This window comes from Saimiri boliviensis, chromosome 17 (assembly GCF_048565385.1).
Source record: "Saimiri boliviensis isolate mSaiBol1 chromosome 17, mSaiBol1.pri, whole genome shotgun sequence".
Classification (NCBI taxonomy): domain Eukaryota; kingdom Metazoa; phylum Chordata; class Mammalia; order Primates; family Cebidae; genus Saimiri; species Saimiri boliviensis.
In genome coordinates this window covers 42,173,984-42,234,931 of record NC_133465.1, presented here as the reverse complement: position 1 = coordinate 42,234,931, position 60,948 = coordinate 42,173,984, and the positions used below count along the sequence as shown (strand labels likewise).

At 51.6% G+C, this 60,948-nt stretch overlaps 3 protein-coding genes across 8 annotated transcripts; 1 reads left to right on the top strand and 2 right to left on the bottom strand.

Moving 5' to 3' along the window:
* Nucleotides 1-8,860: 8,860 nt before the first annotated feature.
* Nucleotides 8,861-37,110, bottom strand: GNGT2 (G protein subunit gamma transducin 2). The gene is made up of 4 exons (XM_039476707.2): nt 37,062-37,110; nt 15,497-15,721; nt 13,637-13,736; nt 8,861-13,183 (listed from the first exon to the last, which is right to left on the bottom strand). The coding sequence occupies exons 3-4, from the start codon at nt 13,718-13,720 to the stop codon at nt 13,058-13,060; spliced, it is 210 nt and encodes a 69-aa protein (XP_039332641.1). The 5' UTR covers nt 13,721-13,736; nt 15,497-15,721; nt 37,062-37,110; the 3' UTR covers nt 8,861-13,057.
* ABI3 (ABI family member 3) lies at nt 17,094-29,710 on the top strand. 3 transcript variants are annotated; one of them, XM_039476706.2, is made up of 8 exons: nt 17,094-17,515; nt 23,247-23,414; nt 24,785-24,961; nt 26,885-26,970; nt 27,200-27,295; nt 27,516-27,670; nt 28,783-28,917; nt 29,243-29,710. In XM_039476706.2, the coding sequence occupies exons 1-8, from the start codon at nt 17,399-17,401 to the stop codon at nt 29,404-29,406; spliced, it is 1,098 nt and encodes a 365-aa protein (XP_039332640.2). In that variant the 5' UTR covers nt 17,094-17,398; the 3' UTR covers nt 29,407-29,710. The 3 variants fall into 3 exon arrangements, with proteins under 3 accessions (XP_039332640.2, XP_003931292.2, XP_010340170.2); XM_003931243.4 differs by having other exon boundaries at nt 27,513-27,670; XM_010341868.3 differs by lacking the exon at nt 23,247-23,414 and having other exon boundaries at nt 27,513-27,670.
* Nucleotides 29,761-37,245, bottom strand: PHOSPHO1 (phosphoethanolamine/phosphocholine phosphatase 1). 4 transcript variants are annotated; one of them, XM_003931247.4, is made up of 3 exons: nt 37,171-37,245; nt 33,284-33,394; nt 29,761-31,696 (listed from the first exon to the last, which is right to left on the bottom strand). In XM_003931247.4, exons 2-3 carry the CDS (start codon nt 33,326-33,328, stop codon nt 30,938-30,940), a joined length of 804 nt encoding a protein of 267 aa, XP_003931296.2. In that variant the 5' UTR covers nt 33,329-33,394; nt 37,171-37,245; the 3' UTR covers nt 29,761-30,937. The 4 variants fall into 4 exon arrangements, with proteins under 4 accessions (XP_003931296.2, XP_003931295.2, XP_003931294.2 ...); XM_003931246.4 differs by lacking the exon at nt 37,171-37,245 and adding an exon at nt 37,062-37,148 and having other exon boundaries at nt 29,761-31,817; XM_003931245.4 differs by lacking the exon at nt 37,171-37,245 and adding an exon at nt 37,062-37,142.
* Nucleotides 37,246-60,948: the final 23,703 nt, after the last annotated feature.

Genomic DNA, 60,948 nt, shown 5'->3' with positions numbered 1-60,948 from the left:
GCCTGTAATCCCAGCTACTCAGGAGGCTGAGACAGGAGAATTGCCTGAACCCAGGAGGCGGAGGTTGCGGTGAGCTGAGATCGCGCCATTGCACTCCAGCCTGGGTAACAAGAGCGAAACTCCATCTCAAAAAAAAAAAAAAAAAAAAAAAAAAAGAATGTGGAATAGGCTGGGCATGGTGGCTCATGCCTGTATTCCCAGCACTTTAGGAGGCCGAGGCAGGCAGATCATGAGGTCAAGAGATTGAGACCATCCTGGCCAACACGGTGAAACCCCATCTCTACTAAAAAACACAAAAATTAGCTGGATGTGGTGGCACGTGCCTGTAGTCCCAGCTACTTGGGAGGCTGAGGCAGGAGCATTGCTTGAACCTGGGAGGCAGAGTTTGCAGTGGGCTCAGCTCACCACTGCACTCCAGCCTGGCCTCTGGCAACAGAGCAAGACTCTGTCTCAAAAAAAGAAAAGAAAAAGAAGTTTGTCCACCAAGGGGAAGTCAGGATAACAATTCTGTACTTTGGGCCAGTCAAACCACATTTGGAGGATTGAGATCAATTCTAGTTATCACACAGACATTGGTAAATTTAATCTGGTCACTAACTGGCTGGGTAATTTGGGTAAGTGATTTAAGTGTTCTGAGCCTCATATATATAGGATAATAATAGCACCTTTTGCATAGCAGTATTGTGAGAATTAGTAAAATAGAAATGAAAACTCCTTATATCTACATCTGATCCATAATATAATCAAGAATGGTAACTGCTAGAGAAACAACTAGAATAGTGAAGTCTATGGAAGCTCAGATACTTGAGAAACACAAATACTTATACCAGGAGGAAAATGAAACTCAGAGGGCACAAGATAACTTTCTTAATGTGGGAACTAGAAAAGTTCCTCTTCAAAGTTTTCTTTCTTGTTAAAGAACAATAATAATAAATATTAGAAATAATAGTCACAGCCAGGCACAGTGGCTCACGACTACGATCCCAGCACTTTGGGAGGCCAAGGCAGGCGGATCACGAGGTCAGGAGTTTGAGACCAGCCTGGCCAACATGGTAAAACCCCATCTCTACTAAAAATACAAAAATTAGCTAGGCATGGTGGCACATGCCTATAATCCCAGCTACTCCGGAGGCTGAGGCAGGAGAATTGCGTGAACTGGGACCCAAGAGGCGAATGTTGCAGTGAGCCAAGATCATGCCACTGCACTCCAGCCTGGGTGACAGAGCAAGACTCCGTTTCAAAAAAATAAATAGGCTGAGCGTGGTGGCTCATGCCTGTAATCCTAGCACTTTGGGAGGCTGAGGTGGGTAGATCACCTGAGGTCAGGAGTTCAAGATCAGCCTGGCCATCATGGTGAAACCCCATCTTTAAAAAAAAAAAAAAATAATAAATAAATAAATAAATAAATAATAGTCTCTTTTAAATACTTTCTTCAAAGGCTTCTTGCGAGTAGCTCTTTGTTAAACTCTATCCTATGTAGCTGTTAGAGATGCTCACAGGCACGTAGTACATTCTATGTCCTTGCACTTTAACCAAGATATTTGTGCTGGTCATGCTCACAGGCATGTCCCAGCTTACAGCCTATGCCTCTTCCTTATTTGGACTTCCTTTTTGTTCTCCATTGCTTTTACCTGCTTAGAAAAGTTTTAAGTTGTTAGCCAATCAAATTTTACTTTTAGATTGTGAGGTCTGGCTCCAGCCCGTGGAGATCAGACACAGCAGTAAGGATGACCCCAAATGTGTAAGGGATAAATATGTCTGCTTTTCCTTTGTTCGTTGTACTCTTGTGGCAAGATGGCTAACAAGAGCACCCTTTCTGCAGAAAGTAAAGACTGCCTTGCTGAGAGATCCTTTGTCTCAGTGCCGATTTTTCTTTGTGGCACCAAACATCTGTTTCCAACATTAGTTTATTTGCCTATTTTTTCCTAGTCTGGATTACAACAGAGGCAGAGAATGAGAACTCATGGGTGGAAGTTAGGGCGGTAAAGAGGATGAACTTTCTAACAACTTGAGCTGTCCATTGGCAGAAAATCACCCAGGGGGTTCTCCCTGATCCCTGCACAGACCAAATCAATTCACCAAGACCTCAGCATTATATTAAAGAAAGAGTTCAGTTGACATGAGTTCACTTCCCTACCACGTGGGAGATGGAGATATTACTCAAATTGGTCTTCCTGAAGGCTCAGAAGTTGGGGGTAGGGAATGGGCGCTGCTGACTGGTTAGGGATTAAATCATAGGGTGTGGAAATGGTCCTTCTGTGCTGAATCTGCCTCTGGGTGGGGCCGCAGGCTCAGCCGAGTCATGAATCACCGATCTAGATGGGGTCTGTCAGTTGCCAGAATGCATCTCAAAAGACCAAGCCTAGTTTTTACAATAGTGATGTTTTCTATGGGGTCAAATCACAAATCTTGTGACCTCTGGCCACATGACCCCTGAGCAGTAAAGGATTATACAAACTACACCTACATTTTTGGTCCCTGAACAAGGAGGATCTTAGTTTTAGGGAGGAACTATTATCATCCTTGCCAAACCAAATTCCTCCCGAGATCATGCCATTGCACTCCAGCCTGGGTAACAAGAGCGACACTCTGTCTCAAAAACAAAAACAAAAACAAAAACAAAAACAAAACAAAAACAAAAATGTCAGAAGCTGAGTGTGGTGGCTCATGCCTGTAATCCCAGCACTTTGGGAGACTGAAATGGGTGGATCACCTAGGGTCAGGAGTTCGAGACCAGCCTGGCCAACACAGTGAAATTTTTGTAAAAATACAAAATTTAGCCAGGTATGGTGGTGCTACCCTATAGTCCTAGCTCCTGGAGAGGATGAGGTGGGAGGATTGTTTAATCACGACACTACATTCCAGCTTGGGCAACAGAGTGAGACCTTGTCTCAAAAAAAAAAAAAAAAAAAAAAAGGAAAGAAAAGAAAAAAATATCAGAGTGTACTTTCGCATGTGTAAGGGTAAAGACTTTTTTAACATATTTAGTTTCAGGACAGGGTCTTGCTGTGTCACCCAGGTTGGAGTATAGTGGCCAACTGATCACAGCTTACTGCAGCTTCAACCTACGGGGCCCAAGTGATCCTCTTCCTTCAGTCTCCTGAGTCACTGGGACTACAGGAATGCATGACACTAAGCTCAGCTAATCTTTAAATTTTTTGTAAAGATGAGGTCTCACTACCTTGCCCAGGCTGGTCACAAATTCCCAGGCTCAAGTGATCCTCCCACCTAGGCTCCCCTGAAGTGCTGAGATGATCTGTATGAGCCACCACGCCTGGCCAAATGTTATTTTTGTTTAGTTTACTATTTTTTGTTTGTTTTTAAAAGGTTAATCAAGTGAAGTGGTGGGAGTGGAGTATATATTATTTCTTTTTTTTTTTTTTTTTTTTTTGAGACGGAGTTTCACTCTTGTTACCCAGGCTGGAGTGTGCAATGGCGCGATCTCGGCTCACCGCAACCTCCGCCTCCTGGGTTCAGGCAATTCTCCTGCCTCAGCCTCCTGAGTAGCTGGGATTACAGGCACATGCCACCATGCCCAGCTAATTTTTTGTATTTTTAATAGAGACGGGGTTTCACCACGTTGACCAGGATGGTCTCGATCTCTCGACCTCGTGATCCACCCGCCTCGGCCTCCCCAAGTGCTGGGATTACAGGCTTGAGCCACCGCGCCCGGCCATCTGACATTTTCTATGTAGTTTATTTTCTTGAAACTGATCGCAGTCTACTAACTTGATTCTAGAACCCACAGCTGGTAAAACACCTAGGCACTCACTACCATCCCAGCTAGCCTTCTCCTCCTAGCTGCAACTTCTCCGAGACCTCCCCCACATTTCCTTCTCTTTCATGCCCAGTAGCGTAGGCAGAACGTCTCTCTCCTCACAGCAGTCTGAAAGCCTCTTCCAGTGTTTTTATTCTGCTGAAGGGGCCTAGGGGGAAGGCATTTTCTGGAAGGGAGTATCTGTAGTACGTTGTCCCTGGCCAGAGTCAGCAGCAGAGGGCAGAGCACTGGCATCCGGGACTAGCCTGGGCACTTGGGCTGCTTGGTCCCAGGGTTGTCCATTCATCCCCTTTGTTTATTCATTTGAATGTGATGTAATGTGTGTACAGCACTTATCACACTGCCTAGCACCCAGTAAGCCTATACATTATTATTATTATTATTATTATTATTAGAGACGGAGTCTCCCTCTGGCACCAGGCTGGAGTACAGTGGTGTGATATCTTGGCTCACTGCAATCTCCGCCTCCCAGGTTCAAACGATTCTCCCGCCTCGACCTCCCGAGTAGCTGGGCCCACAGGCGTGGACCACAGGCGTGCACCACCACACCTGGCTAATTTTTTGTATTTTAGTAGAGACGGGTTTCACCATGTTGGCCAGGATGGTCTCAATCTCCTGTCCTCGTGATCCGCCTGCCTCAGCCTCCCAAAGTGCTGGGATTACAGGCGTGAGCCACTGTCCCCAGGAGTTTAAGACCAGCCTGGCCAATATGGTGAAACCCCATCACTATTAAAAATACAAAAATCAGCCGGGTGTGGTGGTGCATGCCTGTAATTCCAGCTACTTGGGAGACTGAGGCAGGAGAATCGATTGAACCTGGGAGGCGGAGGTTGCAGTGAGCCAAGATTGTGCCACTGCATTCCAGCCTGGGTGACAGAGTGAGACACTGTCTCAAAAAAAATAAATAAAGCTGGGCGTGGTGGCTCACGCCTGTAATCCCAGCACTTTGGGAGGCTGAGGCAGGTGGATCACCTGAGGTCATGAGTTTGAGACCAGCCTAACCAATACGGAGAAACCCCGTCTCTACTAAATATACAAAATTAGCTGGGCGTGGTGGCGCATGCCTGTAATCCTAGCTACTTGGCAGGCTGAGGCAGGAGAATCGCTTGAACCTGGGAGGCAGAAGTTGCGGTGGCCCGAGGTTGCACCACTGCACTCCAGCCTGGGCAACAAGAAGGAAACTCCGTCTCCAAAAATAAACAAACAAACTAAATAAATAAATAAAATAAAAGACTTTCCCCCTGCCTTCAAGGAACTTGAAATCTTTACCAATAAATCAGACTAAAGTACAGTGTAAAATGAAAAGCAAGGCTCAGGAGTACATGTGGACGAAATGTAACCGAAATCCAACCAGGTAAGGTAAGAAAAGAAATCCAGACAAAAGCTCAGAATAGCATGGGAGTACTACCATTTGTGTAGAAAAGGGAGAACTTACATGTTTTGGCTTGTGCATGCATAAAATATCTCTGCAAGGCTGCGTGAGAAACTGGAAACATTGATTTCTCCAGGAATGAAACCAGGGAGAGAAAAGGAGGTTCACTGTTCACTGTATACCCTTTCCCACCTCTTGAATTTTTGAACCCCCTAATTTTTAATTACCTCTTCATTCAGTCACAAAGTCTCTAGGGGCTCAAGGAGCCAGAGGAAGCTTAAAGTGATATTTAAACCTACTTGCGACTTACTCTCCGGATTAGCTAGATGAAGAAGCCGTAGCAGGCTGGGGGTGTTTCACGTCCTGCATGAACTGGTCAAGGAATAAAAGAAGCTTCATATTGAAGCGTGGAGCCCAGGGCACCAGGGTAGGGGTTGGGGGTGAGTAGGAGGCAGAGCTAAGGCCCCAGAGGTAATAAGGGCCCCTCATATGGAAGGGCCTTGGTGGTCCTGGTGCCCAGGAGTGAAAAAGGGCATTAAGCTAGGGAGCTACAGAAAACCCACTAGCAGCCGAGGGCAGAGTGGGCTGCAGCTGGGCTAGGAAGGCGGGGAGTTCCGCAGGAGGCTGTGGAATCATCAGGGTAAAAGGTGACTGGGCTTTAACTGAGGACCAGGCAGAGGGAGTAAAGCGATAAACAGATGAACATGTGAGAGCTTTAGAAGGTGGCTCCACCAGGAATTAGCTTGGTTAGGAATTAGCGTGATTAGATGGGCTGCGGGGCTGAACAGGGGAGCGGTAAGACGGTGCACGGTTCTTCCTTCTCTCCTCTCCCAGCTTCCCTGGTCCCTGCTTCCTCAGCCCTGATGCCACAGGCGATGAGTCACCCACCTCTCCCATTTCCGTGGTCTGGTAGAGAATAAGAAAATCAGACGGGCCAAGGGGACATTGAGTAAGTACTCTAAAGTCGCCTCCCTGCCCCTCTCCTGCCCCAGCTTCTGACAGAAATGAGGGAGGAGGGAGAGGAGGGCAGGGAGCAAGATCTTTCTGGTGCTTAATTCAAACCCCACCTGCAACTCTGCCCTTGCATGAATGTCCTGCCTCCTCCATCAGACCAGGGCCTCTGTTTCCCCACACAGGACCAGCCGTGGGATGTGCGGAGCCCAGTGTAAAATGAAAATGTGCAGCCTTTGTTCAAAAATTAGTACGAATTTCAAGATGGGACAGTAGAGTGTTAAACCCAGCATGTGCCCTTCTAATCAGGGACCCTGTGTGACAGCAGAGGTCGAATGCCCATAAAGCTAGTTCTGTCCTCCAGGCCTCAAGGTCAAGTAGGGAATTGGGTGGGGCTGGGAGGCAAGAGGCTGTGACTTACTTTTCCGGGGATGCTGAGGTCATGGTGGGGTAATCCCTGTCCCCACCTCACTCCTTGCTGGCTTCATGGGTAAGATCCGGAAGGCCCAAGGGTGGGAGGGGCTGGGCTGCCTGACCCACTAGGAAGGATTTCGAGCTGCCGTCAGCTCCTGGAGCTGAGGCCACATTAGCCAGTCAGCTGTTCCCCCGTCCCCACCTTCTAAGGCTGAGGAATCCCATCCTGGAGTCTTTGGTGCAGTGTGGAAAGAGGGTGATATAGAATTTGAAACTTGAGAATGATTCAGGGCCATGTTACTTGACCAGGAAATCAAGGAGTTCAAGAGTATTCCCTCCCACGTACTCCCTTTTGCTGGCTTGACATCCTTTTACTGCAGTTTCTGCTGGCGGCCTCACTCCTCTGACCCTCTGCGCTTGGTCCTCTTCACACCCGTCTTCCCTCACCCTAGCCTGAGTTCCTGGAGTTCCTCCAAGCTCTATTCTTGGCCCTCCTCTCAATCCACACAGTTCTCTTGGTCAGTCTCGCCCACTTTTATTGTATCTGCTACTACCTCGCAGTGATCCCCCACAGGGGCGCAAAATGGGGAGAAGCCTATGGAGTCACATGGAATCACCTGGTGGGGAGGGCTTTCCAACTGGTGACACCACCGTTCACCCAGTCATCCATGGAAGCAACTGGAAGTCATCCTTGATAATTTCTTCTCCAGCCTTCCAACATTCAATCAATCTCTAGGTCCTGAAAATTCTACTTCACTCCCGCTCCAGTTCATCTCCTCTCCGTTCTCACCCGTCCTCCCCAATTCAGTTCCTAATCATGTCAAGTGGCTGGGTCGTAGTGATTCTCTCCTTTCTCTGGAAACTGACCTGAGAGTGGCCCTGAAAGTCAGCAGAGAAAGGAATTTCTTCCTGTCTGATTCTTGGGAAGCAATTAAGGTTTGAGTCAGATAATCAAGATCTTGGAGCATTGCCGCGCGTGGTGGCTCGCGCCTGTAATCCCAGCACTTTGCAAGGCCGAGGCGGGCGGATCACCTGAGATCAGGAGTTCGAGGCCAGCTTGACCGACATGGTGGAACCCCGTCTCTAAAAAAAAAATTAATTAATTAAAAAGTGTAAAAAAGGCCGGGCGCGGTGGCTCATGCCTGTAATCCCAGCACTTTGGGAGGCTGAGGTGGGTGGATCACAAGGTCAGGAGATCGAGACCATCCTAGTCACGTGGTGAAACCCTGCCTCTACTAAAAATACAAAAAATTAGCTGGGCATGGTGGCGTGTGCCTGTAATCACAGCTACTCAGGAGGCTGAGGCAGGAGAATTGCCTGAACCCAGGAGGCGGAGGCTGCGGTGAGCCGAGATCGCGCCATTGCACTCCAGCCTGGGTAACAAGAGTGAAACTCCGTCTCAAAAAATAAATAAATAAATAAATAAAAAGTGTTTAAAAAACAAAAAAAAAAAAAGAAGGCCGGGCGCGGTGGCTCAAGCCTGTAATCCCAGCACTTTGGGAGGCCGAGGCGGGTGGATCACGAGGTCAAGAGAACGAGACCAGCCTGGTCAACATGGTGAAACCCCGTCTCTACTAAAAATACAAAAAATTAGCTGGGCATGGTGGCGCGTGCCTGTAATCCCAGCTACTCAGGAGGCTGAGGCAGGAGAATTGCCTGAACCCAGGAGGCGGAGGTTGCGGTGAGCCGAGATCGTGCCATTGCACACTCCAGCCTGGGTAACAAGAGTGAAACTCCGTCTCAAAAAAAACAAAAAAACAAAAAAAGATCTTGGAGCATAAGTGAATTGAAGACAAGGAGATCTGGGGAGAGCTTTGTGGCTGGACCTCTTTGGGTGAGCCTGGAAACTGAAAATATATGTCACTAACAGGTTTACCAGAAGGCTCCCTGCAGAAGGGGATCTTCACAAGCCACAGACGGGATGACCAAGGGGCTGTCTAGGGCTCAGGAAACAAAGCAGTCAGAGAAGCAGGAATAGAGGCCCTGCCTGGGTGGAACAGCATGGACTTCTCTTCATCAAGGCCAGGGTAGCTCCACTACCGCCCAGGGAGCTGGCAATGGTGAAACCCTGAGCCCCTCATACAGTACCAGACCTCAGTGCAACCATCCAGTTTTCTGGTGGCAGTAACTGTCCTCACTGGACTAGGTACTTATTCAGGAATTGAGTTTGCATTCCCTGCCAACACCACCATCTATGGACTCATGGTGCCCTAGACCAGGCTAACTCCAACCAAGAAGCTCTTCCCAGCAAAAGAAGTAAGGCATTAAACGTAATGTGGGTCTTGGAACAGAAACATGGCGTTAGTGAAAAAGCAAGGAAAATCCAAATAAAGTCTGGAGTTCAGTTAACGGTGTTATGCCAATGTTAATTTTTTAATTTTAAAAGTAACATGGTTAGGAAGATGTTAACATTAGGGGAAGCTGGGTTAAGGGTTTATGGGAACTCTCTGTACTAACTTTGCAACTCCTCTGTAAATCTAAAATTCTTCAAACTAAAACTACTGAAGAAACAAAACAAACAAACAAACAAAAAAAAACAAGGCTGGGGCTAATGTCAACAGGGTTTGCTGATCTCACCATGTGTCTGTTACCTAGAAGCAAGTGGCTTTACAGAGTGACAGGCTGGTCTAGTAAAGACCCAGGGTGGTGCCAGGTTGGTGGACACCACTTTGCAAAGACTAAGTGTTGTCAAAAAGGTTGCTGGCTGTACTAGGAATGGAACCAGAAGAAATTCACCGTGTTTTCCTTTCGTGGCTAAACAACTCACAGGTCTATAGGCTAGAGGGGGGAAAGGATGGTTCAGATGGCATCAATGACCCGCTCTCAGAATGATCATTCTTGTCCTCCTAATTGATAGTGTGAAGGTCTGGGTATGCAAGAAAGGAATGCTGCCACAGGGCACAATGTCGTAATCCTTTTAGAAGCTGAGATTTCTACCCTGCTGTTTGAGGCTCCCTATGGCATTAGGAGAAGACAGAAAAGGGGGTCAGAGTGTCAGGCTGATGACCAACCTTGAGACTCAGGGAGTCCTGTGATTGTTGCCACACCTCAGGGTGGCCAGGAAAGGTACGAGAGGAACCAGAGAACACTTGGGTCACATTCCCCTGCGGAATAGTGGGCTAAGAAACTGCAACTCTTAGCCAGGCGTGGTGACTCACACCTGTAATCCTAGCACTTTGGGAGGCTGAGGTGGACAGATTACAAGGTCAGGTGTTCGAGACCAGCCTGGCCAACATGGTGAAACCCCATCTCTACTAAAAACACAAAAAAATTAGCCAGGCATGATGGCTCATGCCTGTAATCCCAGCTACTTAGAAGGCTGAGGCAGGAGAATTACTTGAACCCAGGAAGCAGAGGTTGCAGTGAGCTGAGATCGTGCCATTGCACTCCAGCCTGGGCGACAGAGCAGCTCCTCCATCTCAAAGAGAAAGAAAGAAATAAAAGAAACTGCTACTCTAATCAGAGACCCACCAAGGGTACAAGAGCCTCAGGAACAGAGGTTAGAGTCACTGCTCTGGACCCAGAACCCCAACAGTGAAAGTCTGCCTGAAGACAGGAGAACACGGGTCAGGCAGGCGGAAGAAGGAAGCTGTAGCCACATGGCCGACGGCCGCATGACTCATGCTCCCATCTTTTTTCTCCTTTCTCACTGCTGGAGTCCTATGGAATATTTACCTTTCCCCGTTTTTTGAAGAAAGAATTACTGTCTTTCAATATTTTCTCTTTCTCATTTCTCATCTTTTCCTTCTCAGAGTATAGGGAGAGTGGTTGAATTGACACTAGCTTGCAGAATGGTGAGATGGAGTCAGGATGGGACTGGGAATTGGAGAGATCCTGGATTTTGACCACAGAGGCCCTGCGACCTCACCCTCAGCATTTGGGATGTGACCTCCTAGGGAAGGGAGGCTGCAGCTCTAGTATGCAGGATGACTGTATTAGATTAGGCTCGTTTTCAGAGACTTGCTTTCATTTCTACCTAGTAAACCCTACAGGCCAGAAGCTTGGATGCCATCCTTCACAACTCATTCTCCTTCACTCATAACTCAAAGAAATGTCAAGATCTGAGTTCCCAAAGAACTCACCAACTTGCCTACTGGCCCCCCAGACTCATGGCCACTGCCCTAGTTCGGGCCTTCCTCGCTTCACCCCTGATGGAACAATCACCTCCTTAATTGCTTTTCTGCCTTCACTCTCCCCCTGTTCAATATTGTTTTTTGTTTTTTTGAGACAGTCTCACTCTATCGCCAGGCTGGAGTGCAGTGGCGGGATCCCAGCTCACTGCAACTGCCGTTTTCCAGTTTCAAGCAATTCTCCTGCCTCAGCCTACCGAGTAGCTGGGACTACAGGCACGCACCACCACGCCCGGCTAATTTTTTGTACTTTTATTGGAGACAGTGTTTCACCATGTCGGCCAGGATGGACTTGATCTCTTGACTTCGTGATCTGCCCACCCCGGCCTCCTAAAGTGCTAGGATGACAGGTGTGAGCCACCAAGCCCAGCCCCCTGTTCGATATTGTAAAAAGCAAATTTCCAGCCAGGCTTGGTGGCTCACGCGTATAATCCCAGCACTTTGGGAGACCAAGGCAGGAGGATCACTTGAGGCCAGGAGTTCGAGACCAGCCTGTGCAATATAGTGAGACGCTGTCTCTACAAAAAAATGTTAAGGCTGGGCACGATGGCTCATGCCTGTAATCCTAGCACTTCGGGAGGCAGAGGCAGGTGGATCATGAGGTCAGGAGATTGAGACCGTCCTGGCCATGGTGAAACCCCGTCTCTACTAAAATACAAAAAATTAGCCAGGCTTGGTGGTGCACACCTGTAGTCCCAGCTACTCAGGAGTCTGAGGCAGGGGAATCTCTTGAATCTGGGAGACAGAGGTTGCAGTGAGCTGAGATCATGCCACTGCACTCCAGCCTGGAGAAAGAGCAAGACTCAGTCTCAAAAAAATTTTTTTTTCTTAAATGAGCCAACCGTGGTAGTGTACACCTGTAGTTCCAGCTACTCGGGAGGCTGAGGTGGGAGGCTTGCTTTAGCCCAGGAAGCAGAGGCTGCTGTGAGCCACGATCATGTCACTGCACTCCAACCTGGGTGACAGAGCAAGACCCTGTCACCCATCCCCCCAAAAAGAAAATTTCCTTCTAACATTACCAAGTCAATCCTAGCAAATAAGTTTGTTTAGTTCAGCAAGCAAGACCCCTCTGGTCACCTCCAAGCCCTCTCTAGCAGCAGATCCTAAGGATCTAGACCTCTTGACATCCCACTCCAACCTGATTGGCGCCCCCATCCAAACCATGGTCCTTTCTCCTATGTATGCCTCTGTTTATACTGGCTCATCAAGTAGAAGTGCCATCCATCCACCCATTGACAACTTAACCCTTTAGAACTCAGCTCCAGATATCATCTTCTAAAGGCCTTTCCTGTCTTCCTTCCCAGAACTCAACGCACCCCTTCAGCAGGATGAGGTAGCCCTCCTATGGGATTCCATCAGATCCCTCGCAGACCTCCCTGACGCTGCACTGAGTGCCTTGTATCATGAGTGCTGGTTTGTCTGTGGCTCCATCAGACAGTCCTTTCCTTGCTGGCAAGGCCCAGGAATCAGTCTCATCCATCACTGCATCCCCAGGCTTTAGCAGGAGCCAGCTTCCCTTCTGCTAATCAGAATCTGCTTAAATACTGTCCTAGGCTTCCTATTGCCCTTAGGATGAAGAAGAAAGTTCCTAACTGAGCTCACAGAAAGGTCCTTCAAGACTTGACCCCAATCTCTAGCCTCATGCTTTCCAGCCCCCATTCTGCGCCCCTCTGTGGCATTTACATTGACCTTGCTCACTGCCCTGAATGTCTCTCTGCTGTGTGTTCCCACGCCACCCTTGACTCTCCCCATTGTAGCGTTTTATGGACTTAATTGTAAATCTTTTCATGTCTTCTCCACTAAATCCCATGGAGATGGGAGCCACGTTCGTCTTACTCACTCTTCCATCCATAGTGCCCAGCACTAACAGGCTACTCAGCAATATTAAACAAAACATGAAATCATAACTTCATAAACTCTTGTTGTCGCCAGGCCATCTGGGGTGATCTAAATGATTAGGAGCAGGACCACAGGGTAGGACATGAGATGGGGGGACAGGACCCCCCAACACTGGCCCCCAGCCCAAACTACTCTGGCGTGGAAATGCATTTTTCCTAGGGAGAGAGTGGAGGAAAAAGGCGGAGGGGCCCTAAGGAGGTGTAAGTGCTTCCCAAGGACTGCCCTCTGAGGATCGCAGGCTCCGCACACCCCACCACCCATGGGACCAACCGCTCAGCCAGTCACACTGTCCTCAGAGTTCCCAGCAAGGTCAGCAGAGACCCAGCAGGTGGGGGAAATCATGGGAGAAAAGAGTTGAAGGTGGGAGTGGGGAATGATTCACAGTGCATTTGTTCAGGGGTCTTTACTCATTCTGCGATGAAGAGAAGGTGACAGTTCACTGGCTCCCTGGGGGTCTAGGAGACTTGGGCTCGGCTCAACAGGGACAGACACTCAGGGTGGGGCTCCATGCCATCAGCTTATCAGACAGCCGCCTTTCTCCTTGAAGGGATTCTTGTCTTCAGGGATGCCTTTGATAAAAGGGTCGTTTCCTGCTTGGGCCTCCACATACTCCTTGATTTCCTTTCCCGCTTTGGAAACCTGTGAGAACACAGAAAATGCTTACGGTGCTTGTTACTTTCTCTGAATCCATGATTTGGTCAGCTGGGAAAACAGGCTTCCAGGCAGGGTGGAGACAGTGGCCGAACAGGAGAAAGACACAGGGGACAGACAGGTGTTTGGAGTGTGGGTTCCTGGACCTGACTCACAACATTGACCTTGACCTTCGTGGGATGCTTGGCCAGGACCAGCCCAGACAAGGGGCTGGACGTGCTGAGCTCTCCAAGGCCCCGAGGCTCTCTCCTGTGCTCACGGAGGCTGGCACCTTCACGGGATCAACTCCAGCCTTTCTCTGCATCCTCCCCCATCCCAGAGGCAACTCCTGCTGCTTCTGCGGCCCTGGAACAGTCCCACCACCCTTTCTGGTCACTTCCTCCTTCCCAGAACTCATCAGGAACAGGAAGGGAAGAGCAGGGACTGGGCGACGAGGCTCACCGGAATTCTTGTGTTTTTCACTTCCTTCTTCAGCTGCTCGACCTCCATCTTCAACAGGTCCTTCTCGCTGAGATCCTGGGCCATCCTGCCCTAGACAGATCTGATCCCGGAAAGGATTCAGCAGCCAGGATCGTAAATCCCATCAGCTCTTCCAGCTCCCTCCACACCTCGACTTCTAGCCTCTTCCCTGCCATATCCCTCAGTTCAGGCCCCTCATGATTCCACAGATATTCACTCCATCTCTGTACGTCCTGTGTCTTCATGAGTCTGGGCTGAGGAGGGGAGGAAGCTCCCAGTCTGATGGGGGAGGCACAATTTTTGCCTTTGGATTGTTTGTCTATGAAGGAAATTTAAATTGTCTGTCTTCAGAGACCTCTGTCTACAGAGGAAACAGAGGAGGAAGAAAAAGGATGGGGCAGCTTCCTTTCAGTGAGGAAGATCTGGGAAGCAACATTATTGTTTCATATAGTGACTCAGGGAGTTTTTCTTTTTCTCCAGGTCCAGCAGGGGAGAGTATACAATAATGGTCAGGAGAAGGAGGTCTTGGCTGGGCACGATGAGTCACCCCTGTAATCCCAGCACTTTGGGAAGCCAAGGTGGGAGGATCGCTTGAGCCCAGGAGTTCAAGATCTGCCTGGCCAACACGGTGAAACCTCATCTTGACAAAAGATAGAAAAATGAGCTGGGCGTGGTGGTGAGTGCCTGTAATCCCAGCTATTCGGGAGGCTGAGGTACGAGAATCGCTTGAACCCGAAGGTTGCAGTGAGCCGAGCTCATGCCACTGCACTTCAGCCTGGGTGACAGAGCTAGATTCTGTCTCAAAAAGATTAAAAAAAAAAAAAAAATGCCGGTCTCAGTGGCTCACACTTGTAATCTCAGCACTTTGGGAGGCCAAGACAGGTGGATTCTGTCTATAGAGGAAATTTAAATTATCTGTCTTCAGAGACATCCTTAGGTCAGGGGTTCCTGACCAACCTGGCCAACATGGTAAAACCCCGTCTCTGCTAAAAATACAAAAATTAGGCAGGGATGGTGGCTCGTGCCTGTAGTCCCAGTTACTCAGGAGGCTGATGCAGGACAATTGATTGAACCCAGGAGGGGGAGGTTGTAGTGAGCCGAGATTGCGCCACTGCACTCCAGCCTGGGTGACAAGAATGAGACTCATCTCAAAAAAAAAAAAGAGAGAGAGAGAGAGAAGGGTTTCTGGAGCTTGCCAGACTCCAACTCTAATCCCAGCTCTGTGCTTCCCACCTTAATGTGGCTTAGGGAAGTCACTCAACCTCCTTGAGTATTCGTCTTCCCAGCTGCAAAATGGGTATTAAAAAACCTACCTCAGGCCGGGCGCGGTGGCTCAAGCCTGTAATCCCAGCACTTTGGGAGGCCGAGGCGGGTGGCTCACAAGGTCAAGAGATCGAGACCATCTTGGTCAACATGGTGAAACCCCGTCTCTACTAAAAATACAAAAAAAATAGCTGGGCATGGTGGTGCGTGCCTGTAATCCCAGCTACTCAGGAGGCTGAGGCAGGAGAATTGCCTGAACCCAGGAGGCGGAGGTTGCGGTGAGCCGAGATCGCACCATTGCACTCCAGCCTGGGTAACAAGAGCGAAACTCCGTCTCAAAAAAAAAAAAAAAAAAAAAAAAAAAAACCTACCTCATACAATTATTATAGGTCCTAAGAAAATAATGCATATAAAATATTATAATATACTACCTGGCACATAATGAACACTTAATACATTTATTATTGTCACTAATAATGCTATTGTCATTATGATCACTGCAGGGTTATCAGGAAGGCCTGCCTGGTGCCTAACCTCTGAGAGTAGATCCCAGCCCAGTGCAACCTCAGCCCCTCTCACCTGCCACAGAAGAGCACGGTCTCCAAGTTGCTTGTCCTGAACTCAGGTAAGATCGTGTTTGAGCTTCCTAGTTATTCATCAGCTGAAAATCTTCAGATAAAGCAGATGGCCTGGAAACCAAAATCTCTGATGCCTAAGCTGATCATAGGCTCAAAGTTCTAAGCCCATCACCTGGCTGAGCCTTCAAGCCCTCACTGCCGCAGAGCAGAGAGACGGACATTCTCCCTACAAAAACAAATTAGAAAACAGAAAACACCTTCTCACCACCTTGCCCTGCATTAGCCTCACTCTTTTGGTGACCTCACTAGCTTAGCGCCCCCAGCGCTTCTATATCCCCACCTCCCACCCGGCAGCCTCACCCGCCCCTCTTCGCCTGCTTTCTCCTCCCTCCCTCCCCACCTCTGAGCATGCGCTGAGGCTGTCCTTCCTCCTGCGGCAAGTCCTAGACCGGCCCCTAACCTCCCTAACCAAGACGCCCCGTGTGCCCATTGGACCCCCATAGTTTCACCTTACCAGGTTCTCCTGGCTCACTCTTCATCCACTTATTCAATAAAAACGTCCTTGCTCACCATGCTGTGCCACTTAGGACTTGGGGAGTGGCCACCTCTAACGCCTGTGTTCAAGCTTCTTTGCTGCCACGCCTCCCTCTGACCCCTGAGTGTGGGTTCCCCAGCACAGGGCCCACATCCTGGTTTTTTTTCTTGCTCTCCCCGCAGGACCACCCAAGGGCTATGCCATTTAACACTCTGTGCTCCTGTTCTGTGTTTGAGCCTCCTCGTTTTTGACACTGCTCTTTGACACCTGCCCAGTGACAAAGGATCCAATGGAAGAGCAGGATTTAAGGGACCAACATGGTCAGTGGGACGTCCTCTTATTCTCCTGTCTCTAGGATGACAGGCGTGATGGTGGGAGGGGCAGAGAAAAGGGTGGCCATCCTAACTCCCCTGCTCCAGAACCCAGTCCCACTCACAGCTGGGAGCGCTAAGAATTTGACATCAGGACAGGATCGTGGAGGTCATCTGGTCCAAGTGCCCGGTTAATGTATGAACTACAGCCCATACCTCCTAGGCAGGCTCACTGCTCTGTCCACCGCTGCTTCCTAAAACCAACAAGTTGATCTGGAATTTGAACCTGGTGTTCTCAAATCCAAGTCCTTCCTGTTGTCTAATCTGAGTTCCTCAGATTACACTTGGTCAGTTTCATCTTGTTCTGCCTTCATCAGCATAGAGCACGCAGGGCAGCTCTTCATCACACAGACCGTTCGCAGGCTTGCTAACACCCCTCTGGAACCTCTGGCGGTGTCTTCCCGCTGTCCACCCTGACTCCTCTTGCTGCCGCACCGGCCGTTTTCTATTTTTGTTGTGCTGCTGCCCCACAGTCCTCTCCGGTATGACGGGTCTCCATATCCTATCCACCCTCCACTCCCCTGTCCCTTGGTGACTCATCCCTGAGCTTCCCAAGGAAGCCCCCACCCTCTGCCCTTTCCTCCCGCCTTCCATAAGTGGAAAATCCACCTCCACCCCCTGTAGCAGGCCAGCCCCCTTCCTCCCCACTCTCCCACCCCATCCCCCACCGACCAGTTTCCTCTCCAGGACCAGGGAGCAATCACAGCTGCCCCGACCCTGGCTTCCTCTGCTGGGTGGGACTGGGGGCTGGGCCCCCAAATGGGCCCCTGGCTTCCCCCTTCCTCTGGGCAGGGGACAGAGAGGCGCAGGCTCAGGGAGCAGGACTGACTTCCTCTTGTCCCAGAATGAGCATGCTTGCCCTTTGCAAGCAGGTTTGGGTCTCACACAGAGGAAACCAAAAGCAGTAAGAGGGAGGGAAGGCAGCACAACCAATCAAGGGCAGGGTGAGGCTCAAAACGAGCGGGCTCCCTGGGGAGCCCGAGAGAGGTTGAGGGTGATGGCGGAGCTGCAGCAGCTGCAGGAGTTTGAGATCCCCACGGGACGGGAGGCTCTGCGGGGTAACCACAGTGCCCTGCTGCGCGTTGCGGACTACTGCGAGGACAACTATGTGCAGGTAGGCAGAGCGGGCACAGGCCTGACACCCCAGCCCTGGAGAGGGGACCCTGAGTCCAGCCCCAGGTGGGGCCTGGGGAGCCATCCTGATAGGGCTTGTCCTGGGCCTTGGCTGAGATATCTTCCCACTCCAGGCTTCAGCTTCATCCCAGACCGCAATACTTAACCCTGACCCCATACTACCCAAGCCCCCACCGTGCCCCTTCTCGCTCTCAGAGCCTCAGAGATGTCTGGGACAGACAGTGCGATTCCATCCTGTTCTCAGGCTTACCCCAGGTTCATCCTTCTGAGTCCCCCCAGGTTGGTCCAGAGACCCAAAACCCCTGTCCTCACACAGATGCTGGTGATCATTCTATTTCCAGGCCGGCTCTGGGAGAGGCTTCGGAAGAACTTCCCAAACAGCACAGTGAACCTGAGATGGACCAGGGAAAGGCTTTCCCTGAGATTTGGGGAAGAGTGGGAATAAGGCAGAGTAGGCTGCGCTAAAGAGAGGGAGTCTCAGGCAGAGGCAGGGGCATGGCCCGCATGACTGCTGGGAGCAGGCTACCAGCAGAAGATGGGGAGGTGACATTGTAGGACAGTTTGTAAATAGTGTGGTTGTCCCGGGCTGAGAATGTAGATTCCTGGATTCCGGGAGGAAAGGCAAGGCAACTTAGCCATGATGGAAATAACTTCTGTTATTTCATTGATCTGTACAACTACCTTGCGAGACATGTAATTCCTATTTTACAGATGTGGAAACAGTAGCTCAGGGAGGTGAGGTGGCTTGTCCAAGGCCACGTAGCTCCAAACAGCAGAGCCAGGCGTTCCATTGTCTGTTTGTTTTTCGAGATGGAGTTTTGGTCTTGTTGCCCAGGCTGGAGTGCGATGGCGTGACTTCAGCTCATGACAACCTCCGCCTTCCGTGTTCAAGAGATTCTCCTGCCTCAGCCTCCTGAGTAGCTGAGATTACAGACATGCACCACCACGCCCGACTAATTTTGTGTTTTCAGTAGAGACAGGGTTTCGCCATGTTGGTCAGGCTATGGCATGATCATAGCTCACTGGAGCCTCGAACTCCTGGGCTCAAGCAATCTTCCCACTTCAGCCTCCTGAGTAGCTGGGAGAACAGGCACATTGCACCATGCCTGGCTAATTTTTTTTATTTTTTATTTTTTAGAGACAGGGTCTCCATATGTAGCTCAGGCTGGTCTTGAACTCCTGGCCTCAAGTGATCTGCCCACCTTGGCCTCCCAAAGTGCTAAGATTACAGATGTGAGCCACCACATTTGGGCCTCCCTGACTTCTGATGCCAGAGGAAGTCTAATGCCTGACTTCCTCTCCCTCTTTCTGCCTCCCGATTTGCTGTATGACTTTAAGACAGTTTATTTGTACTCTCTGGCCTTGATTTCCTCTGCTCCCTGAATTGCCGCAGGCTAACATTATTACCCCTTGGGCAAAACTTTATTTTTTTTTTTATTTTTCTAATCTGTACTAACCAAACTATGAGAACAGGCACAGGGACCTTCTAGCATAATAAGAATGTTGAAAAAAAAGAAATACACGAGGAACAAGCACTCATGGGAAATGGCAGATTAAAGAGAGTCAGTGATGACAGCAATTAAAACACTCTGGACCCTTCCTTTCGGCCAGACATGTTACCAGTTTGGCCTCCCTTCATCCTCATCTCAAGTCTAGTGAAGCGTGTACCATTCCCACTTCACAAGGAGGAAGCTGAGGTTTGGAAAGGTGAAGTCATTTTCCCAGAGGTCTGCAAGCTAGTGGTTGAGCCCAAATTCAAACCCAGAAATCTGATTCCAAAGCCGATTCCCTATTCCACTAACTGAAAATGCTACTCTGGGTATCATGTCCATCTGTTTGGATGTTGAATGACCACCTGCAGATGAAACAGAACAAGACTTGCAAACCAGCGCATTCTCCTAGCATAGAAAGGCATGTTCCCGCCAGGCTTGGTGGCTCACGCCTGTAATCCCAGCACTTTGGGAGGCCAAGGCGGGTGGATCACTTGAGGCCAGGAGTTCAAGACCAACCTGGACAACATGGTGAAACCCTGTCTCTACTAAAAAAACAAAAACAAACAACCAAAAAAACAACAAGAAAAAATAGCCGGATGTGATAGTGCATGCCTGTAATCCCAGCTATGTGGGAGGCTGAGGCAGGAGAATTGCTTGAACCCAGGAGGCAGAGGTTGCAGTGAGCCAAGATCGCACCACTGCACTCCAGCCTGGGCAACAGAGTGAGACTCTGTCTCAAAAAAAAAAAAAGAAAGAAAGGCATGTTCCCTCATGGACAAGGATCCAAGCAGCCCTTTCCATTCTTCCCATAACTTCTGCACGCCTCAAAGAGCTTCCGCAGGGCTCTTATTTGCACACACAGTGCTGTCTGGGGTCACAAAGACCAAAGTCCCATTTCCAGCTCTGCCACCTACCAACTACAGGAACTGTGGCAAGTTTCTCCTCTGATTCTCATGCCTGCCTTCAGGGGTGGCTCCATGGTCTTAATATAAAAATGTATCAAGGCTGGCCGGGCGCGGTGGCTCAAGCCTGTAATCCCAGCACTTTGGGAGGCCGAGGCGGGTGGATCACGAGGTCGAGAGATCGAGACCATCCTGGTCAACATGGTGAAACCCCGTCTCTACTAAAAATACAAAAACTAGCTGGGTGTGGTGGCGCGTGCCTGTAATCCCAGCTACTTAGGAGGCTGAGGCAGGAGAATTGCCTGAGCCCAGGAGGCGGAGGTTGCGGTGAGCTGAGATCGCGCCATTGCACTCCAGCCTGGGTAACAAGAGCGAAACTCCGTCTCAAAAAAAAAAAAAAAAGAGTATCAAGGCATTTAGCCTAGTGCCCGCCAATTCAGAAGAGCAGGATAAATGGCAGCTCTTACCATGACTATCATCATCATCATTCATTGGAAGGATGGATAATAAGAATCAGTTCTAGGGAGTAAAAGCTGTCCTTGCAAAAATATACAGGGCATCAGAAGCCCTGACCCAGGCTGGGGTCCCTGGACTCCTGCTTCCTTCATGCAGAACACTAACTACTAGAACACACAATCTGTTACCTTTCCTGACCTTTCTGAGGCTCTTTGGGCAAATGCCTAGGAAGTTTCTGAATCTCAGAATTGCTGTTACATAAGGCTTGATTCCCCTACACTCCCCCCACCCCACCTGCAGCCCTTCTTCCCCACACCACTGAGATGTTAGGAAACCCACGGGGAATTAGGGAAGGCAGACCAGGGGTCACCTGCAGAGTTCTCTGCCAGGGTTGACTGAGTTTACAGACAGGGTAATTTGCATGGCAAACAAGCACTCAGCTGCAGAGATGGATCCCAGACCCTTGTCCCTGCAGACCTAACTTTGGGCCAAGAGCAAAGCCAGGGGCCAGTAGGTGTTAGGGCTCCAGGTGCCCCGAGCTGGGCGCAAGCAGACAGTTTTCCTGTTTGGGCCAAGAATTCCACGTCAGTTTGGGGAGGAAACTGTACAGGAGAAGACAGGCAAGCTAAGCAATCTGGGTGGACTAAAGACACAGCAAGACTCCATCCCCCCAGCAAAAAAAAAGAAAGAAAGAAACCTGGGTGGAGATGGAGGAGTAGCCACTGCTCAGTTCTGGGCCTGTTTCTGCATTTAGTAAAGGAAGGTCCTGAAATAAATCAAGACCTGTTACCTTGTCTGGTTTTACTATCCTGGGTTGATTTCTTTGCCTATTCAAAGTTCTTGGTGACATATGCTGAGGAGATGTAAATTTTGTCGCATATGCTGATGAGATGTAAATGAACATGCAAATGAGCATCTCTTTCCCGCTGTTGGAAAAGAAAGACAGGGAAGAGAGCGCTACCGGGCTTCCCAGAAGTTCTGGCTCAGGCTCCATTAGAGGCTCCCAGGTGTCTTAGACCCTGCTTTGCAGGTCTGCTGTCCATTGACAGGCACCGTGGGCTCCAGCAAGGGGACTCCAGTGTGCAGCCTGGCCTGTTGGCCCACTGGCTCTACCCAGTGTCACCCTGGACTTGCCCCCTACCTGCCTTAGAAAGGTACAGGCTAGAGTATGGTGACTCCACAACCCGACCAGAGATGAGGAAGCTGCCTGCGGAACCAAAAGACCAGAGAAGTTTTGCCCCAGCCCCCACAGCCTGATCTGGCACCCCAAAAAAACTTCTTTCCTTCACCCACCGCCTGCTCACCCCTCCTGCACTGACTGGCAGTGTGACCCTGGCCAGCGCCTGGCACCATGCCTAGAACACAGTGGGAATGTGTCCAGAGAATGTTTGGGTTCCCATTCGACCTGCTAATTAACTCACAAGTGCATATTTATGAAGAGTCTTCTGCGTGTTGGGCGCGATTCCATGACAGGATACAGGATGAAACAGACAAGCTCCCTACTCTCACGACACTTCCATTTAAGGGAGGGGGGTAGGTAATGGAAAACTACATGGATGGTGTTTGATAGTTCTAAAAACCATGAAGAACAGAGAACAGGGTAAATATGATGAACAGGCTGGGAAGGGGTGGGCTGAGGGAAATCTTGGTGTGGTGAAGGAAGGTGTCTCTGAGAAGCTGAGGCCTGCTAATAAGAAGATTCTGAAGGCTGAGTGCAGTGGCTCACACCTGTAATCCCAGCACTTTGGGAGGCCGGGGCGGGTGGATCACGAGGTCGGGAGATCGAGACCATCCTGGCTAACATGGTGAAACCCTGTCTCTAATAAAAATACAAAAAATTAGCCGAGTGTGGTGGCATGCACCTGTAGTCACAGCCACTTGGGAGGCTGAGGCAGGAGAACCACTTGAACCTGGGACGTGGAGGTTGCAGTGAGCCAAGATCACGCCAATGCACTCCAGCCTAGGTGACAGAGTGAGACTCCATCTCAAAAAAAAAAAAAAAAAAAAAAAGATTCTGAAAATAAGTACAGCATGTGCAAAGGCCCTGAAGCAGAAAGAGTTCAGCTTGTTCGGGAACAAAACCCAATGGCCAATGTGGCTGGAGGGAAGGGTGTGAGAAGGAAGTGGTAAAGATGGATGAAAAGCGGGAGCCAGACCTGGAGGGGCTGTCGTAGGCCATGTTAGAAGCTTGGATTTTATCCTCAGGGTATTGGAAAGCTACGACAGGGAATGAATGAATACAGTCCCTCTGTACTGGGCCTCAGTTTCCTTATCTGAGTTCCCAAATACCAATCTGCAGACTGGAGCTAAACAGCACAAGAGTCACATGGAAAGCTTCTTTTTTTTTTTTTTTTTTTTTTTTGAGACAGGGTCTCACTCTGTCCCCCAGGCTGGAGTGCAGTGATGTGATTTCAGCTCACTGTAACCTCCGCCTCCCAGGTTCAAGTGATTCTCATGCCTCAGCCTCCCAAGTAGCTGGGATTACAGGCACGCACCACCATGTTTGGTTAATTTTTGTATTTTTAGTAGAGATGACGTTTTGTCATGATAGCCAGGCTGGTCTCAAACTCCTGGCCTAGAGTGATATGCCGGCCTATTTGAGAATGGGTATCTTTCCCTCCCTTTGCATCCATTTCCCAAGGCTGCAGATTCACTTTTTTAAAGTGAATTTAAAGTGATATTGTAGCAAGTCCCTCTTCTTACAATGTCGTTCTGCTGGAAGCTACCTCTGATATCTGAGGGTTGCTGCTGTCTCCCAATCCAGCCCCTACTTTCCCTATATCCTCTCCCATCCCACCCCAGCCAGCCAAGGACCCAGTGGAAGATGCTGGCCCTTAGGCCAGGGCTGTGTGTATTTCAGGCCACAGACAAGCGGAAGGCGCTGGAGGAAACCATGGCCTTCACTACCCAGGCACTGGCCAGCGTGGCCTACCAGGTGGGCAACCTGGCCGGTCACACTCTTCGCATGTTGGACCTGCAGGGGGCTGCCCTGAGACAGGTGGAAGCCCGTGTAAGCACGCTGGGCCAGGTAAGGAGCGTGGGAAGGCATCTTGAGTCAGGCCTCAACTCTTCAGCCTGCCTCAGACATTTTCTACAGCAAAAGTTCCTTCCTGCTTTCCTCCGTGTCCAAATGCCCAGCAGAAGGTTGGCACTTCCCACGCTTTTCCGGCCTCCTTATCTCTGTGGCTACACTACAGATTTCCCCAAAGGCAGAGTTCTTTCTTTCTCGGAATTCTATCCTGGACATTACAAAGTGATATTTACCAATCACAGCAGCGGCATACACAGTAAAGAGGCAAATGAACCCTGCTTGCATCTCAATACAAGCAGTGTCTTAATAAATATCCCAGATCTGGCCGGGCGCGGTGGCTCACACCTGTAATCCCAGCACTTTGGGAGGCCGAGGTGGGTAGATCACCTGAGGTCAGGAGTTCGAGATCAGCCTGGCCAACATGGTGAAACCCCGTCTCTACTAAAAATACAAAAATTAGCTGGGCGTGGTGGCATGTGCCTGTAATCCCAGCTACTTGGGAGGCTGAGGCAGGAGAATCACTTGAACCCAGGAGGCAGAGTTTGCAGTGAGCCAAGATTGCACCATTGCACTCCAGCCTGGGCAACAAGAGACAAACTCTGGCTCAAAAATAAATGAATAAATAAATGTCCTAGACCCAGGATGCTTGCTTGACAAGGTCATCTTCAGTCCTGGAAGCACTGCCTACACCATACTGTATACACCCTCCACCCCTGACACCCCCCCCCACCCCCCGCCCAGTGTTCTAGCGCACACACCCTCCTCCTTCCTTCCTGGATCCTTGACCGAGGAATTGCCCCACAAAGCACATGCACCGATCCCGCCACACATTCGGCCTGCGCTGTGCATCGCCCACATGTTCAATGTGTGGGGTGTGTCTTTTCCTCTCCCCGGCAGACCAAAGTTCCCACCCTTTCATATTGTAGACTTCTCCATGGAACGTTCTGAGAGGAAGTCAGTTCACTTCTTTGTCCCCCAAAAGGGAGAGCTGATCCAGCCACCGTTCTCAGCCACCTCCATATTCTTCCCCTCTGCTCCCAAGCTGGCCCGGCGCTCTCTCTTCCCGGCATCCCCAGGGATGTTGTGTTTTCTCTTTTCCTCCTGTTCCTGCTCAGCTAATAATAACCCTTATTCTCTTTCCACCAGGAAGTTGCTCCCAAGTGGCTTCATCCTTTCCTGATACTTTTCCCAATTGCTCTGTGGCCTGGGGTGGGGGTGGGGGGCGAGGAAAGGACCTCTTTCTCTAGACCTCGCTGCCTCTCCTGTCCCTACCCCCAGTCCGAAGTCTCTATCTTCTTCCTGCCTTGGAGGGAAGGGCACTGGACACAAACCACCCCCCGACTGTCACCTTGAACCCTGTCATGCAGATGGTGAACATGCATATGGAGAAGGTGGCCCGAAGAGAGATTGGTACCTTAGCCACGGTCCAGCGGCTGCCCCCCGGCCAGAAGATCATCGCCCCAGAGAGCCTACCCACTCTCACGCCCTACAGCAGGAGACCCCTCAACTTCGGCTGCCTAGATGACATTGGTCATGGGATCAAGGTAGAGAGAGCCCTCCTCCTTCCCTCCAGCCTCGTGGCCCCTCTGCCTGCAGACCCCAGTTATCCTGCACGTTTTGTCCCAACTTGCCACTCCATCCCACGCCCCCCCCCCGCCACTCCCTGAAGCCATTCCTCTGAGCTCTCCTCCCTCTCCCCAGATTTCGTAATCCTTCCCCCCAAAACTGGTCTGTACTGTCCTCAGAGGATCTGCTGAGTGTGAGATCCTGAGCAACCCTTGTCCCCCTCCCTGCCCCCGTGGGTACTGGGTGTGTGGGAAGGGGAAGAAGGGGAAGGAGGATGTCAGGGCGTGCATGAGAATGGCTCCCAGCCACATGAGAACAGCAACTTCCTCTGTCTGGGGGTTTGAGGTCACTGCACTGAGCCGTCACCCCAGAGCCGCTGTTGGTGAGAAGTGGGGATGCAGCCACACAAAGAGGGCTTGGAGCATGGCGAGGGTGCCTTCTCAGCCCGTGTCCTGAGAGGTCGGAGACATCCACTCACACCCGTCCCATCTTCACTTACTGAATCCATACTTTGACATTTCTGTATCTAAATGAAGCCCTTGATATCCTTAACTTATCAGCCCCCTCAAAGGGGAAACCACACTCTTTCCTCCAGCCACCAGGCCTCCTTCCCACCAGTAAGGTCTCTGTTGTCTAACTTACATTCTTTTTGCTTCAGCTTGACTCCCTTTTGTTTGCCCCTGGTGACATGTATGAGGTAACACTGTACCAGCCCCTTGGGGAAGTCCCACTGGTAACAGAAATGCCCTCTTTCTTCTTCTTTTTTTTTTTTTTTAATTTAATTTTATCATTATTTTTTGAGACTGAGTCTTGCTCTGTCACCCAGGTTGGAGTGCAGTAGCACAATCTTGGCTCACTGCAACCTCCGCCTCCTGGGTTTAAGCAATTCTCCTGCCTCAGCCTCCCGAGTAGATGGGATTACAGGCACCGGCCACCGCATCCGGCTAATTTTTTGTAGTTTTTAGTAGAGACAGGGTTTCACCATCTTGGCCAGGCTGGTCTTGAACTCCTGACCTCGTGATCCACCTGCCTGGGCCTCCCAAAGTGCTGGGATTACAGGTGTGAGCCACTGTGCCTGGCCCTTTTGGTTGGTTGGTTGTTTTTGAGATGGAATCTCACCCTGTCGCCCAGGCTGGAGTGTAACGGTGCAATCTTGGCACATTGCAACCTCAGCCTCCCGGGTTCAAGTGATTCTCATGCGTCAGCCTCCCAAGTAGCTGGGATTACAGGCATTCACCACCATGCCTGGCTAATTTTTTGTATCTTTAGTAGAGACAGGGTTTTGCCAAGTTGGCCAGGCTGGTCTTGAACTCCTGACCTCAAGTGATCCACCCACCTCGGTCTCCCAAAGTGCTGGGATTACAGGTGTGAGCCACTGTGCCTGGCCGAAGTGTCCTTTTTCATGTTAGCTTGCGCCCTGTCATTTGCACATCCCCCTTAACTGGCCTGGGTCCTGCTCCTCTCTGCCCTAACTCCCCAAAGCCAATTCCATAAATCTGTGAAAATGACAGGTGAGACACTTCTAAGGGTGATATGTCCTCTCCTTTCCCCACCCCCTCCTCAGCCCAAAGTTAGGGAGCACCAAATTTAGGGCCCCAACTTCCTGGGCTCTGAGATGGTCTGCAGGAGGGACGGGGGTGCTGGGCCGACTCAACACGCTGTGGCTGTGCAGAGGAAGTGGCTGTCGGCTTTAGCAGAATTGAGTCCCAGAACCCAGGCAATGACAAGGGGGTGGGGTGGGGGAAGGGTAGGAGAGGAGCCTGAGAAGTGGAAGTGGGAACTGGCCATGCCAGGCTCTCCCTCCGGGTTCTCATCCGCCCCTCCTCCATTTCCTCTTGGGGATGAGGGCAGGGAGCTGCCCCTCACCCCAAATGTCAGCCCTACCTCCGGCTTCCTCGCAGGACCTCAGCACGCAGCTGTCAAGGACCGGCACCTTGTCTCGAAAGAGCATTAAGGCCCCTGCCACACCCACCTCCGCCACATTAGGGTGAGACCTCGCTGCGACTCCAACCAGCCTGGCCCTGCCCCGTGCGACCCTGAAACTCTCCTCCCCCGCCTCACCACTCACCGCTGGCGCCCGGGTGCTCAGGCCGTCTTGCTGGATGCCTGGCGCCAAACCTCCCCCTCGGCCAGCTGCCCTTCCTGCTCGCACCCGACCCCTGCTGGCCAGAAGCCTTCCTCCTCCCTCCTAATATCCACTCCCGGTTCCCCGACAGGAGACCACCCCGGATTCCTGAGCCAGTGCACCTCCCTGTGGTGCCCGACGGCAAACTCTCCGCCGCCTCCTCTGCCTCTTCCCTGGCCTCGGCCGGGTGAGACCTACAAGCCCACGTGGATGGGTGGAGGGTGGGAGGTCGCTTTTGAGAGGAGCCCCCTGCCGGTGGTCGTAGTGACTCCTGGCTTAAAAGGACTCTGGGTCACACGTGCGGGGCTGCGTTCAGGATTGGAGGGGTGGGGCCAGTTGGGGATATTGCAGCGGGGAAAGTGTGTCTGCCAACCCAGCCGAGCCCCGCTTTCTCTGGTATCCAGCAGCGCCGAAGGTGTCGGTGGGGCCTCCACGCCCAAGCGGCAGACGGCACCCCCAGCCCCACCTCTCCCCAACTCCTCGGACCCACCTCCTCCACCAGCAGCTGCCGAGGTGTTCCAGCGGCCTCCCCCGCTGGAGGAGTTATCCCCGCCCCCACCGGGTAAGGAGCTCCGCCCCTTCTACTTCCCAACCATGGGGTCGCTTTTCTGTCTCCACTCCTCAGCCCACCCTTCTTGGATCTACCCCGGCTAGCATCAGTGAACTGCTCCTCCAAGGAGGGCAGCGCACCAGCGAAAGAGGCGAAGGAAATGAACTAATATAACTTAGTGCCTCTGTATACCAGGTCCTACGTTCAAAGCTTCTCATCCATTTTTTCATTTAAACTGAATCCTGAGGACCAGGTGGGATGGCTCATGGCTGCAATCCCAGCACTTTGGGAGGCCATGGAGGGCGGATCACTTAAGGTCCGGAGTTCCAGACCAATATTGCCAACGTGACTAAAAATAAATTAGCTGTGCATGGTGGCACGTTCCTGTAATCCCAGCTACTCAGGAGGCTGAGGCAGGAGGATCACTTGAACCTGGGAGGCGGAGGCTTCAGTGAGCTGAGATCACCGTACTGCACTCCAGCCTGGGTGACAGAGCAAGACTCCTTCTCAAAAAATAAAATAAACTTCATCCCGAGAGGGTCTTTACACTCTCCCTTAACAGACGAAGCCACTGAAGCTGAAGTTCAGTGGCTTGCCCAGGGGCCACCCAGCTAATAAGAGGCAGAGTCTGACTGTCCTCTACTCCTGGATGATCTTTCAGGGTCTACTGAGCACTTACTATGTGCTAGCAGCACTGTGGGAGGACAGGAGCAGGCTGGAGAAAGATTGCATGAGTTGGGTGCATTTTTTTTTTAAGAAGGAGTCTCTCTCTGTCATCCAGGCTGGATGGAGTGAATTGGTGAGATCTAGGCTCACTGCAACCTCCATCTCCCAGGTTGAGTGATTCTCTTGCCTCAGTCTCCCGGGTAGCTGGGACTACAGGTGTGTGCCACCATGCCCAGCTAATTTTTAGTAGAGATGGGGTTTCACCATGTTGGCCAGGCTGGTCTCGAACTCCTGACCTCAGGTGATCTGCCCGCCTTGGCCTTCCAAAGTGCTGGGATTACAAGCGTGAGCCACTGCGCCTGGCAGGTGGATTCTAGGGCCCAGCTCTCGAGCAGTTCCCTGACACACTGAAGGAGTTTCCTGTGCCACACTTAGAGCCTTTCTGCTTTTCCCCTAAGACGAAGAGCTGCCCCTGCCGCTGGACCTGCCTCCTCCTCCACCCCTGGATGAAGATGAACTGGGGCTGCCCCCACCGCCCCCAGGCTTTGGGCCCGATGAGCCCAGCTGGGTGCCTGCCTCATACTTGGAGAAAGGTACCTGACTTCTGGGACTGAGAGGCACCGAATCCCACTCTCTGTTGCCCTGACCCCCATTCCCCTCCCTCTGCAAAGGTGTGGGCCCCACACACAATTTTCCTGATGAATTCAGAATGGAACTGGGGAGAGGGCAGCTGGCCTGGTATTAAAATATTAACTAAGCTGGGGAGGGGTCCTGAAAGCTTGGAAGAAGCTCCCCTCCTACATACAGCCTTCTCCTCTGGAGTCTAGAACCTGAGATTCTGCCTCCCCACGGCAGTGGGGGGTGGAGGGGAGAGGGCAAGAGGCACATCTCACAGCACCTTCTTCTCTTGGCCTGCAGTGGTGACACTGTACCCATACACCGGCCAGAAGGACAATGAGCTCTCCTTCTCTGAGGGCACCATCATCTGTGTCACTCGCCGATACTCCGATGGCTGGTGCGAGGGCGTCAGCTCAGAGGGGACTGGATTCTTCCCTGGGAACTATGTGGAGCCCAGCTGCTGACAGCCCAGGGCTCTCTGGGCAGCCGCTCTCTGCGCTGAGTGGGTTTCATGACTCCCAGGTGAAAACCAGCTCTGGTCACAGATGGACTGACTCTGCCCATCTCTTGGGCTGTGAGCTGTGTTCCGCCCCTCCTCCCATCCTGGAGGGGGAAGGGGGTCATGGGGAGAGACAACTTTACCCAGAGGCCTGCTGCAGATGGGAAGAGCTGGACACCAAGAAGCTTGTCCACAGAGGACCCCTATTCCATGCGGGGCGGGGTCTCCTGCTGCAAGTGCCAACTCTGAATAAAACGGATGACGTACTGTGACTGCCCCACAGAGATAAGGGGCCAGGAGGTATTGAAAAGCACCCCAGGTCTAAGGCTGCTGCTAATCACAGCCTCCAACCGCCAACCCACCAGCTGCCCCAGAAGCAGCATCTCCCATCCCCTCGGTACCCACAAAGTGCAGGCTGCATTGGACCCCGGACGCCCCTCTGCAGCCATTGATCGCAACTCGCTCTTTTGCCCACTGCTTGCTGTACGTGTGATGTGTTCGTATTTGGCTGGGCACTTGCCCAAGAGTGGGGACGATCTCCCTGATTTAAGCGGGGCTCTCCGAGAGCACCTCACTCTCAACTCTGAGACTGACGTGCAAGAGATCTGTCATTTCTTCCCCCTTCACCTCCTTTATAGTTCTAAAACACCAAAGGAAAGAGGGGCTAGGGTTTCGCTGGTTCTGCTTAAAAACATCATGGCTTTCTGTTCCATGGGGAGAGGGGTAGTGCGCGGAGGGCTCAGCCCGCGAGGGCGACTTTGAAGTCCCTGGGCTCTTGCTGTATAGACGAGGCTGGGGTGCAAGGAGACACCGTCACGCGCTGCGAAGTTACTGGCTGGCCGGACCCGAGCCGGACGGTGCGCTACCTCATACCACCAACAGGAGGCGATTGTTCCCTCTGGCTTTTCCTTTGGGGGTGCTAGAAAGGAGTGAGGGGATCGGGAGGCAAGAGGGTGTTGACAGCACAGAAACAGTGTGGGGTCGCGGTGGGTGAAGCAAGATCGTGAAGGCCTGGGACCCTAGGCGGAGACCCTCCTCTGTCTCCGCGGGGAGTCCTTGCGGCCACGAGGATTTCAGGATCCTGGATTCTCTCCACAGAAGACTTGAGGGGGGCGGTCACGCGGCCGAGGCAACAGTTACAGCGGCGGGAGAAGCTCCTGCTCTCACCTGCCGGGCCCCTTCCTCCCAGTTGGGAAGAGCAGGAAACACTGCTGCCTTCCAGGGTTTGCGCGCCACCCCGCGATGGGTCAGACTCCCTAACCCAACCGTGCGCCGTGGAGCGGGGGGGGAGGCGGCCGAGGTGGGTTAACTGCATAGATAGGGACGGCCCTGAGTCCCCTCTCCAAGCCCGCAACTGGACGAGATTCCAGAAATTCCCAGAGGATCACAGCAAAGCCAAAGGGAAAGGGAAGTAGTAAAACTAACTTTGTCTTTCCCGAATCCCCACTCCCCGCCCCTCCGCCGCTGGCTCTGGCGCCCCCTGCAGGCGGCCGTCCTCAGCACGACTTCAGCACCTGCTGCAGGTGTTGGCGCACGTCGGCGGCCGTCTCCCAGGGCACCACGCTGGCGCGGAACGAGCTGGGCTCGGCCTTCTGGGCCTCCTGGATGAGGCGGTGCATGGGGTAGCCGCGGCGTGGGAAGGCCACGTCGCCGCCGGCCAGCAGCCCCATGGGGCAGAAGTCGTTGGCGCCGTCGCCCACGTAGAAGAGGCGCTCGAAGTGCACGCCGTCGTGGGCCCGCTCGCGCAGGTAGTCGCTGAGCACCTTGTGCTTGCACATGTTGGTGGGGCAGCGCGCGCAGCTGTGTGTGTGGAACGGCCGCAGAGCCAGCAGTCCCCGCGCGTCGGGCCCCGACGGGTTGCTGAGGATGCGGCGGAACAGGCTGTGGTGGCCGGCGGCGCGCAGCGCGCTCTCCACGCCAAAGGTGTTGGCATCGGAGATGAGAATCACCTCGAAGCAGGAGCCCTGCTTAGCCACAAACTGCAGCAGGTCGCTCATGCCTGGCGACAAAGGGATGGCTTCGTAGATGGCGCGCAGGTCCCGCGGCCGCACGCCCTGCTCGCCCAGGTACTTGAAGACGCGCTGCATGTACTCGTTGTAGAAGCCCTCGCGGTAGGTGGCTCGCAGGCTCTCCGGCAGCCGCTGGCCCGGCGCGGCGCGCACGATCGAGTCGTCGCTGTTCTCGTCCACGATAGTCTCGTCAAAGTCGAAGGTCAGGAGGAAGCGCGGCGCGCCCTGCGCGGCCATCCCGCCGTCCTGGGAGCAGTGGGGAGAGCAGCAGGAGGAGGAGGGGGCAAGCGAGAGGGGGCGCGGCGGGAGCCGGCCGGGGAGAGGCTGGTTAGCGGGCCGCGGCCAGAGGCGCTGGCACATCCAAGACCTGAGGAGGACCCAAGGCTAGTTAAGCTGCGAGGAGTACCCAACTCCACCACCCCTATCCACAGCCTTCCCTGACTATCCCAGTGGCACCTCTCAGTTAACTGCACTGGGGTTGATATGCCCAGAAGGCTTCCTCGGCACCTGCTTCCACTACTCTCATGATGGGCCAATGGGGCTTAACAAGAGTCAACAGAAGGGAAGAGCGGTTTCCAAGGATCACGGCTTTGGGGAGGTTTCTGGACTGGACTGTTTTGGAGACTTCCAGTGGCGCCTGCTGCTGGTGTGGATCAAGATAGGGTGGTGGGAATGCTCCCCTCCCTCATTCCCTGAGGCAGAGTCAAGGGAAACCGCCCATCCACCCAACTGGACCAGCTTCCGCATTCCCCTTTTGGGCCATGGGGAATCTATGGCTCTATGGGAGCTGCTTCCAGCCCAATGCACTGGACAGGGGTGTAGGGATGGGATGGGGCACAGCTTCTCCACGGAGTTTTAGGGCCCTGTGCTGACAGCTCATCACTAATCACTTGCCAATTCCCCAGGAGGAACGTGTCAGCGGGTGGGGTTTCTGTCAGAGTCCGAAGCAAGCGGGCAGCAGGAGAAGCAGTGGGGCTTGGGGAGGTAGGAACCTCCCGCACCAGGCCACGGCATACCTGGGAGACAGGTAAGGGAGAAGAGAGAGCAGCAGCGGCTGAAAAGGCAGAGGAGTGGGAGGAGGCAGGCAGTGGGGGGTTGGGGGTTGTGGAGGAGATGGCTAGGAGGAAGCCATGCCAGACCACTGGACAGGAAGACAGAGCAGGGGTAGGGGTAGAGGAATTCCAGGAAGTAGAGGCCTTGGGCCAGAGTCATGCTGGAGGGGAGGCTGGTAGGCAGCATGGGAGAGGACAGAGGACAACAGGGGACCTGGCTGGGCACAAGGAAAGGCAAGCAATGCAGACAGCCAGAGCCCTCAGCAGCAAGTCCCAGTCACCTTTGCCTGCCAGTGTGTGAGAGGGGCAGAGGGGCAGAGTGAGCAGGTGACATGCAGCTTCCAGATACACCCTGCCTTTCTCCCACCCAGCTCCCCCCGCAGTTCACTGAGATGGGAGTGTTCCTCTAAGCCCCTCTGCCGTGTTCCTGGGGTGCTTATGGCCTGGCACACCTCAGGAAACAGAAGCCCAATCTCATTTCAGAGCTGGGATTTCGATTGGCTGTCCACCTCCCTAACCAAACTGTCCCTTGCGCCTCATCCCTAGAGTCACCCTCTGGTCATTAACATCCAGTGGGCATTTCAGTGGCCCGGGGTCCTTCAAATTGCAGATATAAAGCCTCGAGACCCCACACCTGGGATGGAAGCTTCTAGGGATTAATGAAGCCCCAGTAGAGGGGAGGGCAAGCCTAAAATGGGCTGGCAAGGGCTTCTCCTAACTGGAGATGGAAAATAGGGGGCTGAGGCCTCACCCTAGGAGACCCCTGGAGGGACTCACTTACCCTAGATAGGCACCGGAGGCCAGAAACTGGAAAACAGCCACTCATTGTCAGTGCATCACCGTGGGCACACCTGTAGGGACTCTGTTGGCCTCCAGCCGTTGTCACCAGTTCCTGACAACCACAAAAGTTCATCTGACGGTGCCCAGCCAGCTGCCTTTGCTTCCACCACCAATTACCACCTGGCCCTGGTCCTTCTGCTGACCCCCAGGAGGCACTCCCATAGTCTCAGCCAAAACAACCCCTCAGATAGGCCCAGCGCCTACGAACCATAAAGCACTTGCTAGGTATCCTCTTAAAAGTCCCCTACAACTCTAGAGAGGTCCCCTACAACTCCTGATGGCATTGGAGACGCAGAAAAGTTAATTGAGTTTTCTAAAAGTCACCCACTGTAAATGGCAAACAGACCTCAAGCCCAGATCTGATCCTGAGACCAATTTTTTCTCAGGTATCATCATTGTCCCTTAAATGTGTTTGATAAATCGTTTACAAATCACCTTCACCCGTATTCTCTCACTACTCATCAGTCATGAACTCAGCCAATGAGAAGGGCTCAGAGAGGTTAACTAACCAGCCATACTGTTTACCTGGGGCAGAGACTGCTTCATGAACGCTTGACCACAGCTTTACATTCCCCATGCTCTCAAAAAGGAAGGAGACCACCAAAACTTACTATACCATAGCTGGGGGTCTGGGACCCCCAGCCAGGTCTCACAGATGATCTGGGAATGGCCTCCCTGGTACTCTCAGAGGTCTGGCAATCAGACAGGAGAGTCAGGTTGAAATCTCGCCTAGACTTTGGTGTGGCTTTGGGGACTGGGTTTAGCCTCTTGGGGACTTCACCAAGACAGCGGCAAAGGACACCACCTACAGCTTCCAGTGCCTTTCTACTCTCCCACCCATGCTTCTGGGGTTGAATGAGACCACAGGCAGCTGGGACAAGATTTGGAAAGATACAGAGAGCCAGGAGACGAGACCCAGAGAGGAGCAAAGGTCTGGCTGGCTGCTGCCCTCTGGTGGTGACAATGGTGACACTGTAACCCCCTCTGTCAAGGTGACACTCTCCCCTGACTATTCAGGAGGGAGAAGCAATTGCCCCAGGACCGAAACTGCAGCATCCCAGGAGCAGGCACAGGCTCTAGCACGCTCCATCTTGCAGTACCCCCCTCCTTACAATACCCTGACCACACATGTGTTCAATCCTTCTGCAGGGATGGAATGTGGCTCTCAGTTTTTTCCAAGAACTTCTAGTCTAGGAATTGGGAGAGGTGGTCAAAGCTGAACAAAGCAGTGGGCAGAGAGGGTGGGGGATGGGAGAGGAGGCAGGTCAAGGAGGAGGTGGGAGAGAAGGGAAGGGTTGCATGAGGGACAAGGAAATGGCATGAGTTGGAGCAGTCCCCAGTCTCTATCTGGAGGGACTTCCAACCTTCCAGAATCCCAGCTGATATCACATGTCCAGCCTCAGCCAGGTGAGTTATAAGAGAAAGGTCAGGGATGCCACTCCCCTTGTAAAAGCAAACAGGACAGGCATATGTGTCACCTGGAGAGAGGCAATGGGCAGATACAAAATTCCAAGGGGTCACCAGCAGCTACCCAGAGATCAGCTTTTATCCCATAGAGAAGGATTTCATTACTTTGCCCTTGTTTCTTTCTCTTTTTTTTTGACTATCGATTATTAATTATGGTCAAAGCGTCTCATTTTTCAGTCAGGCAGGGTGGCATAAGCCTATAATCCCGGCTGGGCATGGTAGCTCATGCCTGTAATCCCTGCACTTTGGGAGGCTGAGGCGGGTGGATCATGAGATCAGGAGTTCGAGACCAGCCTGATCAACATGGTGAAACACTATCTCTACTAAAAATACAAAAATTAGCTGGGCGTGGTGATACACACCTGTAATCCCAGCTACTTAGGAGGCTGAGGCAGGAGAATCCCTTGAATCTGGGAGGTGGAGATTGCAGTGAGCAGTGAGATCATGCCATTGCACTCCAACCTGGGCAACAGAACAAGATTCTGTCTCAAAAAAAAAAAAAAAAAAAAAAAAAAAAGCTTGTAATCCCAACACTTTGGGAGGCCGAGGCAGGCAGATCACTTAAGTCCAGGAGTTCGAGACCAGACTGGGCAACATGACAAAACCCTGTCTCTACACAAACAAAAATTAGCTGGGTATTGTGGCTTGTGACTGTAGTCCCAGCTATTTGGGAGGCTGAAGCACGAGGATCACTTGAACCCAAGAGGTGGAGGTTGCAGTGAACTGTGATGGCACCACTGCACCCCAGCCTGGGTAACAGAGGGAGTAAACCCATCCCCCAAACACACAAAAAACTAATTTCGCATCATTAACGACAGTTACATTTTTCTGCTAATAATAGTATCTAGGGAATTCAGTTTGGTGAGTTGTCCTTGCTTCTTTTAGTCTCCAAAGCAGAAAGCCAGGCATCTTGGGTTTCTTCCCCTGGAAACTGAGACGGCCATGCAGTGACCATGCAGTGACACCTCATCGTCACCTCACAGGCGTCAGAGGAACCCCATCCCTGTTGGGAGTTTGGCTCCTGTGATATTCCAAAAGGTCTCTCACCTCTGACACCTTTGTTCTGAGTCATCAAATCCTTTTGTGATCACCAAACAGAGTCCCTTAAAGTAGGGAGCAGGATCTGAGCTTCTCCCACAGGCTAGAGCAGGGAGAAGGGCTTCTGGGGGTTTTGAGGAGTCCATATTCTTGTCCCATCTAAAAGCAGCGCCTGACTCCCTGATTCTGCACCAGGTCACACATTCCTGCCTGCTTCCTCCTGCCTTTCACACAAATGCTCTTAGATTAAATCTGTGGGAAGGGGATGGCAGAGAAACAGGCCCCTCTCTGGCTTTGGCCCTAAGTTTGAAATTCTCCCCTTACTGGGTGGATGGAGTTCCCAGGAAAGTTTTGGGATCGTTTTCCACAGGAAATGTGCAGAATGAGAATAGGGAGGCAAGGACACCTAAAAGACCACAGTAACAAGCCCTCTCTGTCCAAAAGCAAGTCTCCTTGTATCAATCACTAGAAATCAGATCCAACAACTAAGCTAGAATTCACTCCCTTTCCCAGACAGTGCCCCCAAACGTGACTATCTTCCATGCTCACCACGCCTGAGCAGCAGATAGGAAAAACAGAGGCCCAGAGAGGTCAAGCTAACATCCCGGGGGTCACACAGCACCTGAACGGGGATTAGAACTCAGGAGTCTCTGGCGCCTCTTGGGAAAATTGCAGCTGGATCTTCCCCCTTGGCTCTGGAGACTCCCATGGGCTGGGAGCTTGCGGTCCTGACCAGCTGGTGGTGGCGGCCCTGCGCCCTGGTGCCAGGGAGGCGTCTGGGACTAGCAGTCACCTCTGGGCACTCCCTGGCTGGGTAGACAAGCTAGGAGGGGATCCTAGGGGCAGGGAGGTGGCAGCTGCCGGTGGGGTTGGGGGAGAGATATTTTTAGAGGTGACTGACTGGGAAGCCAGCACTCTGGCGCACCCCCAGCTGGCGGGCGCTGGGCTCCCATGCGGACGGGGGGTGCGCGGCTCAGGGAGGGGTATTGTGGGTGGCAGGGAGCAAAGGGACACCAATTCCTTGGCTTTGCCGGAGCCGGGGACGGAGGGACACCCCGGCACTACGTTCCTGGGTAGGAGAGAGAAGGGGACTCACTCCAGCGCTCCAGAACTCCCCCACTGCCACGCGTGTGAAGGAGCGCCTCCAAACTCCACAGCCCCCACCCCGCGCCGGGACCCCAGCCCTCCCCTACCTCCCGAAGCCCAGGACTCACGTGGGGACGGCGGCGGCAGAGGTCTGTCCCAGCTGAGTTTGGAGTATAAGGAATGGGGAAGAGGGCTAGCTGAGGTATTGGGGCGCAGGATGGAGCAAGGGGTGCTTACGGGAATTGGAGGGGACGCGGTGTCTTTTCCACCCCCGGATTTCTGGGCTCCGGCTCACGAGTCCCTCCAGTCCCGAGGGACCGAGGATGATGTGCGTCTGAACCGTCCCCTCCACTTCCCCCCCATCCCCCCGGGCAGCCGCCGCGTCCCCTTTAAATGCCCGGGAGCCGGAGCCGGAGCCGGAGCCGCGGCCGGCGCTGCGGCTGCTGCAGCAGCGGAGCCCACCGCAGTCCCCAACGTCACAAGCGACTGTCCAATCACAGCGGCGCCGGCGTACATCAAAGGGGCGGGCCGCCCGAGGCCACGCCTCCCGGCTGTCCCGGAGGCTCCCGGAGCGCCAGCCAAGGTGGGATTGGGTGCTGGGGGAAAGGGTAGGAGGGTGGGGATGGAGCGCTGCCCTTCCGAGGAGCGCGGGCGGGGCCCCCCTCACTAGAGCGGCTGTTGGCATACGCTAAATCCCATCCCACACACCCAAAATTGCCAGGGCTGTGGACTTTCTCATCCGCCGCCTCCAGGGCTCCGACTCCTGCGATGAGCAGCAGTGGACCTCCGCCTCCTGCCCAGCCCTGTCTGGGGTCCTAAACCCAGTGGGAGGCCCGGGATGACCCAGCGGAGTCGCAGCGTCCCAGCCCAGCCCTCGCGACCCTTTCCCCAGGTTACAGGGGGGTGGCGGGGGGAGTGACTCCCCCACCCCATAAAGTTGGTGGAGGAGCTGGTGACAGAATAGTTTGCCCCTTTGCAAATGGCCCTATAAATAAAAAGCACACTTCTTCCCCTAAGAGTCTTTATTCCTAAGAGTCGGTTTCTCCCCCACCCTAATCTCCTCTTTTTGGCCCTCCCAGCCTGCTAGTGAGGGGAAGGAAAGAAGATTGTGTTTAGAGAGGAAAGACGTGAAACTGGTGTTTGCTGAGAACATGCTATGAAGCGGCATTCGGGCTAGGTCGCCGCGTTTATGGCTGAATGGTCACGACGCTCGAGAAATTATTTGCCTAGCCCTTCAAACCCAGACACACCTGACTCCGTTGGGTCACAAAGGGGTGTGCAGGTGGAGAGAATGCTGCTGCCCCCATGCCTGGGTCTAGGTCTAGCCTTTCTAAGTCTTCCTCTGGTTCCCTCCGGGGAGAGCCAGATCGGGAAGGCAGTGGGGCTGGAAATCAGAGGGAATGAGGGCTGGCCAGGAATTACCCTAATCTCTGCATTAGAGGGTTGAGAGTTTATTAATAAAATAAGGCAAATGGTGCTGTTTCCACATCATCAAAGACGCATTAATGTAGTAAAACTGCAAACGTGCTCATGTCACTTCTTTCCTTAAACTGGCTTGCTGCCTAGCTTCATCTCACTCACACCCCTGTCTTCATCCACACCCCTTTTTCTGCCGCCAGCGCCAGCGCACCCTGCTCTTTCTCTCCTTGGGACCTCCCTCCTTCAGAACCATGCTTTTTCCCCATGCTGGACACACTCTGCCATCAGCCTCAACATCTTCTCTACCAGCTTTGCCTGTTACACATCTCCTTCTAATTGCAGTGGTCATACATGTACTACCTGAGCACTTAGAAGGAGCCGGAAATATTTTTGCACGCGTCGACTTGTGTAATCCCCACCACGCTATGAAGTGGGTGCAGGTCAGATGCATTTTACTGTAGGAAGATAGGGCACAAAGTTGAACTTGGCACAGTATGGTGGTTCACGCCTGTAATCTCAGCACTTCAGGAGGCCAAGGTGGGAGGATCACTTGAGCCCAGCAGTTCAAGACCAGCCTGGACAACATACGGAGACCCTGTCTCCACAAAAAATTAAAAAATTAGCTGAGCATTGTGGCACACGCCTGTAGTTCCATCTCTACTTGGGAGGCTGAAGTGGGAGAATTGCTTGAGCCTGGGAGGTTAAGGCTGCTGTGAGCTGTGATCATGCCACCACACTCTAGCCTGGGTGACAGAGTGAGTCCCTGTCTCAAAACAAAAAAGTGAGTTTGTCTGGAGTCACCCAGCTGGTGAATGGTAGGCTGGAGTATCCACACGGTTGCCTTATCCATTAACCCAAACTGTCCCTCTCATAGAGTGTCTGTCATCCCTCCTCTCCTATAAGCCACATGAGGACCATGTTTGTGTTATTGATGTACCCCTATCCCTTAGCATAGGCAGTCTGGCTGGTGCACAGTGGGTCTTAGATGTTTGTTGAATGAGGCCGGGTGCAGTGGATCATGCATGTAATCCCAGCACTTTGGGAGGCCGAGGAGGGTAGATCATTAGAGGTCAGGAGTTTGAGACCAGCCTGGCCAACATGGCCCCATCTCTACTAAAAATACACAAAAAATTAGCCAGGTGTGGTGGCATGCACTCATAATCCCAGGTCCTCAGGAGGCTGAGGCAAAAGAATCACTGGAACCTGGGAAGTAGAGGAGGAGATTGTGCCATTGCACTCCAACCCGGAAGACAGAGCAACACGCGGTCTCAAAAGAAAAAAGAAAAAAAAAATTGTTGAATGAAAGAGGTGCCCTGCTGTGTTGTGTTCCTTCACTTTGTCTTTACAATAGCAGATTCCCATTACCCGGCTGGAAAGCAGAACTGGGCAGTAAAAAACTTGAGGCCACCAGTGGCCACAGGAAGTCATTTAAATCCATTTTATTTTATTTATTTATTTTTGAGATTGAAGTCTCACTCTGTAGCCCAGGCTGGAGTTCCGTGGCATGATCTCAGCTCACTGCAACTTCCCTGTCTCGGGTTCAAGCAATTCTCCTGCCTCAGCCTCCCAAGTAGCTGGGATTACAGGCACTTGCTCCCACACCTGGCTAATTTTTGCATTTTTAGTAGAGACGGGATTTCACCATGTTGGCCAGGCTGGTCTCGAACTCCTGACCTCAGGTGATCAACTCACTTACCTAGGCCTCCCAAAGTGCTGGGATTATAGGTGTTAGCCACTGTGCCCAGCCCTATCCACCCATTTTTATAAAAAAACTGAGACTCAGAGATAAAAGGACTTGTTTAAGGTCACACAAGTGCCCTGGAGGGGACTGATTTAAATCCTAACCTTTTGAGGCAATTAGCAGCAGTTTCAACCTGGTTTCCAAATTCTCTGATGGGGTTAGGGGAGGGTAGGCAGATGACTTCCTGTGGCCACTGGTGGCCTCAAGTTTTTACTGCCCAGTTCTGCCTTCCGGCTGGGTAACGGAAATGCCAAAGCTTATGGGTGCTACCTAAAAACCTCCTTTGTGAGAAAGCTCTAGAAACTCCTAAAAGCCGGCTGGGTATGGTGGTTCATGCCTGTAATCCCAGCACTTTGGGAGGGCAAGGCAGGCAGATCATGAGATCAGGAGTTTAAGAGGAGCCTGGCCAACATGGTGAAACCTCGTCTCTACTAAGGATACAGGCTAGGCGTGATGGCTCATGCCTGTAATCCCAGCACTTCGGGAGGCTGAGGTGGGTGAATCACCTGAGGTCAGGAGTTCAAGACCATCCTGGCCAACATGGGGAAACCCCGTCTCTACTAAAAATACAAAAATTAGCCGGGTGTGGTGGCAGGTGCCTGTAATCCCAGCTACTTGGGAAGCTGAGGCAGGAGAATTGCTTGAACCTGGGAGGTGGAGGTTGCAGTGAGCCGAGATTGCATCACTGCACTGCAGCCTGAGCAACAGAGCAAGACTCTATCTCAGCGGTGGTAGGTCGGGGGTGGGGCGGGAGGAGAAAAAAGAAAGAAACTCCTAAAAGCCAAAAGCATCAGTACACAATCCTGTCTCTCTTTCAGCTTTCTTTACTTCCCCTTTTTCTTGTGCCCGTCAGTTGGACGATCAGTCATATACCTAAACATGGGGACAGAAGAAGAACGTGAAGCCCATCCTCCATTTGTTGAGACCTCTGCCCAGCACATGGGCTGTAGATGCTCTTCTCATGTGAGTTTCACCTTAGGACTCAGGTCAGCCAGCCTGGCAGAGAGCTTGTGAACAGGAGTTATCTTAGGTGACAGTGTAATCGCCCAAGGGGTTCACCTCGGCCACTGCCTAGGATAGCCGATTTATCAAGACAAGGTAATTGCGATAGAGAAAGTAATGCACGCAGAGCCGGCTATGCAGGAGACCGGGGTTTTATTATTACTCAAATCAGTCTCCATGAAAACTTGGGGATTAGAATTTTTAAGGATACTTTGGTGGGTAGGGGGGGCCAGTGAATTGGGAGTGCTGATTGGTTGGCTCAGGCATGAAATCACAGGTGGTGGAAGCTGCTCTCTTCCGCTGAGTCAGTTCCTGGGTGGGGGGCACCGAACTGGTTGTTGGGTCCAGATGGGGTCCCCCGGCTGTTAGAAAAACCTGAAAAGGCTGAAAAATCTCGAAAGGCGGATCTTAGGTTCGCAATAGTAATGCTACCTTCAAGAGTAATTGCGGAAGTTGCAAATCTTATGACCTCCGGAATCATGGCTGGTAATATTCAGAATTCCAGCCCTTTTCATCTTGACTTGGTGACTGGTGGCCTTTCATTTTACAAGAACAGTTTAGCCCTTTGGGAAGGGCTATTACGTAAACTATACGCTAAATTTCTTTTCAAAGCTAATTTGGCCTAAAAAAAAAAAATAAAAAAACAAAATAAAAAATAAAAAAACAAACAAAAAAAAAAAATAAAATAAAATAAAGTAAAGTTAATTCGGCCTATGCCTAGGAATGAACAAGGACAGTTTAGAGGCTAGAGGCAAGATAGGGTCAATTAGGTCTGATCTCTTTCACAGTCATAATTTTCTCAGTTGTGATTTTTGCAAAGGTGGTGGCAGTAGGGTTCACTTGCGCTCTGGTTAACTCTGACTCAGGCTGCCAGGGTAAGCTTAATCCACCTGGTCTTCACAAAGAGGGTGTGTCACTTGCTCAAGGTTTCAGTGTCAGAGCCAAAGAGGCCAAGAGTCCAAGAATGTGGCCGCGTGCTCTCCAACTGGCCTACTTCCTGGTGGTGGGAGATGCAAAGGTGAGAGGGAGGGGCAGATGGGCATGAGTTCAACCCGCACGCTGCACCTGGGAAGGAGGAACAAGTTTTGGGAGTCGACTAGGTGCCAGGCACATGATCCCCCCACCACCCTGACAGATGGGGGTTAAGCACAGCATTCCCATTTTCTTCTTCTTTTATTTTTTTTGAGACGAAGTTTTGCTCTTTTTGCCCTGGCTAGAGTACGATGGTGTGATCTCGGCTCACCGCACCCTCCACCTCCCAAGTTCAAGTGATTCTCCTGCCTCAGCCTCCCTAGTAGCTGGAATTACAGGCACGTGCCACCACGCCCAGCTAATTTTGTATTTTTTAAAGTAGAGACAGTGTTTCACCGTGTTGGTCAGGCTGGTCTTGAACTACCACCTCAGGTGATCTGCCCGTCTTGGCCTCCCAAAGTGCTGGGATTACAAACATGAGCCACCGCGCCCGGCCAGCATTCCCATTTTCACACGGAAAAAAAGCAGAAGCTCTGGGACATTAAGAAAGCATCACTGGAGTGCAGTGAGTGGCACAATCTTGGCGCACTCCTTGCGGGGAGCAGGGAGAAGGGGCCAAGCTTGAAAACCCACATATTGGGTACTGTGCTGGATTCCTGGGTGACAGGTTTAGTCACACTCCAAACCTCAGCATCACACAATATACCTTTGTAATCTGCACGTGTATCCCTGGAATCTAAAATAAAAGCTGAAAGACAAACAAACAAACAAACAAAACACAACAAAGAAAGCACCTTGCCCAAGGACTCTGCGTAGCAAGTAGTGGTCAGGCTGGCTGGTGCAGGCCTGCCCCCCAGAAAGGACAGGGCCCTCCCATGATCTGAGGACCTATGAGGGCTTAGAAGAGGCCACCAAGGGTGTCCCCGTGCTAGCAATTCTGCAAGATCTGTTGCAGGGCATTCTGTGTCTAAAGCCTTGTGCTGGGGGTTAGTGACCAGGGCTGACTAAACCCCTTTCTTGCTTCACAGTCCCCTTCCATGACAGCGAAAAGCACGTACTGCCTGCTAAGCACTGATCTACTCATTCTCCTCTTTTACAGATGAGAAACATGAGGAACAGAATGTATGTAACTTGCCCAAGGTCACAGAGCCAAGAGGCAGCTGAAGTCAGACTTGAACCCAGGCATTCAGCTAAGAAACTGCATTCTGAAACAAAACATCACAAGACCTGCCCTAAAGAAAGTGTTCCTGCCTCCTGCAGGGCAAGGGGATGCCCTGGGGGAAAGGGAGGAGGAGAAAGGCTTGTGTTCTTAGATCAAGTATTTTCTTTAGGGGTCACACCTTTTGACCTACTAAGGTTGGGAATTCCTTGAGTTTTGGCTTAGAGAACAGTCTGACTTACAATCAGGATAGCTGAGTTTGAACTTGTGTGACCTGAAGCATGTCGCGCCCCTTTGTTTTATTTATTTATTTATTTAGACAGAGTTTCGTTCTAATGTCCAGGCTGGAGTGCAGTGGCGTGATCTTGGCTCGCTGCAACCTCCCCTCCCAGATTCAAGCCATTCTCATGCCTCAGCCTCCCAAGTAGCTGGGATCACAGGGTGCACCACGACACATGGCTAATTTTTGTATTTTTTTTTTTTTTTAAGTAGAGATGAGGTTTCACCGTGTTGGCCAGGCTGGTCTTGAACCCCTGACCTCAGGTGATCTGCCCACCTCAGCCTCCCAAAGTGCTGGGATTACAGGCATGAGCCACCGCGTCCGGCCAGAGACAAGTTGCTCCCCTTTGTACCTCTTCTCCCTACTTGGGTAGAAGTTTGTCAAGATCTGACTGGTTTCAAGGATCCGCTGTTATTTACTAGAGAGGGAGTCTTGGTGGCTCCCCCTCTCCACAGCATAATGGAAGCCAAACTGCCCCCCAAGAATCCTCATTTCTAAACCAGACCTAGCCCCACCGTCCCCTCTCCTCGGAGCCCTGGAAGAGCTCCAAAGGGCAGGGCCAGAGCAGGGACAGGGGCTAGAGGGACCTCAAGCAGTATGTGAGGAGCTGGAGGCAGAAACATCTCTGCTCCCCTCTCTTCGCAGGCAGCAGCCTGCCTGGTCGCCTGGGTCCCCAGCCTAAGGGCGGCTTGGCAATAAACACTTTTGAAATGTTCTGGCCTGAGTCCTTGAGCTTCCCAGACGCGCAGAAACCTGTCCGCTTTTCCTGTGGCACTCGGGCCTTCTCCAAATCTGCCTCCCACCTACTCTCCCATAGGGAAAGGCTTAGTTTTATTTTCCAACCCCAGGCCGTGAATTGGCCCTCCAAAGTCTAGTGCTGGCTCACATACCACCTGTGGCTCTGGCTAGCCTGCTAAACCTGAGTTTTGAATTGACCTTTAATTGCTCTAAATGGGCTACCCCACCCTCACCCCATCCTTGGAAGATTCTGGGAATGATATAGATCAAGGCTCAGATTTTTTTTTCTTTTTTCTTTCTTTTTTTTTTTTTTTGTTTGAGACAGAGTCTCGCTCTGTTGCCAGGCTGGAGTGCAGTGGCGCCATTTCGACTCACTGCAACCTCTCTGCCTCCCGGGTTCAAGCTATTCTCCTGCCTCAGCCTCTGGAATAGCTGGGATTACAGGCTCGTGACACCACGCCCGGCTAATTTGTGTATTTTTAGTAGGGATGGGGTTTCTCCATGTTGGTCAGACTTGTCTCGAACTCCTGACCTCAAGTGATCTGCCCACCTTGGCCTCCCGAAGTGCTGTGATGACAGGCACAAGCCACCGCTCCCGGCCAAGGCTCCGATCTTTGGCGCTGGCTCCTGTGGGTAGCTGTGGACAGACTATAAGCTCCTGCTCTCCCAGGCACCCCCACAACATGGCATCCATTTGTTTGTGCTCTCATTCAGTCAGTGAATATTATGAATGTTAGCTGCACCCGGCCCTGAGAGATATGATATTGAACAAGACATAGACCCTGCCCTCCAGGAGCCTTTTTCCTTTTTTTAGATAGTATCTCACTCTGTTGCCCAGGCTAGAGCCCAGGCTAGAGTTCAGCGGTGCGGTCATGGCTCACTGCAGCCTCAAAAGACTCAAGCTATTTTCACGCCTCAGCCTCCCGAGTAGCTGGGACTACATGTGCGTCACCGTGTCCAACAAAATTTTTTTGTACTTTGTGTAGAGATGGGGTTTTGCCATGTTGCCCCGGGTGGTCTTGAACTACCGGGCTCAAGTGATCCTCCCACCTTGGCTTCCCAGTGTGCTGAAATTACAGGTGTGAGCCACCTTGCCTGGCCTCAGGAGCTTACAGTCTAGAGAAGAGACCTGGCAAGTAAACAGCCCTTCCCAAACAAGCATCAGAGAAGAACAACTTGGCAGGCCATGTGCCACCAGGGGAATTCTGTCTCCTGTCTCATCTTTTTTTTTTTGAGACAGAATCTCCCTCTGTTGCCCAGGCTAGAGGAATGCAGTGGTGCGATCTCGGCTCACTGCAACCTCTGCCTCCCAGGTTCAAGTGACTCTCCTTCAGCCTCCCAAGTAGCTGGGACTACAGGCACGCATCACCACGCCCAGCTAATTTTTGTATTTTCAGTAGAGATGGGGTTTCACCATGTTGCCCAGGCTCGTCTCAAACTCCTGACCTCAAGTGATCCACATGCCTCAGCCTCCCAAAGTTCTGGGATTACCGGCGTGAGCACTGTGCCCGGCCCTGTCTTGTTCTTTAGCACATGAGGCGGCTGGGATCCAGGGGTGGGGTACCCAGAGATGCCACAGCCTGACCACCCTTCTTTGCTGTCTCAGCCTTCTTTGCTGCTGCTGGCTGCCCACTCCCCTTTCCTTCCCTGTGCAGCCCAGAGACATCCCAGGAGAACCTGCCCACCTCCACTTGCCTCCCTCCCTTCCCACCTCCCCACCTCCCCCAGTCCCAACCCTGTCTCCCTAGAATAAACCCTCCCTGCCCTCCCTCAATAAGCAGTGATGATGTGGCAGAGGGAGCAGGATAGACTGGAAAGAGTTCAGCTTAAAGACCAGGCGTGCTCCTCCCTAGCTGTGGAGCCTTAGCCAAGCCACCCAGCCTTCTCCTTTCCGAGCCTCAGTTCTCCCAGCTGCAGAATGGGTGTACTGCTACCCTGCCTATCCTGCAAGCACGTTAGAAGATTAGGTGAGGAGGCTGGGCGCAGTGGCTCACACCTGTAATCCCAGCATTTTGGGAGGCCGAGGCAGGCGGATCACAAGGTCAAGAGATCGAGACCATCCTGGCCAACACGGTGAAACCCCGTTTCTATTAAAAATACAAAAAAAAATTAGCCGGGCATGGCGGCACGTGCCTGTCGTCCCAGCTACTCAGGAGGCGGAAGAATCGTTTGAACCCAAGAGGCGGAGGTTGCAGTGAGCCAAGATTGCGCCACTGCACTCCAGACTGGTGACAGAGCAAGACTCCGTCTCAAAAAAAAAAAAAAAGAAGATTAGGTGAGGAAGGCCTGGTAGATTATATCAAAATGTCCCACACATTTGCAAGGGGAGGTGATACTAAGAGAGGCCCTAGTCTCTAATATTGTCCATATCCTGTCCATTAACAGATTTTCAAGGCTCCTCTGGAGTCTGGAAAGTGGAGGTTCATATTCAAGGGTTTGCCTCTCCTGGGCTGACCTACAGGAAGGGGCTGGAGGAGTGGAGGAGGAAGCTGCCCTTCCCAAGAACAACTTTTTCAGACAGGATATTTCCAGCAAGAGGTGGCATCAGACGCCTAGAAAGAGGGCCTTTCAGCTGGGCACGGTGGCTCACACCTGTAATTCCAGTACTTTGGGAGGCCAAGGCAGGCGGATCACCTGAGGTCAGGAGTTCGAGACCAGCCTGACCAACTTGGTGAAACCCTGTCTCTACTAAAAATACAAAAATTAGCTGGGCATGGTGGCGTGTGCCTGTAGTCCCAGCTACTCAGGAGGCTGAGGCAGGAGAATCGCTTGAACCCAGGAGATGAAGGTTGCAGTGAGTCAAGATCATGCCACTGCACTCCAGCCTGGGTGACAGAGCAAGATTCCATCTCAAAAAAAAAAAAAAAAAGAGAGAGAGAGAGAGACAGAGACGGAGTCTCTCTCTATTGCCCAGGCTGGAGTGCAGTGGTGCGATCTCGGCTTAATGCAATCTCTGCCTCCTGGGTTCAAGCGATTCTCCTGCCTCAGCCTCCTGAGTAGCTGGGATTACAGGTTCCCGCCACCACCCCTGGCTAATTTTTGTATTTTTAGTAGAGACGAGGTTTCACCATGTTGGCCAGGCTGGTTTCTATCTCCTGACCTCAGATGATCAGCCCGCCTTGGCCTCCCAAAGTGCCGGGGTTACAGGCGTGAGCCACCGCGCCTGGCCTGTCCCATCCACTTCTTGCTCTTGGTTGCTGTGGGCAGTCCCCTCCTCTCACCCTCCGCCTGCCCTTGGCAGCTCAGAGATGGTACCCCATCTGCATCCCTCCCTCCCTGCCTTCCCCACTCCCAAGCCCCTCTCCCCATAACAGACTCACCCTGACAGAGCTGTCCACCGTCCTCCTAACTTAGCAGCAATAATGAGGGGAACATGGCAGGGGGAGCAGGCCGGAGAAGCTGGTGAACAAATGAACGAACCGCCTTTCTGTCACCCAGCAGATACCCGCCACAGGTGAAGGAGAGAAAGCAGTCCCATAGACCCCCCCTCAGCTGAAAGCCCTTCCGATCTGACTCAGATCTCACTTGCTGGAGGAGTTCCCCTCATTTCTTTTGTGAGACAGCCTCCTTCTGTGTAACAACGATTCAGAGACTTGAAATCTGCCTCTCTGGTTTCCTCTGTCTTTGCAAATGTCACAAAGAGAACAAGGCAATTTGGTCTCTGCCTGCCTCGCGTTAATTCTCTAACGGTGTCTTGTGTCCCAGTCCCCTCGTTCTGCACTTTAATCACACAGGCCTTCTTTCCAATTCCACCCTCCTCTTTTTTTTTTTTTTTTTTTTTTTGGGACTGAGTCTGGCTCTATCGCCCAGGCTGGAGTGCAGCGGGTGCAATCTCGGCTCACTACAACCTCCGCCTCCTGGGTTCAGGCAATTCTCCTGCCTCAGCCTCCCAAGTAGCTGGGATTACAGGCGCACGCCACGACACCTCACTCATTTTTGTATTTCCAGTACAGACAGAGTTTCACCACGTTGGCCAGGGAGGTCTCCAACACCTGACCTCATGTGATCTGCCCGCCTCGGCCTCCCAAAGTGCTGGGATTACAGGCGTGTGCCACCGCGCCTGGCCTCTTTCCTAGCTTCAAAAGAAAACCACAGGCCCTTTGCACTTGCTATCTATGGCCTCTGCCCAGGGTACTTCCCAACCCATCCATGGCTCCTCATTGAGCTCAGGGCTGGGCTACAAGGAAGCTTGTCCTGCTGACCCCGTCCCTCCCTACCCCGAGATCAGGGGGAGCTCCCACATTACGCAGCTCCACAGCGCCTTTCCCCTTCTCCTGGGTGATTAATGTCTTCCTCCTGTCAGCTCCCGGAGGACAGGGATCCTAGTGGCTTTGTTCCCATTGAATCCCCAGTGCCTAGCACAGGCCTTAGCCCATGCATAGTAGCTGCACAAACAGTATTTGTGGCTTGAATGTCTGTAGGATTCTCAATCTAGTCAACTTGGATAGGCCGCTGTCTTAGGCCTGGAATGAAACCGAAGAAGCTAGTCCAGCCTTGCTGGTGTCCTGATTTGGCCATCTGACTATGAATATGCTACCGAATGACTGGTTTAGCATCCTACATTTCCATTCCTTCCCTGGAGCAAGCTCCCCCACCAGCAATCCTCCCAGCCCTAAGGCAGGTCTTGTTGACAGGGGCTAAAGGCCAAAGGACTGGTTGATTCACTCAATTCCTTTTGCCTAACTCCAGAAGCTTCTTCCAAAATGAGAGACTCTTACGTTTTTCTTCTTCCAAAATGAGAGACTCTTACGTTTTTTTGGCTTTTTTTTTTTTTTTTTTTTTTTTGAGACGGAGTTTCGCTCTTGTTACCCAGGCTGGAGTGCAATGGCAGGATCTCGGCTCACCGCAACCTCCGCCTCCTGGGTTCAGGCAATTCTCCTGCCTCAGCCTCCTGAGTAGCTGGGATTACAGGCACGCGCCACCATGCCCAGCTAATTTTGTATTTTTTGTAGAGATGGGGTTTCTCTATGTTAGTCAGGCTGGTCTCGAACTCCTGACCTCAGGTGATCCGCCTGCCTCGGCCTCCCAGAGTGCTGGGATTACAGGCGTGAGTCACTGCGCCCGGCCAGCCAGCTGGTTTTCTGAAGGGGATGTGCTAACCAGCAATGATTCTCAGATTCTGGCCCTTTTGGCAGTTGATTCTTTTTTTCCATGTATTCATTCACTAATTTGTTTGGGATTGCCTTCGAGGAGCCAAAGTCCCAGGCTGTCATTTTGAATCTAGGGTCTGGGAATGGCCTGAAATGATTATATGTATATTTTTAGTGTTTATGTACATATGTGCATTTTTCTTACAGACTTCCTTTTTTTTTTTTCTTTTTAATTGCTTGGCAGAGCATTGAACTTGCAAACTTTCAGAGAGTTTCATTACGCCCTGTCCCCTGACCTCCCCTCATTGCAAAAGGTTAAGAACTACTATAAGGAATGCTATGCAGTGTAAACAGATGGCAGCCATGTGCTCATCAGCATCTCCTGCCTGTTTGGGTGACTGAGGCTCCAGCATGTGAACATCTCTGGCCTAAGCGATAACTTGGGTGTCTGTACCATACGACCCATCTGCGGCACTGCTGACCTGGGACAGCTCCTTTTGCAAGATCAAACACATAGAAAGGTGCACGCGCACATGTGCACACACACACACACGCGCTCACACACGCATACACTCACTGACTCCAACAGCCCCAGATCCACAACTGCCCTTGAATCCAGGGAGATCCTGTAACCGTCTAATGGGTTCACCTTGACTGCTGCCTAGACAGAGCGGATTCCTCAAGACAGGGAAATTGCAATAGAGAGAGTCATTCATGCAGAGACAGCTGTGTGGGAGACCAGAGTTTCATTATTACTCAAATCAGAGTTTCATTATTACTCAAATCAGTCTCCGTGAGTATTCAGGGAGCACAATTTTTAAGGACAACTTTGTGGTGGGGCTGGTAGAGGGAAGCCAGTGAGCCAGGAGTGCTGATTGGTCAGGGATGAAATCATAGGCAATCGAAGCTGTCTTCTTTTTCTGAGCCAGTTCCTTGATGGGGTCCGCAAGATCAGATGAGCCCGTTTTTTTTTTTTGAGACAGAGTTTCACTCTTGTTACCCAGGCTGGAGTACAATGGCGCGATCTCGGCTCACCGCAACCTCCGCCTCCTGGGTTCAAGCAATTCTCCTGCCTCAGCCTCCTGAGTAGCTGGGACTACAGGCGTGCACCACCATGCCCAGCTAATTTTTGTATTTTTAGTAGAGACGGGGTTTCGCCATGTTGACCAGGATGGTCTCTATCTCTTGACCTCGTGATCCACCCACTTTGGCCTCCCAAAGTGCTGGGATTACAGGCTTGAGCCACTGTGCCTGGCCCAGATGAGCCCGTTTATTGACCTAAGTGGTGCCAGCTGATCCATCAAGTGCAGGGTCTGCAAAGTATCTCAAGCACTGATTTTAGGAGCAGTTTAGGAAGGGTCAGAACTTTGTAGCCTCCAGCTGCATGAATCCCAAACCATAATTTCTAATCTTGTGGCTAATGTTACTCCTACAAAGACAGTCTAGTCCCCAGGCAAGAAGGAGGTCTGCTTTGGGAAAGGGCTGTTATCATCTTTGTTTTTAGCTATGAACTATAGGCTGGGCTCACGCCTGTAATCCCAGAACTTTAGGAGTCTGAGCTGAGCTGATCACCTGAGGTCGGGAGTTCAAGACCAGCCTGGCCAAAATGGAGAAACCCATCTCTACTTAAAATACAAAAGATTAGCTGGGTGTGGTGGCATATGCCTGCAATCCCAGCTACTCGGGAGGCTGAGGCAGGAGAATCTGTTGAACCTGGGAGGCGGAGGTTGCACTGAGTAGAGATCACACCATTGCACTCCAGCCTGGGTAACAAGAGTGAAACTCCATCTCAAAAACGAAACAAAACAAAACAAAAAAACTATAAACTGAGTTTCTCCCAAAGTTGGTTTAGCCTATACCCAGGAATGAAAAAGGAAAACTTGGGAGTTAGAAGCAAGGTGGATTCGATTATGTTAGATCTCTTTTATTGTTTCAGTCATAATTTTGCAAAGGCGGTTTCAATCCCTTGACCTTTCTCTGGAGTATTAGTGACACATAACACTGCCCATGATGACTACATATATATATATATATATACACATATATATATATACATATATATATATACACATATATATACACATATATATATATACACATATATATATACATATATATATATATACATATATATATATATATATATATACATATATTTGAGCCAGAGTCTTGCTGTGTTACCCAGGCTAGAGTACAGTGGACAGTGGCATGATCTCAGCTACTGCAAACTCCGCCTTTTAGATTCAAGGGATTCTCTTGCCTCAGCCTCCTGAGTAGCTGAGACTATAGGTGCGTGCCACCACACCTGGCTAATTTTTGTATTTTTAGTAGAAAGAAGGTTTCACCATGTTGGCCAGGCTGGTTTTGAACTCCTGACCTCAAGTGATCCACCTGCCTCAGCCTCTCAAAGTGCTGGGGTTATAGGCGTAAGCCATGGCACCTGGCCCGCGCTGGCTACTTATTGAAGCCTTAGTGTGTCAGATGCTATGATCATCACACCTTCATGTCTTATCTTTTCTATTTAAAAAAAATTAAGTGTTCATAGTAGTACTAACTTGCTCTCAAGTTTCTAAATGTTTTCTGTGCGTTTTGTTTGTTTGTTTTCCTTTGGGACAGTCTTGCTCTGTCGCAGTTGGAGTGCAGTGTTGCAATTGTGGCTCACTGTAGCCTCCGCCTTCTGTGTTGAAGCGATGCTCCCACCTCAGCCTCTGAGTAGCTGGGACTACAGGTGACTGCCACCATGCCTGGCTAATTTTTTTGTATTTTTAGTAGAGATGGGTTTCCCTATGTTAACCAGGCTGGTCTCCAATTCCTGCCCTCCAGTTAATTCACCTACCCTGGCCTCTCAAAGTGTTGGGATTACCTGTGTGAACCAGCAAGTCTGTCCTCTTATGTCATATATATATAGTTTTGCTCCCGGTTTCAAGCTATTCTCCTACCCCAGCCTCCCGAGAAGCTGGGATTACAGGCATGTGCCACCATGCCTGGCTATTTTTATAGTTTTAGTGGAGACAGGGTTTCACCATGTTGGTCAGGCTGGTCTTGAACTCCTGATCTCAGGTGATCTGCCCACCTCGGCCTCCCAAAGAGCTGGGATTACAGGTGTGAGCCACCATGCCCATCCCCCTCATGTCTTATAATCCCCACAACAGGCCTGTGAGTTTTGGAACTTGCCCCAGTCACATGGCTAGGAAAAGGAGAAGGTGAATGATAAGAAAGCATTGTGGGGGTCAGTGGGGGTGTGAAGAAACCTGAATGTGTTTAAGATCCTTATGGGGTGGACCAGACTGTTCACTGCTATTTCTTGAGAATCTTCTATGTGCCGGGTATGTATTGGGGACTGTGGTGGCCAGCTTCCAAGTAGCTGAGTAGCTGGCTACTTGGTCTGATGGTCTGATGTTGGCCACCTCCTGGTGTCCGCACCCTTGGGTAGTCGCCTGCCAGCAGGACCGGGCAGCAAAGGACCATTACCTCCAACATTAGGTTATGAGAGACTGCGGCTTCTGCCTTGGATGCTCTCTCACTCTCTTGCCCTCCCTCTTTGGTTGCCCGCTCTCGGGGGAGCAAGCTGCCATGGTGTACACAGCCCTAGAGAGAGCCCTATGGAGAGGTTCCTTCCTTTGGAAGGAGGCAAAGCCTCTGCCGATAGCCAGTGAGGAGCTAGGACCTGCCAACCACCACGAGCGAGCTTAAATACGGACTCTCAAGCCCTGGTCAGGCCTTGAGATGACTGCAACCTCATGAGGACCCTGCTTGCAGAAACTGTGGGAGACAATAAATGCTTAGTGTAGTAGGCTGAGATGGAGTCTAGCTCTTGTTGCCCAGGCTGGAGTGCAGTGGTGCGATCTCAGCTCACTGCAACCTCTGCCTCCTGGGTTCAAGGGATTCTCCTGCCTTAGCCTCCTCAGTAGCTGGGACAACAGGCGCTTGCCACCACGCCCTGTTAATCATTTTGCTTTTTTTTTTTTAAAAAAGAGACGAGGTTTTACCGTGTTAGCCAGGATGGTCTCTATCTCCTGACCTCGTGATCCAACCTCTTTGGCCTCCCAAAGTGCTGGGATTACAGGTGTGATCCACCATGCCCAGCCGGCTGCTACGTTTTGAGGAGAATTTGTTACACAGAAATAGAAAACTAGCCAGACATAGTGGCTCAAACCTGTGAGTTCCCAAATCCCAGCACTTCGAGAGATTGAGACTAGAGCATCACTTTAGCCCAGGAGCTTGAGACCAGTTTGAGCAACATAGTGAGATACCCCCATCTCCGAAAAAAAAAAATTTTTTTCGGAGATGGAGTCTTGCTCTGTTGCCCAGGCTGGAGTACAGTATCACAATCTTGGCTCACTGCAACCTCTGCCTCCTGGGTTCAAGTGATTTTCCTGCCTCAGCCTCCTGAGTAGCTGGGATTACAGGTGTGTTCCACCACACCCGGCTAATTTTTGCATTTTTAGTAGAGACAAGCATTCACCATATTGGTCAGGCTGGTCTCAAACTCCTGACTTTGTGATCTGCCCGCCTTGGCCTCCCGAAGTACCGGGATTACAGGTGTGAACCACTGTGCCCAGGCAAAATTTTTTTAAAATTAGGTGGGCAGGCCAGGTGTGGTGGTTCAAACTTGTAATCTCAGCATTTTGGGAGGCCAAGGTGGATGAATCACCTGAGGTCAGGAGTTTGAGAAGAGCCTGGCCAACGAGGTAAGACCCGGTCTCCACTAAAAATGCAAAAATTCGCTGGGTTTGTTGCTGGGCACCTGTAATCCCAGCTTGGGAGGCTGAGGCAGGAGAATTGCTTGAATCCAGGAGGTGGAGATTTTGTCACGGCCCTCAAGCCTGGGTGACAAGAGCAAAACTCCGTCTCAAAAACAAAACAAAAAAATCCCTAAATCAGGGATATATCAGTAAACAAAATTGACAGGGCTCTTACATTCTATGGAGGAAGCAGACAATGAACACAAGAAGTAGCTTGAAAAAAAAAAATAGCTGGGGCCAGGCGTGGTGGCTCACGCCTGTAATCCCAGCACTTTGGGAGGCCGAGGCGGGTGGATCACGAGGTCAAGAGATTGAGACCATCCTGGTCAACATGGTGAAACCCCGTCTCTACTAAAAATACTAAAAATTAGCTGGGCTTGGTGGCGCGTGCCTGTAATCCCAGCTACTCAGGAGGCTGAGGCAGGAGAATTGCCTGAACCCAGGAGGCGGAGGTTGCGGTGAGCCGAGATCGCGCCATTGCACTCCAGCCTGGGTAACAAGAGCGAAACTCCGTCTCAAAAAAAAAAAAAAAAAAAAAAAAAGAATCGATTGAGCCTGGGAGGTGGAGGTTCAGTGAGCCAAGCATCGAGACACTGCACTCCAGCCTGGCGACAGAGTGAGACTGTCTCAAAAACAAAACAAAAAACAGTGTGTTAGAGAGCAGTAAGTGCTTTAGAGACATTTAAATTGGGAATGGGGTAGACATGAGGGAGACTCAATTTATTTTGTGTGTTTTTTTTTTTTTTGAGACAGGGTCTCACTTTGTCACCTCAGCTTTAACACAGTAGCTCAATCTTGGCTCACTGCACCTTTCACCTCCCAGGCTCAAGCAATCTTCTCCTACCTCAGCCCCCTTAGTATCTGGGACTACAGGCACACACCACCATGCTGAGCTAATTTTTAATTTATTTTTATTTTTTGAGACAGAATCTCACTCTGTTACCCAGGTTGGAGTGCAGTGGCTCGATCTCGGCTCACTGCAACCCCCGCCTCCTGGGTTCAAGTGATTCTCCTGCCTCAGCCTCTCGATTAGCTGGGATTACAGGCGTGCACTGCCACGCCCGGCTGATTTTTGTACTTTTAGTAGAGACGAGGTTTCACCACGTTGGCCAGGATGATCTTGAACTCTTTTTTTTTTTTTTTTTTTTTTTTTTTTGAGACGGAGTTTCGCTCTTGTTACCCAGGCTGGAGTGCAATGGCGCGATCTCGGCTCACCGCAACCTCCGCCTCCTGGGTTCAGGCAATTCTCCTGCCTCAGCCTCCTGAGTAGCTGGGATTACAGGCATGTGCCACCATGCCCAGCTAAGATCTTGAACTCTTGATGTCAAGTGATCTGCCTGCCTTAGCCTCCCAAAGTGCTGAGATTATAGGCTTGAGTTGCCTCGCCTGGCCAGGAGGCTCAATTTAAACAGGACGATCAGGGAAGGTCTAACTGACAAGGAGATGTTTAAGCAAAGACCTGGAGGGGAGCACAAGTCCTGCGGGGGAAGAGCATGCAGGCAGAAGAAACCCAAAAAAAAGAAGGAAAAGAAAAAACAGCGAGTGCAAAGACCCTGAGGCAGGATCATGTGACTGTCTGCTCTTTGTATATTTTGCCACCAGATTTATTGTCTTCACCAGGGTTGGCTTTTGCCAGTTCATCATGCTGCCTCCAGGAGCAGGGAGGTGGGTGCTGAGCCCACACTGTTCTTTGTTCTCATCCTAAAAGGCCTGAGCCCTAGACCTTGACTCTGTGGCTTCTTTCCTGGGAATGGGCCTCATGCTCTCAGGAGAGAGAAGCAGCTGCAGTGACCATATTTTCCAAGCCCCAGTTGGGGTGGGTCTGGGTCAAGTTCAAGTAAAATTGCAGGATGAGAGAAACGATGGAAGAATTGCAATTTGGATGCACAAATACTGACATTTCAGAGGTTTGTTTTGTTTTGTTTTGTTTTGTTTTTGAGACAGAATCTCACACCCTGTTGACCAGGCTGGAGGGCAATGATGTGATCTCGGCTGGCTCACTGCGACCTCTGCCTCCCGGGTTCAAGCCATTCTCCCGCCTCAGCCTCCTGAGTAGCTGGGACTACAGACCCATGCTACCACACTCGGCTAATTTTTGCATCTTTAGTAGAGACAGGGTTTCACTATGTTGACCAGGCTGGTCTCGAACTCCTGACCTCATGATCTGCTGACCTCAGCTTCCCGAAGTGCTGGGATTACAGGCGTGAGCCACCTGGCCCGGCCTCAGAGATCTTCTAATAGTTATTAAGATAACTGGTAAAACAATCTAACTCCAGTTTAGTGGCTATAATTGTAGGTTATTATTTCTCGTTTCCCCCTTTGGAGTAAGCAAAACATAAAGTGTGTCTCCATAGCACCTCAGAAAATGCCAAAATAAGGACCTGACCTGTCCATTTGGCTTGTCTTCCCTGCTGGTAACACACTTGTTGCTCTAAGTGACCCACAGCCTGAGGACGCCCTCTTCCTGTGCCCTTCTCCCCCTCAACCCAAGGATGCCTGCTTTGTCCTGGAGTGCATCCTCAGAGCTCGCTGGGGCTCCCCACCAGCTGGCCCATGGCCATAGCGACCATAGTGACCAGATCAAGATGGACAGACAGTGCAGCAAGCCTGAACATATGCTTAGAGGATGAAGGGACACTATGCTGAAATCTGGGCTTTCCTAGACACCGGAAGGCATGGCCGGGCGCAGTGGCTCATGACATCTAGCACTTTGGGAGGACGAGGTGAGTGGATCACTTGAGGTCAGGAGTTCAAGACCAGCCTAGCCAACATGGCGAAACCCCGTCTCCACTAAAAATACAAAAATTGGGCCGGGCGCGGTGGCTCAAGCCTGTAATCCCAGCACTTTGGGAGGCCGAGGCGGGTGGATCACGAGGTCAAGAGATCGAGACCATCCTGGTCAACATGGTGAAACCCCGTCTCTACTAAAAATACAAAAAATTAGCTGGGCATGGTGGCGTGTGCCTGTAATCCCAGCTACTCAGGAGGCTGAGGCAGGAGAATTGCCTGAACCCAGGAGGCGGAGGTTGCGGTGAGCCGAGATCGCGCCATTGCACTCCAGCCTGGGCAACAAGAGCGAAACACTCCATCTCAAAAACAAAACAAAACAAAACAAAACAAAAATTAGCTGGACATGGTGGCCCATGCCTGTAGTCCCAGCTACTCAGGAGGTGGAGGCAGGAGAATCATTTGAACCCAGGAAGTGGAGGCTGCAGTGAGCTGAGGTGGTGCCACTGCATTCCAGCCTGGGTGCAGAGGGAGACTGTCTCAAAAAAAGAAAGAAAAGAAAATGGAAGGCACAAAGTCGTCAAATACCCCCAAGATACCCACAGATCCCGGAGGGCCAGAGGAGGCATTCATGTATTCATTCGAACATTTTTCCAACAAATATATTTAGAACACCTGCTGTGTGCCAGGACTGGGCTAGGAGCTGAAAAACGACAGTGAGTAAGAGGAAGAGCTGGCCCTGGGAGCACTTATAGCTAGCAGGGATGTAGACCAGTGCCCGGGCAAGGGCGTGGTGCTTCTGGGGAACTCAGGAGGGACTCACCTCCCAGTTCATAGTGAAGACCAGGGAGGGAGTGTCTGTGATGTCACAGGAGGGTTCCAAGAGCAATGACTCGCAAGCTGAGACCCGCAGATGAACAGAAGTTAGGTGAAGAGGAGAACAGTGTCCAGGCAGGGACTGGGGAAGCTTGTGCCAAGGTGCTGGGGTGAGAGAAGTGTGAGAAAAGGCAGAGCGTGAGGGTCTTTGCGCTTCATCCCTAAGGGCTGTGGAGAAACACTGAAGGTTTGGAGTCAGGGAGTGACACAGTCACATTTTTATTTTATTTTTATTTTTTTGAGTCGGAGTTTCCCTCTGTCACCCAGGCCGGAGTGCAATGGCATGATCTTAGCTCACTGCAGCCTCCGCCTCCCAGGTTCAAGAGATCCTCCTGCCTCAGTCTCCCAAGTAGCTGGGATTACAGGTGCTCGCCACCACGCCTGGCTAATTTTTGGATTTTCAGTAGAGATTCTACAATGTTTCACCCACGTTGGCCAGGATGGTCTCGATCTTCTGACCTCGTGATCCACCCGCCTCGGCTTCCCAAAATGCTGGGATTAATTACAGGCATAAGCCATTGCACCCGGCGCTTATTTTATTTTTGAGACAAGGTCTGGCTCTGTTACCCAAGCTGGAGTGCCGTGGCATGATCTCAGCTAACTGCAACCTTGACCTCCTTGGCTTAAGCAATGCTCTTACCTCAGCCTCCCGAGTAGCTAGGTCTAATCGGTCACCATGCCCAGCTAAATTTTAATTTTTTTTTTGTAGAGATGGAGTCTTGTTATGTTGCCCAGGCTGGTTTTGAACTCCTGGTCTCAAGAGATCCTCTCGCCTCAGCCTCCCCAGGCACATTTGCATTTTAGAAATATCACTTTTGTTGCTATTATTGATCCCTTCAGTACACACACACACACACACACACACGCACGCACACACGCACACACGCACATTTTGTGCCCTGTGACTGAACATGCATGGCTGAGGCAGGGGCCTCTGGGGAGACCACAGCCCAGGCTGACCTAGTCCCCAGGGTGTTGGGGGGATAATGACAGCCTCTCTTCTCTGCACCCCACCCCATCCAGCAGACTTCAGGGTCGGGTTCTGAGGGCTGCTATATTGGGCTCTGGTGGGTGAGGCCTCCATCCACCTCTGTCCACGCTGGGCCAACTTCTCCCTGGAATGGAGGGGTTCTTTGCATCTCCAGGGTGGCAGGGCCTCCTCCCCAGAGTCACAGTGCCCAAGATAACAGGGCAGCCCAGGAGCTGTTTATGAAAAGGCAGGCGAGGAGGGGTGGGCAGGGCCCTGGGGAACAGGGACTGCAGCCACAGATAGCAATTGGGGCGGGGAAGGCCGTCTAAATTACAGCTCCCAGAATAGAGGGCCCCAGAGGGAGTGGTGGGGCGTCCTACCAAGGAAGCCCTGGCAGCCTGCCAGGCACGTCCGGGCTCCAGGCCCTGCCGCAGGCAGAAGCAGGATGACCACATGCCGGGTGCGGCCCCAGGAGATGCCATTCATCTGCCAGGGCCATCGGGCAGCTTCAAGGTGGGGCCAGGCAGTGGCAGGGACGTCCTTGGGGGCTGGGAGAGAGAGCCAGCCTGATACGACCTTCCAGAAGGGTCTAGGGTGGTGAGGGGAGGGAAGGGCTTGGATGAGGGAGGGCTGACATCTTGCCTGCCCCCAGAGGAGACTCTCCATTACACGCTTCTGTGGGTATTTCATAGGAGTGTGAAATACTCTGAAAATAACAAGAATGACAGGCACACGAAGAGCAGCCGAGGATCAGGCAGCACTCCAAATAATAACATACATCACTTCAGTTCACCCTCCCTGCTCCCATGACATAGTTATTATTGTCCCCATTTTATAGATGTAGATACCGAGGCCCCCAAGAGGTCAAGTACCTGCCAAATAGAGCTGGTGAGTGGTGGACCTAGGACTGGAACCTGGGTTTGTCTTACCCTAGAGCCTAGACTCAATCAGGGAATCTATTTGGAGCCCCTCTCTTCCCTCGGGCTCAGTTTTCTCATCTCTCACATGGGATCATTCCTCTCACATTCCCCTTCCTCAGTACCAGCCTCCCAGAGCTGTGTCGGAATCACACGGGGACAGGTGTGATGTGCTGGGAAGAGCCTCGAGCCTGAAGGCCTGCCTGAACCGTGCGCCTTATCCACTCCAAGCCTGTTTCTTAGCTTTCAAAATGGAGATAATTGATCAGGTGCGATGGCTCATGCCTGTTATCCCAACACTTTGGGAGGCCGAGGCAGGAGGATTGCTTGAGCCCAGGAGTTTGAGACCAGCCTGGGCAACATAGCAAGACCCCCATCTCTACCAAAAATTAAAAAACTTTTTTTAATTGCACCTAGTGGTGCATGCCTATAGTCCCAGGAGGCTAAGGCGGGAGGATCGTTTGAGGTCTAGACTGTGGTGAGCCAAGATTGCACCACTGCACTCCAGCCTGGGCAACACAGCAAGACCCTGTCTCTTAAAAAAAAAAAAAAAAGTGGGGGAGGGGAATAATTGTAGATACCTCACAGATTCCTCTGAGAATCTAATGAGATTATAGGCGGGTTCAGTGACTTATCCCTGTAATCTTACCATTTTGGGAGGCCGAGGCAGGTGGATCCCTTGAGGTCAGGAGTTCCAGATCAGCCTGGCCAATATGGTAAAATCCCATCTCTACTAAAAATACAAAAACTGGCTGGCTCATGCCTGTAATCCCAGCACTTTGGGAGGCAGAGGCGAGTGGATCACCTGAAGTCAGGAGTGTGAGACCAGCGTGATCAACAGGGAGAAACTCCATCTCTGCTAAAAATACAAAAATTAGCTGGGCATGGTGGCGCACACCTGTAATCTCAGCTACTCGGGAGGCTGAGGCAGGAGAATCGCTTAAAACTGGGAGGTGGAGGTTGCAGTGAGCCAAGATCGTGCCACTGCATTCCAGTCTGGGTGACGGAAGAAAACAAAAGAGGCCGGGCACGGTGGCTCATGCCTGTAATCCCAGCACTTTGGAAGGCTGAGGCAGGCAGATCACAATGTCAGGAGTTCAAGACCAGCCTGACCAACATGGTGAAACACCGTCTCTACTAAAAATACAAGTAGCCAGGCTTGGTGGCGCATGCCCATGATCCCAGCTACTCAGGAGGCTTAGGCAGGAAAATCACTTGAAATTGGGAGGTGGAGGTTGCAGTGAGCCAAGATCGTGCCACTACACTCCAGCCTGGGTAACAGAGAGAGAGACTCTGTCTTAAAAAAAAAAAAAAAAAAAAAAAAAAAAAAAAAAAAAAATTCGTGGCCAGGCACAGTGGCTCAAGCTTGTAATCCCAGC

Coding starts and splice junctions, on each gene's coding strand:
- GNGT2 (XM_039476707.2), bottom strand. CDS start 13,720: ATGGCCCAGGATCTCAGCGAGAAGGACCTGTTGAAGATGGAGGTCGAG. Junction 13,184..13,636: donor TGAAAAACACAAGAATTCCG/GTGAGCCTCGTC, acceptor GTGTTCTCACAG/GTTTCCAAAGCGGGAAAGGA.
- ABI3 (XM_003931243.4), top strand. CDS start 17,399: ATGGCGGAGCTGCAGCAGCTGCAGGAGTTTGAGATCCCCACGGGACGG. Junction 23,415..24,784: donor GTGTAAGCACGCTGGGCCAG/GTAAGGAGCGTG, acceptor CCTGTCATGCAG/ATGGTGAACATGCATATGGA. Junction 28,918..29,242: donor TGCCTCATACTTGGAGAAAG/GTACCTGACTTC, acceptor CTTGGCCTGCAG/TGGTGACACTGTACCCATAC.
- PHOSPHO1 (XM_003931246.4), bottom strand. CDS start 31,810: ATGTGCCAGCGCCTCTGGCCGCGGCCCGCTAACCAGCCTCTCCCCGGC.